Consider the following 72,089-nt stretch of genomic DNA (forward strand, 5'->3'; position numbering starts at 1 on the left):
TGGTGGCTTTGCAGTCGGCCGCCACGTGACCTGACCTACCACAGGCATGGCAGACTTTAGGATGCCCTGTGTAGGTCAGGTAGCCCTTGCTCCTGCTGATCGTGAAGCTGGACGGTGGGTGTGCGACATTCCCGTCCGCGCGCATCCTCAGCGTCACCTTGACCTGCCTCTGACTCATCCAGATGCCAAAGGGGTCCATGATGTCAGTTAGGTCCCCTTCCGCCTTCACGTTCCTTCCGAGGAATGTCAGGACATCAACTGCTGGCACATGCGGGTTGTACATGTGTACAGTCACCATACGGCTCCTCTGTGCTGGCATCACAAACAGTGGGACAGCGGTCAATACAGAGAGGGTCCCTCACCTCCTTTCTCCTTGAAAACCTCCAGGAAGAGCTCACAAAGCTTGGCACTCCGGAAGGTCACATCGTAAAAACCTCCTCCGGGGAAATCCTGCAGGCAGTAAATGTCCGCAGCAGCAAACCCACAACAGTCCAACAGGACCCTCTTCACGATGAAGGTGCGGTCCACAGGTGCACCTTCATCCACCTTCTTTACAGAAACACGGATGGTGTTCCGGACCCCCTGACCTGGGGCACGAGCACTTGTCGCAGCCATCGTTGCAGGTTGGCTGCTCCCCTGAACCAGCGTTAGGCCGAAGCCAGCATTAAGATCCACTGGTCGCAAGGGTGCACAGCCAACCCGACGTCCTCCTTTCACCTCCAAGACAGCACTCTCGTCCTCTCGGTCCACAAGAGAGTGGGTCTTTATTGTGTTCCAGATGTAAGCTAGTTCACTGAGCTTGAAGGTTTGTACCCAGATGTTTCGTCACCTTTTTTTTTATTTGAAAAAATATACTTTATTCATAGAATGTACAAAAAATAAAACATTTATGCACCTACCCAGTCATGCAAGCCACTCCGGTTTACCCGGGGGTACGTACACCAACTAAAGGAAAAAAAACAAAAAAAAGCAAAGAAACCGCCCCGGCTGTCGTCTCCCCGCACAGTCACAGTTGGCCCCCTGACCAGTTGGGGAAGGCGCCAGCTGGGCCCAGTTACCAGATAGGGTTCTTTTCCCTTTTCTGGACGAGGGGGGGTCATACGGTGGTCTTTCCCCACCGCGCCTTGGCGGCAGCTGCCCCAAGCTTTAGCGCGTCCCTCAGCACGTAGCCCTGGACCTTGGAGTGCGCCAGTCTGCAACACTCGGTCGGGGTCAGTTCTTTCAGCTGGCAAACCAGCAAGTTGCGGACAGACCAAAGAGCGTCTTTCACCGCATTGATGGTCCTCCAGGTGCTGTTGATGTTGGTTTCGGTGTCCGTCCCCGGAACCAGCCCGTAGAGCCCGGAGTCCCGCGTCACGGAGCTGCTCGGGACGAACCTCGACAAATACCACTGCATCCCCCTCCAGACCTCCTGCGCATAGGCACACTCCAGAAGGAGGTGATCAACAGTCTCATCCCCCCCGCAGCCACCTCGAGGGCAGCGTGCAGTGGTGCAGAGATTCCGGGCATGCATAAAAGATCTCACTGGCAGAGCCCCTCTCACCGCCAGCCAAGCAATGTCCTTGTGCTTGTTTGAAAGTTCTGGCGATGAGGCATTCTGCCAAACGACTTTGGCAGTCTGCGTGGGGAACCACACGATGGGATCCACCCTCTCCTTTTCCCGAAGGGTCCCGAGGATACTACGTGCTGACCACTGCCTGACGGCCTTGTGGTCAAAGGTGTTTCCTTTCAAAAATTTCTCCACGACGGACAGGTGGTACGGGACGGTCCAACTACTCGGAGCGTTCCGCGGCAACGAGGCCAGGCCCATCCTTCGCAACACCGGGGACAGGTAGAACCTCAGTAAGTAGTGACACTTGGTGTTTGCGTACTGAGGATCTACGCACAGCTTGATGCAGCCACACACAAAGGTAGCCATCAGGGCGAGGGTGGCGTTCGGTACGCCATTTCCCCCATTTTCCAGGTCTTTGTACATGGTGTCTCTGCGGACCCGGTCCATCCTCGACCCCCAAATGAAGTGGAAGATGGCCCGGATGACAGCAGTGGCGCAGGTCCAGGGAATAGGCCAGGCCTGCGCCACATACAACAGTACCGAAAGCCCCTCGCACCTGACAACCAGGTTCTTACCCGCGATGGAGAGGGACCGGAGCGTCCACCTGCCCAGCTTCTGCTTCAGTTTGGTGATACGCTCCTCCCAAGTCTTAGTGCACGCCCCAGCTCCACCAAACCAAACACCAAGCACCTTCAGGTAGTGTGTCCTGACGGTGAAGGGGATGAAGGAGCGTTCGTCCCAGTTCCCGAAGAACATGACCTCGCTCTTACCCCTATTGACTTTGGCACCCGAGGCCAGTTCAAACTGGCCGCAGATGTCCAATAATCTACTCACCGACCAACGATCGGTGCAGAAGACGGCGACATCGTCCATGTACAGGGAGGTCTTGACCTGAAGGCCTCCGCTGCCTGGGATAGTCACGCCCTTCAGGCTCACGTCCTTCCTGATGGAGGTGGCGAAGGGCTCCACACAGCACTCGAACAAGGCAGGAGAGAGCGGGCAGCCCTGCCTGACTCCAGATCTAACAGGAAAACTGTCTGATTCCCACCTGTTGATCGAGACTGCGCTAACGATGTTGGCGTAGAGCAGCCGGATCCAATTGCGGATGCCCTCCCCGAACCCCAATTTAGAGAGGACATCCCTCATGTAAGCATGAGAGACCCTGTCGAAGGCCTTCTCCTGGTCCAGGCTGACAAGGCAGGTGTCCACCCGCCTGCCCTGTACGTAGGCGATCGCATCCCTGATGAGCGCGAGGCTCTCAACGATCTTCCTGCCCGGCACAGCACAGGTTTGGTCAGGGTGAATCACTGACTCCAGGACAGACCTGACCCGGTTGGCAATGACCTTGGCCAGGATTTTGTAGTCCACGTTCAAAAGTGAAATGGGATGCCAATTCTTAATTTCATCCCTCTCCCCCTTCCTCTTGTAAATGAGGGTGATGATGCCCTTCCTCATGGACTTGCACATTTCCCCTGACCGAAGCACAATATCGTACACCTCCAGCAGGTCCTGGCCGACCAGCCCCACAGAGCGGAATACAGCTCGACCGGTAAGCCGTCGCTTCCGGGAGTCCTATTCCTCTCCAAGGACTTGAGGGCTCTGGTCAGCTCGTCCAGGGATATCAGCCGGTCCAGCCACTCCCTCGTGCCGTCGTCGAAGACCTCCGTGATAGACGACAGGAACGACTCGGAGGCCGTGCTGTCCATGGGCTTCGTGTCGTACAGTCCGGCATAGAAGGATCTGCTGATCCTCAAAATGTCGGGCCGAGACGACGTCACCGAGCCGTCGTCCTCCTTCAGCCGGCTAAGCACAGAGCTCTCTTTGTGCACCTTCTGAAAGAAGAAACGCGAGCACGTCTCGTCCTGCTCCACGGAGCGGACCCTGGACCGGAAGATTATCCTGGAGGCCTCCGCGGCGAAGAGCGAGGCTTGCTGGCCCCTCACCTCGCGGAGGTCCTCCGTAACATCGACCCCCATCAACTGCAGAAGGAGCAGGTTCTGCACCCTTTTCTGGAGTCGCAACAGCTTTCCCCACCTCTCTCTTGCCTTCTGAACACCCTTGAGGACAAACAACCTCCTGATGTTCTCCTTCACCGTCTCCCACCAGTCACCTGGAGACTCAAAGAGGGGTTTCACGGTTCTCCAACCGGCGTACTCCCCCTTAAGCTCCTCGACGTTCTCTGTGGTCAACAGAGTCGTGTTGAGCTTCCACATCCCCTTGCCGGCCGGCTGGTCGTCGTGTAAGTGACAGGCGGCCAGCAGGAGGCAGTGGTCAGAGAAGAACACCGGCTCGACGCCGGTGGAGCTGACCGAGAATGTCCGTGACACAAACAGGAAGTCTATCCTTGAGCGGATAGACCCGTCTGGCCGCGACCAGGTGTACCTCTGCTGCGCTCCGTCTGCAGGGGTGCTGAAGACGTCTAGCAGCTTGGCGTCCTTCACCGTGCCCATCAGGAATCTGGACGTGACGTCCAGTTGACTCCCCCCACCCGCTGTCCCCACGCCGGATCTTCCATCTGCATCAATGATGCAGTTGAAGTCTCTGCCTAGGATGACCGGCCTGGATGGAGCCAGCAGGGGTGGAAGCCGCTGCAGGACGGCCAACCGCTCACTCCGTACCGCTGGGGCGTACACGTTGATCAGCCTCAGGGGAACATTCCTGTAGGTGATGTCAGCCACTAGGCGGCGCCCCCCCTCCACCTCCTGAACTTGAGAGATGGTGAAGTTGTGCCCCCGCAGCAGAATAGCCAGGCCCAAGGAGCGACAGTCGTTACCCCCCGACCAGATCGAAGGCCCACAGGTCAAGGCGCCGGACCATTTCCCGTACCTGCCGAGGAGCGGTATCCCGCACTCCTGCATAAACAGGAGGTCCGCCTTGATGGTGGTCAGGTAGGCCAATGTGGATACACATCTCGCAGTTGACTTGACGCTGCGCACATTAATGCTCGCAACTCGTACCCCCATTGTGGGCAGTGACCGCAGTACCCTCCCCAAGTCCAAGGTCCAGCCCCTCCATCTGTCCCTTCATGCCCATTGCCCGGGCTAACTGCTGGACGCTGTCCTGGCTCAGGAAACCGTCCGTGCTGCCTTCCGGGTGGCATCCCCCCGTCAGGGGTGCGGAGGCAGGAGGGTCCGGCTCCGGGTCAGGCTGGGGACGCGCTGTTTCCTCCCTCCCGCCTGGAAATTCCGGGGGGCCCTCCAGTGCTCCAGTGGCACTTGACTGGGTGTCGGAGGGAGCCTTAGGACACGTCCCGTCACCTGGAAGCGGGCGGCTGCTTTCCTTCCCCCTCGAGACCTTTAACTTCTGCTTCGGGTGGGCCCTCTCTGAATCCTCCTCGTCAGAGGAGCTCTTATAGCCCCCCTGTAGCTGCCCCTTCCCGCCTGATAGTTGCTGTTCCTGGGCCCGTCGACGCACCTTCCTCCTCGCTTTCCGGACTGTTGTCCACTCCCCTGGGTCGCCTGTCGCCGCCTCCATTGGCTCCGGGTTGTCGGGGGGGATCGGAGCCTGCAGGGGTGCTTTGCTGGCCTCGGGCCCATCCTGCAGGGCTGGGCCCTCCTGCACGGCCTGGCCCTCCTGCACATTAGTGGGGTCCTTGCTGGGCCCTGGTGCCTTCCTCTCCTCCGGGGGGGCTGGCCCCGCATTTCCCCTGACGGCGACCTGGGCGTAGGTGGTACCCTGCCGCGGCATGCCCTATAGAAGTGGCCCGCTTCCCTGCAAAGGTTGCAGCTTCTCTCTCGTGGGCAATCCTTTGCAAGGTGTCCCTCCTCCCTGCAGTTCCTGCAGATGGTGGCTTTGCAGTCGGCCGCCACGCGACCTGACCTACCACAGGCATGGCAGACTTTAGGTTGCCCTGCATCGGTCAGGTAGCCCCTGCTCCCGCCGATCGTGAAGCTGGACGGTGGGTGTGCGACATTCCCGTCTGCACCCATCCTCAGCGTCACCTTGACCTGCCTCTTACTCGTACAGATGCCAAAGGGGTCCACGATGTCAGTTAGGTCCCCTTCCACCTTCACATACCTTCCGAGGAAGGTCAGGACATCAACTGCTGGCACATGCGGGTTGTACATGTGTACAGTCACCATACGGCTCCTCTGTGCTGGCATCACAAACAGTGGGACAGCGGTCAATACAGAGAGGGGGCCCTCACCTCCTTTCTCCTTGAAAACCTCCAGGAAGCGCTCGCAAAGCTTGGCACTCCTGAAGGTCACATCGTAAAAACCTCCTCCGGGGAAATCCTGCAGGCAGTAAATGTCCGCAGCAGCGAACCCACAACAGTCCAACAGGACCCTCTTCACGAAGAAGGTGTGGTCCACATGTGCACCTTCATCCACCTTCTTTACAGAAACACGGATGGTGTTCCGGACCCCCTGACCTGGGGCACGAGCACTTGCCGCAGCCATCGCTGCAGGTTGGCTGCTCCCCTGAGCCAGCGTTAGGCCGAAGCCAGCATTAAGATCCACTGGTCGCAAGGGTGCACAGCCAACCCGATGTCCTCCTTTCACCTCCAAGACAGCACTCTCCTCCTCTCGGTCCACAAGAGAGTGGGTCTTTATTGTGTTCCAGATGTAAGCTAGTTCACTGAGCTCGCCGGTTTATAGAACAGTACAGCACAGTACAGGCCCTTCGGCCCACAATGTTGTGCCAAACTTTTACCCTAAACCTAGGGTCTATCCAACCTCCACCCCCACCTTACACTATCATCCATATGCCTATCTATTAGCCACTTTAATGCCCCTAATGAGGCCAACTCTACTACCCTCTCCAGCAATGCATTTCATGCCCCTACCACTCTCTGAGAAAAGAACTTACCCCTGTGTCTCCCTGAAATCTACCTCCTTTCAATTTAAAACTATATCCCCTCATAAAAGCTACCTCCACCCTAGGAAAAAGTCTCTGGCTGCCTATCTATACCTCTGATCAGTTTGTACCCCTCTGTCAAGTCACCTCTCATCCTTCATCGTTCTAAAGAGAAAAGCCATAACTCTCTTAACCTTTCCCCGTAAGACCTTCCCTCCATTCCAGGCAACATCCTGGTAAATCTCCTCTGCACCTTTTCCAACACTTCCACATCTTTCCTGTAACGAGGTGACCAGAACTGGAGACAATACTTCAGATGTGGCCGAACCAGGCTTTTGTATAGCTGGAGCATAACTTCATGTCTCTTGAACTCAATCCCTCTATGAATGAAAGCTAACACACCATACGCCTTCTTAACAACTCTATCCACCTGGGTGGCAGCTTTCAAGGAACTGTGGACATGAACCCCAAGATCCCTCTACTCCTCCACACTGCCAAGAATCTTTCCGGTAACCCTGTATTCTGCTTTCAAGTTTGTCCTTCCAAAATGAATCACCTCAGACTTTACAGGGTTAAACTCCATCTGCCACTTCTCAGCCCAGCTCTGCATTCTATCAATGTCTGTTTGTAACCTAGAACAGCCCTTCGCACTGTCCACAATGTGATCCACCTTCGTATCATCCGCGAACTTGCTAATCCACCCTTCCACTCCTTCATCCAAATCATTCACAAAAATCACAAATAGAAGAGGACCCAGAACAGATCCTTGTGGTACACCACTCGTGGCTGAGCACCATATTGAATATTTTCCGTCCGCTGCCACCTTTGGTCTTCTAAAGGTCAGCCAATTCTGAATCCAATCTGCCACATATTCCCCGATCCCATGCCTCCTTACCTTCTGCATGAGCCTACCATGGGGAACCTTATCAAACTCCATACCTAAATCCATGTACACCACATCCACTGCTCCACCTTCACCCACTTGTTTGGTCATGTCGTCAAAGAATTCAATAAGGTTTATGAGGCGTGATCTACCCCTCACAAATCCATGCTGACTATCACAAATCAAACTGTGCGTTTCCAAGTGATCATAAATCCTGTCTCTCAGAGCCCTTTCCAGTAATTTGCCCACCACTGACGTAAGACTAACTGGCCTGTAATTTCCGGGATTATTCCTGTTCCCTTTTTTGAACAAGGGAATGACATTTGCGTCTTTCCAATCTTCTGGCACTATACCCGTGGACAGTGAGGACGAAAAGATCATTGCCAAAGGCCCTGCGATCTCTTCCCTTGCTTTCCATAGAATCCTTGGATAACTCCCATCAGGCCCAGGGGACTTATTTATCTTCAACTTCGTCAGAATTCCTAGTACATCTTCTTTACTAACATCAACCTCCTCTAGCCTACCAGCCTGTTTCACACTGTGCTCCTCTACGACTAGGTCCCTCACAGTTGTGAATACTGAAGAAAAGTATTCATTAAGGACCTGTCCTATCTCTTTAGGCTTTGGGCACAAATTCCCTCTCCACTCCTTGATCAGCCCAACCCTTTCTCTGGTCATTCTCTTGTTCTGCACGTATGTGTAAAAAGCCTTGGAGTTTTCCTTGATGCTAACCATCAAGGTTTTCTCTTGCCCCCTTATTGCTCTCCTAAGCCCTTACTTCATCTCCTTCCTGGATAACTCGTATCCCTCTAGAACCTTTTCCGTTCCTCTTTTCCTAAACCTTACATAAGCCTCCTTCTTCCTCTTAACCAGTCGTTCGACCTCTCTCGAGAACCATGGCTCCCTCACTCAACTGTATCTTCTCTGCCTGCTAGGGACAAACATATCGAGCACACGCAGTATGCATTCCTTAAGCAATCTCCACATTTCTGTGGTGCTTTTCCCTGACAACATCTGCTCCCAATTTATGTTACCCAGTTCTTGTCTACCAGGATTGTAATTACTCTTCCCCCAGTTATAAACCTTACCCTGCTGTATGTACCTATCCTTTTCTATGACTATTGTAAAAGAAACAAGAGTTATGATCGCTACCGCCAAAATGTTCTCCTACCAACAGGTTTAACACTTGGCCCAGTTCATTGCCAAGCACCAAACCCAAAGTGGCCTCTCCTCATGTTGGTCTATCTACAGTACTGTGTCAGGAACCCTTCCTGAATGCACTGGACAAAATCCGCTCCATCTAAACTATTACAACTAAAATGTTTCCAATCAATATTTGGAAGGTTGAAGTCCATGACTACAACCTGTGACTTCTGCATCTTTCCAATATCTGCCTCCGCTTCTCTACTTCTCTGCAACTATTTGGGGGTCTGTAAAAATACCCCTAACAAAGTGACTGCTCCTTTCTTGTTCCTGACCTCAACTCAAACTGACTCTGTCGACATATCATTCTTGAACTACCTTTCAGTTGCTGCTATATTAGCCCTGACTAGCAATGCCACTCCCCCACCTCTTTTTCCACCCTCCCTATTTCTTTTAAAGCATCTAAATCCTGGAACTTCCAACAACTATTCCTCTCCCTGAGGTACCCAAGTTTCTTTAATGGCCACGACATCGTAGTTCCAAGTATCGACCCATGCTCTAAGTTCATCTGCTTTATTTCTGATACTTCTAGCATTGAAGTATACACACTTCAAACCATCTCTGTGTCAACAATTACATTCCATCGACTGCATTTCTTTATCAATCACCTCACTCCCTGTTGTGTCTGTTGGAAGGCTGAATACATCATCCTCTGAATTATAAATCTGTTCCCCACCCTCTGCCAATCTAGTTTACACCATCCCGTGCAGCTCTAGCAAACCTCCCTCTCAGGATATTTGTGCCCTTCCAGTTCAGGTGCAACACGTCCTTACTGTGCAGGTCCCACCTTCCCCAGAATGTGCTCCAGTTATCCACATAATGGAAGCCCTCCCTCCTACACCAGCTCTGTAGCCACGTGTTTAGCTGCACTCCCTCCCTATTTCTTACCTGGTTATCTTATGGCACTGGTAGTAATTCTGGGAAACTGCCCTGTTTGTCCTGGACTTCAGCTTTCAACCTAACTCCCTGTACTCATTTTTCACATTCTCAGTCCATTGGTACCGATGTGTACCATGACGGCAGGTTGCTCACCCTCCTCCTGAAGGATCTTGAAGACACTATCCGAGACATCATGAACCCTGGCACCCAGGAGGCAACATACCATCCTTTCATCTTGTTCATGTCTGCAGAAACACCTGTCCGTACCTCATACTATTGAATCCCCCACTACAATTGCTCTCCTATTCTCCCCCCCTCCCTTCTTTGCCACAGGGTCAGGCTCAGTGCCAGAGACCTGTTTGTTCCCAGATGTTTTGTGACCATACTAGGTAACATCATCAGTGAGCCTCCGACGAAGCGCTGGTGTTATGTCCCGCTTTCTATTTATCTGGTTAGGTTTCCTTGGGTTGGTAATGTCATTTCCTGCGTTGGTGATGTCATTTCCTGTTCTTTTTCTCAGGGGATGGTAGATTGGCTCCAAATCAATGTGTTTGTTGATGGAGTTCCGGGTGGAATGCCATGCTTCTAGAATTCTCGTGCGTGTCTCTGTTTGGCTTGTCCTAGGATGGATGTGTTGTCCCAATCAAAGTGGTGTCCTTCCTCATCTGTATGTAAGGATACGAGTGATAGTGGGTCATGTCGTTTTGTGGCTAGTTGATGTTCATGTATCCTGGTGGCTAGCTTTCTGCCAGTTTGTCCAATGTAGTGTTTGTCACAGTTCTTCCAAGGTATTTTGTAGATGATGTTCGTTTTGCTTGTTGTCTGTATAGGGTCTTTTAAGTTCATTAGCTGCTGTTTTAGTGTGTTGGTGGGTTTGTGTGCTACTCTGATGCCAAGAGGTCTGAGTAGTCTGGCAGTCATTTTGGAAATGTCTTTGATGTAGGGGAGAGTGGTTATGGTTTCTGAGCCTGTTTTGTCTGTTTGTTTGGGTTTGTTGCTGAGGAATCGATGGACTGTGTTCACAGGGCACCCATTCTTTTTGAATACGCTGTATAGGTGACTTTTCTCTGCTCTGCGTAGTTCCTCTGCGCTGCAGTGTGTGGTGGCTCGTTGGAATAATGTTCTCATGCAGCTTCGTTTGTGGGTGTTGGGATGGTTGCTCCTGTAGTTCAGTATTTGGTCCGTATGTGTTGTTTTCCTGTAGACGCTGGTTTGCAGCACACAGGAACTACACAGAGCAGAGAAAAATCACCTATACAGCATATTCAAAAAGAATGGGTCCCCTATGAACACAGTCCGCTGATTCCTCAGCAATAAACCCAAACAAACAGACAAAATGGGCTCAGAAACCATAACCACTCTCCCCTACATCAAAGACATTTCCGAAATGACTGCCAGGCTACTCGGACCTCTTGGCATCAGGGTAGCCCACAAACCCACCAACACACTAAAACAGCAGCTAATGAACTTAAAAGACCCTATACAGACAACAAACAAAACAAACGTCATCTACAAAATACCTTGCAAGAACTGTGACAAACACTACATTGGACAAACTGGCAGAAAGCTAGCCACCAGGATACATGAACATCAACTAGCCACAAAACGACATGACCCACTGTCACTTGTATCCTTACATACAGATGAGGAAGGACACCACTTTGATTGGGACAACACATCCATCCTAGGACAAGCCAAACAGAGACACGCATGAGAATTCCTAGAAGCGTGGCATTCCAACTGGAACTCCACCAACAAACACATTGATTTGGAGCCAATCTACCATCCCCTGAGAAAAAGAACACGAAATGACATCACCAACGCAGGAAATGACATCACCAACCCAAGGAAACCTAACCCGATAAATAGAAAGCGGGACATAACAACAGCGCTTCGTTGGAGGCTCACTGATGATGTTACCTAGAATGGTGACGAAACGTCTGAAAATGAACCTTCCAGCTCAGCGAGCAAACTCACATCCAGAACCTCAACCTGAGCTACAAATCTTCTCAAAACTCACTTTATATAAACAACTTAACTTGGCCCGAACAGACCTCAGCAGTTAGTCTAGTAACAAACAGAGACAAAAAATAATAAATGCACAGATAATGGAAAAAATTGTTCACAGATACCATTGTTTTTTTGATAACAAGAATCTGAATCCATTCCCCAACATCCTAGGGTACAGTGACTTTAAGAATTAAATGAATATTTTTGGTTGTGAGACGACTGGTAAAAAAAAATCTTACAGGACAAGGTAAATGAATCTGTATGCTGGAAACATTTGAAAAACAGTCTCAAGATTTTTTTTGGAAAAAGGTTCGTCAACTTCTGTCAAAAGAAATCCATCTGGTTTACTAGTGTCCTGGAGGGAAGGAAATCCGTTGTCCATGCCTGATTTGGCTGACATGTTATTCCAGATTGACAGCAATGTTGCTTACTCCTATCCGTCTTCTGAAATAATATAGCAAGCCACTCAGATCAAGGACAATTGTGGATGGGTATCAAATGCTGGGCTTGCCTGTGATACGCAAATCCCATGAAAGAATAAATAAAACAATTAAAATAAAATAACAGAAGCCTCTACTCCAATATATACATATTATAATCAGTGCATACTGCCTCAAGATATCAGTGAGATGGGTACATGATACATGTGAAGCGTCTATCCTCATTCTCCCACTTTCTAGGTAAGACAGCCAACCTACTCCAGGTTCAAATGAGACACTGTTCTGGAGTCCCAGCTTGGAATAAGCCTACCTTATGTCACAACTCATTCACTTACACTTGATATTGGCACCTCCCAAACATTAATGCCCTGGCAATCATACCGATATACGCATCTGTTATAGTCAGTGCACACTGCCTCAAGGTTCTGGCCACACAAAATTTGAATAATCATGGATAATGGAAGCCCAGATTACTGCAGGCTGGACACACCAAGAGGACTGCAAAACCAAAAGGATCCTGTGTACTTACTGCGCTGACACTCCTGATCACTATTAAGAACTCTGTCTCTGTTCTTCACATTTCCAGTTGCTGGAACAGCTAAAGGTAAATAACACAAACTGTAATAATACCAAGGAGCCAAGCCTCCTGCAGCAATTTAAGAGCAGTTATTTACCTCTTTTTAAGTTATCATTGCATATGATTCAGAATTCAGGATTGCAAATCAATTCCAAATCATTGACAAAATCGACAGATTTTCTCTTTCTCTGGCAGATAGGTTCATGTAAGGTATGTATCAAATGAATAGTCTACCATTGTCTTAGTGAGTGAAATAACTTTCATTTATAAAGAATCCCGCACATTCTTAAATGGGTCAAAGTACTCCACAGCCATGTAAAGGATCTTTGAAGGATCGCCACTGTTGAAATCTGAGCCAATTTGCTTACAGTGATGTCTCACACAAAGAAATGAAGTTAATGACCAGATAACCTATGTTGACTGATGTTATTTGATGGATTAATGCTGATCAGGACAGTGTTGATGGTCTTCTTTTAATACTGCCATAAGATCATTTACATCCACTCGAGTAGGTCAGGCTCCAAGTTAATGCCTTGTCCAAGAGAAAGTATGTGTGGAATACATTGAAGTGTCAGCTTAAATTGTCCCTAGAACTGAACCTCCAAGTGGAACTTGAGCCTACAGTTGATTGAGTCCAGAAAGTTTTTTTTTTCGACACCAAATAAAATGAATGCAATGTTTGATGGAAGCTCTAAAATATTGCATTAAAATTCAGATATGTTGTGCAACATGACTGTTCTGACAGAATGGTTCCCACACTTCTTTGTTCGAAATCTTTATTATCAAATGGATTAGCAATGGAACACAACTTTTGATATCATAATTCTTATATTCCATAATATGAAACTGCTGCATGTAAGGATTGTTACATAATGCCTTTCAGAAGAAAAGTATTTACTTACAGATATCAGTGAGGTGGGTACATGATACGCGTCAATCCACATGCTCCCACTTCCTCGGTAAGACAGCCAACCTAGTCCAGGTTCACACGAGACTCTGTTCTGGTGTCCCAACTCAGAACAATCCCATCTCAACTCATTTACCTACACTTGATAATGGCACATCCCAAACATTAACACCCCTGGCAATCATCTACATTATCCACCCAGAAGGCCATATTTTGTGCATTCTGAAATGTCCCTACAGATTCTCATGTTCTAAGTCAGAGAATCATTGCTCTAATCAAAAAAAAGGTTGTATCTCAAGAGTTTAATACATTTCTGGGGTATGAGTGTCACTGACAAGGCCAATGTTTTTTGACCACTGTTGAGAGGTGGTGAGCTGCCTTCTTGAACAATTGCAGTCCATGTGATATAGGTGCACCCCCCGCAGTATGAGAAAAGGAGATCCAGAAGTTTGACCCAAAAGCAGCATAAGAACAACAAGAACAACTCTAAAATCAGGTGGTATGTGACCTGGGGCAGGGAGGCAGGGAGCTTGTAGGTAACGAGTTCCCAAGCACTTGCTACGTTTGTCCTTCTAGGCAGTAGAGGTTGGAAGTTTGGAAGTTACTGTCAAAGGACCCTTGAGGAGACACACACATCTCATACTGTGTAACAGTTGTGGAGGGAGATTGTTGAATGTGTGGGGGATTTTGATCAAATGGGCAGCATTGTGCTGGATGTTGGTAAGCTTCTTGAGTGTTGTTGGAGCTGCACCCATCCACACAAGTAGGAAGCATCCCATTGTTCTCTGTTTTGTGCTTTGTAGAGGCTTTGGAGAATCAGGAAGCGATTTACCCTCACCTCAGAAATCTTGCCTCCACAGTATTGTCCTATTCAGTTTCTGTCAGTAGGAACCTTCAGGATGTGGATAGTAGGGGATTTAGTGATGGTAATGTCATTGAACATCAAGCATAAATGGATAGATCTTCTTTCCTTGAAGGTGCTTATTGTTTGATCCTTGTGTGGTGTGAATGTTACTTCTGAAGCTGGAATTTGCGTTGTTCAGCCATACCCTAGACACTACCCTAAATTCCAGGGGTTGTGTTATTTAAATAACAATGGCAGGCCTCTGACTATTTGAAACACCTCTCAAGCTTCTGAACTTTTGCCTCTGTCAGCCCTCCACACACTACTGTGACACTCGCTTCATCTATTCCCAAGTCTTTAAACTTATCTTCATTCATGTTATTTATAATGTTATTTTCCTGTGCATTTGAGTTTGCATCTGGAAGTATGAATAGTTATGTAGATGAGTTCCATTTCCAATTGAAATGCACATTGTACATCAAAGGAGAATGTATACCCATGAATGGAAGCCAATAGCATCTGGCACAGTGGCTGTTGAGCCCTCACATTGCCCCTGCAGATCCAATACTTTTCACACATATACAAGCAATAGCAATATCAAAAATATTCTAATATTTGATGCCATGAAAATCATATGAACTGACCTGAAAGGGCTTTTCCCTGCCAGTGTTCAAATTGACATGAAGAATTCATACTTTTTTCTTGCTGTCAATAACTATTTCAAGCTATTTAGTGAAAATCTGGATTTTTAATACAACAAATTCATATCAAATTTCTGTTTGTCATATTTTGCACATGTTGAAAGCCTGGGCAGGAAAGGAGATATTTTACGAATAGATCTCCAGCAGGGAGGATCCCCCACTGGGAGAACATGTTGCGAAATCATTGTTTGTTCCTTCTAATTTTTTCTGCTAAAATTTAATGAACCTGAAACCCTCTATACTACACTGACATTTTCCAAATTTGCCCCAGCATGGGAAGCTCCTTGCCCAAAATGTAAATCTTTAAAGTCAACTTCCAAATTTTGTGATGCAACTTCTCTTCTGCGTTGTGAAGACACAGCTGAACTGTATGGTATTGTATGTTGGAAAGTGCATCCTACCAGTGCCAGTTACAGTAAAGTAGATGAGCTCCCAGACAGCCAATATTGGTCTAGGTTTCAAAGGACCCCTTTGTGATAGAGGGCCCATTGCAGGCAGCCTTTGAAAATCGCAGTCCAGGAGATCATTGCAGGATCCAGATGGCTTCTGGACAGTTTTGAATTTTGAATGGGCCAGTGAGTGGTTAGGGAGCAGAGAATGTGCTTGGCACTAATTCCCATTTCCTAAGCTGCTTTAAGTGCCTTGTTAATTTAGTTCCCAAATGACGCTTTTAAATACTTTTCCAGAGAACCAATGAGTCTTATTTGTGACAGAGCACAGACGTGGGGTGAATTGCTAAGCCCAAATAAATTGTTTCCAAACCAAATCTGTGAGGTCAAATATTGGTAGAATTAGCACTGATTCTTATGTTGTCATGCAAGGACCCTAAAATTTCACCTCCCTGGCCTTCCAGAGTCTGTCTGCTCTAATCACAAAGTAGTAGCAGCAGATCCTGCCTTTTGAAAGGCTCTTGTCACCTTTAATTGGACTTTGAACAACTTGCTGGCCAATTAGGCCACCAACAGTTAAAAATGACATTGTCAGTGTGATGTGGCTTAATGTGTTTGGGATACAGAATATACCTAATCAATGGAATCAATTTATCGACTGAATGACTCAAACAACAACATCAGGCTTCACGTAAGGTTTCCTGAGAGGGTTCAGATTCAGAGAAAGGAAAGCTCAATGGAAGGAGAGTTCTGCAGTGCTTATGGGGCTGTAATTGTCTCCTCCCTAACTTAGATAGAGTTGCTATGCTGCTGAATCTAAAAACATGAGCCTGCCCAACAGAAGGGCTTCATTATAAAGTTAATATCCACAAATATAACTTCTCTGTCAATTAACAGCCTCTTCACAAATCTGTTCAATGACATTTTTTTAACAACCTCTGCCTCCGATATTGCAATCATATTGTTACCATTGGATGGTGTATGTCGACTTTCTAAATAAAATGGATCAGATTTTCTTCTGAGACATGGATGAAAGCCTCCCACACCCTACTCTGCAACTTGGCATCATCGTTTTAGTCCCCACCGAACCCCATCTCTCCCACCCACCATGACCTAATCTAAGCCCACTGTCACTTACCTGGCCCACTTGTCAAATTGTGCTTTGGCAACCTATTCACATTATATGTTACTGAGCTGGCAAACTACCCCTGGCTACTTGGCACCCTACTTGCTACTTCTTTGGTACACTATCCACTTGGCACCCTACTTATCTGGCACCCATCAGTCTAACCTCACACTTAACTGATGTACTTGTCATTTCACAGGAGCTGTCAAAAATGCTGTCTGTAACACTGAACCTTTAAATTTCAGAATGTAGCAACTGACTGCTATGTGAAAATGGGCATGGTTTGCCTTCCTCCAACTATTCTGCACCACCAGCAATCTGCCAGCATGGAAGTACAGCTCCAAATTTCTGAAGAAGCCCTTATCAGAATCCCCTGTCACAAATACTAAGCTCTTCTGAGCTGAGTGGCAGCCTGTTTGTGATTGCCGCTCCTTGGAAATTTCAACACATTTTTTCTTGGAGCTCAGGTAATCTTTGCAACAAATATGTTTCAACTGCTTTTCATGAAAAGATTAAAAGTTTACAATAACTAAAACAAAACAAAATAAACTTTGCTAACACTTATGGTATATTTTAGCCCCGTGTACTTCCTTTCCTGTATTATCACTGGTGTAGGTAATGAATTCCTGAACTGTTTCTGTATAAATCAGACAGAGAATAACAGGAATGTTGTGGTTTCATAATAGGATGATAAGGCCCTAACCTGACTGTCTACTTCAAAACTGTCCAGATGGTTGCTAAAACTCACACTCCTAATACTGATAGGGGTGTTGGAAGGGACGGTGGGAAATCTTTTCATTAGAGAGAATGGAGATGCACAATGATTTAGTGATTTCATGACCAGAAAAATAATTGAGTAGCCTTGTGTGAAAAATAACATTTGACTACAAAACAGTGGTCATATTTCAGTACTAGTGATAATGGGAACTGCAGATGCTGGAGAATCCAAGACAACAAAATGTGAGGCTGGATGAACACAGCAGGCCCAGCAGCATCCCAGGAGCACAAAAGTTGACGTTTTGGGCCTAGACCCTTCATCAGAGAGGGGGATGGGGTGAGGTTTCTGGAATAAATAGGGAGAGAGGGGGAGGCAGACCGAAGATGGAGAGAAAAGAAGATAGGTGGAGAGGAGAGTATAGGTGGGGAGGTAGGGAGGGGATAGGTCAGTCCAGGGAAGATGGACAGGTCCAGGAGGTGGGATGACGTTAGTAGGTAGGAGATAGAGGTGCGGCTTGGGGTGGGAGGAAGGGATGGGTGAGACGAAGAACAGGTTAAGGAGGCAGACACAGGTTGGACTGGTTTTGGGATGCAGTGAGTGGAGGGGAAGAGCTGGGCTGGTTGTGTGGTGCAGTGGGGGGAGGGGAGATTTTGAAGCTGGTGAAGTCCACATTGATACCATTGAGCTGCAGGGTTCCCAAGCGGAATATGAGTTGCTGTTCCTGCAACCTTCGGGTGGCATCATTGTGGCACTGCAGGAGGCCCATGATGGACATATCATCTAAAGAATGGGAGGGGGAGTGGAAATGGTTTGCGACTGGGAGGTGCAGTTGTTTATTGCGAACCGAGCGGACGTGTTCTGCAAAGCGGTCCCCAAGCCTCCGCTTGGTTTCCCCAATGTAAAGGAAGCCACACCGGGTACAGTGGATGCAGTATACCACATTGGCAGATGTGCAGGTGAACCTCTGCTTAATATGGAAAGTCATCTTGGGGCCTGGGATAGGGGTGAGGGAGGAGGTGTGGGGGCAAGTGTAGCATTTCCTGCGGTTGCAGGGGAAGGTGCAGGGTGTGTTGGGGTTGGAGGGCAGTGTGGAGCGAACAAGGGAGTCACGGAGAGAGTGGTCTCTCCGGAAAGCAGACAAGGGTGGGGATGGAAAAATGTCTTGGGTGGTGGGGTCGGATTGTAGATGGCGGAAGTGTCGGAGGATGATGCGTTGTATCCGGAGGTTGGTGGGGTGGTGTGTGAGAACGAGGGGGATCCTCTTTGGGCGGTTGTGGAGAGGACGTGGTGTGAGGGATGTGTTGCGGGAAATGCGGGAGACGCGGTCAAGAGCGCTCTCGACCACTGTGGGGGGAATATTTTGAAATATCCTAGAAGTGTGAAAGTTGCAACGTGACATTTTCAAACAGAAGACATACAATCACCTAATATCTAATTAATAGCACCTTGTTGCCCTGGGATAAGTTTCTTAATGTATTTAGAGAAGATATGAGATTAATTTTGTGGAGACTCAACTGTAGAAGGCTAAAGCATATCTTATCACATGAAACTGCATTGCTTTCAATTTACCGACAATAATGTAAATTATTGAGCTTTAAGGCCAAGAAGGTGCATGTATATGGTGGAGCAGAAGAACTGATGGCAAAGAATCTTTTTGTATTCTAATTGTGAAATTAATATCAAAAACTGGATAGCTGCTAACAGATAAGATTTGCCAGCAATAAGATCAATGAAATCAGGAGACAGTGCTCTAAGCCTCAGTATCAGACGTCTGTTTACGTTCTTATTTCAAAGGTTTGAGCACATAATTCAGATTAACAGTACAGTGCAACAGTGAGAGAGAGCTTATTTGTCCAAAGTGCCATTTTTGAAATGAGAAGTTAAACAAGAATCTTGTCTGCTGTCTTCATTTAGAAAATATAAAAGGACCCATAATGCCCATATCAAAGAAGAGCATGAGGTTGTCCTAGCATCTTGGCCAATATTTGTTCCTTCAGCCACTACCATGAAAACATTAACTGGTCATTATTGCATTCCAGTTTAGGGGATCTTGCTGCTGGGTTTCATAAGTTACTACCAAGATCATATTTTAAAAAGAGCTTAATTGTGCAAATGCTGAGGACATCCTGCAAGATGCTATATAATTAAAAGTCTTCTGGTCCTTTAATGGTTGTTTGGTGATGTACATTTGTGAATTATGTAACACGCCACATGAGCTTGAGAATAAAAAAAATTGTCCAACTTGAGTTCGCAGTGAGGAAGTCAGTACATAAATATAGTGTGAGAGTGTGTGCATTTTTTCTGCTGCTACCAACTGAGACCAATAAGCTGCATTTCTGGTTCGGGCCAGGCAGAAGAATAATTAAAGCCTCCAAACCTTCCTTAGCTGGTATTTTTACAAGTTTGCCTAGAAGAGAGTCCAGCATAATTCTGGATATAGGTGTGGGCATAGCTCTTTCCAAAATAAAAATATAAATATTTGGGAAGTAAGGAGAAAAAGAGTTCTCACTTTTGAAATATTTAACCTGAAGGCGATTGGGTTTGCAAAGGCTTCAGTGGTTTACCAGATCCTGAGTACTTTCCAAACCAGGCTTGATATTGCACGATTTACAGTGCATGCAATGTATAATCAGAATGCTGTAAGGCTACCACTTTAAGGACGGTGGGGGTCACAGACCACTTTGCTCCACAGACCCCACTTTGGACTCATATGATCCATTGACAATGCTCTTCACATTGATGTTAACCTTTAAATATTAAGGCACCTTTAACTTTTGGGTAGTGTTTAAGTTCAAAATGATTATCCCTCTTTACTGATGTTCAGAAATGATCCAAAACTGAAATAAAACAGCAATCGATCTCCTAAACAAGTAAACTAAAACAGAAGCGATGAGCTTCACATGTCTCATGTAAATATCAATCACACAAACTGATATGATTTAATATGACAGCACTAGGAGAACTGAAGTCACCACAGAGCATGGCAGTGTGATGGCACAGTTAACAACTTGATTTAAATATTTATTTAATAAAACGATGGGGGAGTATTGTCAATTAACGGGCTTCTGTCCTTGATGGAGAAATTCATCAAAAATTTCCTTAGCATCTTCCAAACCCACAATCACTTCCATCAAGAAGGACAAGGGAAGAAAATATATGGGAACACCGCCACCTGCAAATTCTCTTCCAAGCCAGTCACCATCCTGGCTTATAAATGTATCACCATTTCTTCGCTGTTGCTGGGTCAAAATCATGGAATTCCCTCCCTACTGGCATTGTGGATCAACCCACGGCACGTGGACTGCAGCATGCAAGAAGGTGGCTCACTTTCTTGAGGGCAAGTTGGGATGAGCAACAAAAGCTGGTCGGCCAGCGACACCTACATCGCATGTGTGAATAAAACAATACATTGCAGGGCGAGAAAATCTCTTTTAGTAGCTCCATTCAGTAATTACTTCATGAAAACAAGATTGTATACCACAAAGATTAAAAACATGTAGAACATTGATAAGCAATGATGCCTTGCACTTTATTATTGGAACAGAAGGGAACAAGATCTAGATTTTCAAATACTCAAACTTGCAATTTATAATTTATAATAGATTCCTTGAACTCCAATATATTTGCTCTATGCCATCAAAATTACCTTTACATTCAACGAAATGTATTTTTTCTGTTTACTGACTCCTCATACCACATCTTTGAAGGCACTGCGCCTGAAAGAAAAGCTTTACAAAAGTGCGGTATGAACAAGTACAGGCATGAAGATGAGCCCATTACTTCTGTTTACTTATTTGACCCACCCAGTTTCCTGTCTTGAAGCTTGCATAGTTACAGCATTGCTCTCCCAAGTTTGGCTTTTGTTATTATACTTCTGCAGAAAATCACCAGCACCCAATTCTTTTGTGACACAGAATTGATAACATAAAGGTAATTAAACACACCTAGATACAGAATTCGTACAGCGAAGGGGACATAGTGCACACTGAGCTAGGTAACAGGGCTGTCACATACATTTATATTACACTCAGCTGCAAAGGCTCCACATTCAGATACTTCTTCACTAAACTACCATAGCTTTCTAATTATTTTACCTCCTCCAAGATGCTTAATAAAACTATCTTTTGACCAAGCATTTGGTTTTTCACCCCACTAACCACTTACAGAACTCTGTATGAAACTTTGCATTGGAATGGTCCTAAAACCATTGCTTTTCTTTGATGGGATGAGGACATCGTTGTCCAGGCCAGCATTTGTTATCCATCTCTACACATCCTTGAACAGAATGGCTTGATAGGCCATTTCAGACGACAATCAAAAGAAGCGCAGATGCTGTAAATCAGGAACAAAAACAGAAGCTGCTGGAAAAGCTAAGCAGGTCTGGCAGCATCCGTGAAGAAAAATCAATGTTAACATTTCGGATCCAGTGACATATTCTGAGGAAGGGTTTTCATTTCAATTGAGTGTCAGCTACATTATTATAGTAATAACCTGGTCATATGCAGGCAAGACAAGGTAAGGTGGGAAAATTTCTTTTCTAATAGGACATTAGGAAACCCACACAGAGAGAGGGAGAATGTATAAACTTCACACAGTCACTGAAGGGTGGAATCAAACCCGGGTCCCTGGTGCTGTGAGGCAGCAGTGCTAAACACTGATCTATCATGCCAGCTTGTTAACTTTGATCACATCACCTCTTAATTCTCTAAATTCTGGAGAAAACAAGCCTAATTTGTATAATCTTTCCTCCAAACTTAACCCCTGAAGCCTAGGTATCATTCTTGTAAACCTTTGCTGTACTCAATACATCTTTCCTAAGCTGCAGTGCCCAGATGTGCTCACAATACTCCAAACGGGGTTTAAGCAGAGTTTTGTATAACCGCAGCATAACATCTGCATTGTTCTACTTCAGCCCTCTCACGGCCAGTATTCTATTAGCTTTCTTGATTATTTTCCATACCTGTTTGTGACATTTTAATGATCTCTGCACCTGAACATCTAAGAGTCTCTGAATATCAATTGTATTTAATTTCACACTACTTAGAAAATACCCATTTGTCCGAAATGAATAACTTCATGCTTGCTTATTTTGTTGCAATCTAACACCAAAATTGATCAAAACAATTATGTAGAATGCGAGGTTAGTAGAAAAACAATGGCTGAGAACGCTGGGAATCTCAGAAAGTGCTGGAAATGCTCAGCAGGCCAGACAGTATCTGTGGACAGAGAAATAGAGCAAATGTTTCAGACTGAGCATCTTTCTTCAGGTCTACTGAAAGGGCATAAGACAGAATTGAGTCTAATTTTTAATTGGAAATAATAGTTAAATTTCATGAAAACTGATGAATAATGTGTCACAAAGCTACACGATGGGCCAGAGATCTCCAAATAAACAGAAGTTCCCATACACTGGCTACTGGCCAATTGCGCAGAACATTGAAACTTCCGATGACATGCCTCACCACTCATGGCCCACAAGGGAAAGATGTTACAATTTAGAACAAAACTTCACCTGCATTGAATGGTTGTCTTGTTGCGTGCAATTTAACATTGGTGTCAACAATCAACAGGAAAGGAGGTGCGCATTTTGTAAGCCTCTTGCTTAATTGTTACTTGGTTTACATCAGGCAGGAAATTCAAGTTTGATGGAGCGATTTCATGGGGTAGTCACTGAAACAGAGTTGTCACTATATAGAATTTGTCTGCTGAGCTTCCTGCATGAAAACTATGACACATGATATGCACTGAGATTATGAAAGGCGCAATAAGTGCAAGTTTGTTTGTTCAGTCTTATCTTGATCCCGACATTAATGGATACATTTTGCGTTCACAGTACAGTATCTCAATTTCTCTCTTTCATTCAGTCTTTTAGAATCAAGGATGTTATATTCCACTCCGAGTTAATGAGCTCTGAACTGACTGACCAATCCAATGTGTGAACTGTAGACTCTGCTACGTATGGGGAAAGTAATACTTATAAGGTTGAGGTTCAGGTTGTTTGGAGATTTGTCTACTCTCTCTCATGCTGCATCCTCCCTTCTCTATGTTCCTGATGAAGTCCCTCGATATGTCCAGTGCCTGCCTAAATGAACCTTTTCCATTTCCAGTGATCACAATCCAGCTTCTCATGCATCGTCAATTTGTTTGATCTTTGCTTTGCATTAACCCCAAGCATTTCCACCCTACTTTTAGGAATCTTCATTGAAGTCACGTTCTGTTTAGAGCAACTGCTGCAGGAATCTGGTTTCAGGAATAAAAATAGCATGCCCTGACCAGTGCAGCAGGTTTTGACTGATGCAGGGTGCATTAGTTTAGGAGAGTATACTTCTGTTTGGCAGGGTCTTCTGCCATTGACTTTAGAGGATCACGTGAAGGCACTGTTGATGGCACATCTCCAGCACTTTGAGTTGTTTGGGCTAGGCTGACCACATCTCTGAAGCATATACGTACATATTGTCATTGAGTGTTCGTAAACCATGACCTAACCCCTCCAGTTTAAGACCCTGGTTCTCAAAAGCTATTTTCCTTGGTCTATTGAAGGCTGTGAGGCACATTGAAGATAAATTTTGTTGTGTATGTTTGCTGTGGTCAAGTGGAGTCAGCTAAAGTGGTCTACATCTTTAAGGCTTCAGATAGGATTTTAGTATATAACAGTATCAAGCTGGTGTCTTTGGGTGTTGCCACTACATGGCCTGACTTTCAGTCCATTCTAACTAGTGGGAATAATATTGGAACATCAGAACCATGGGCTACGGAATTCATTCCGACAGAAAGTGGTTTTTACCAAAAATTGTGAGTTTTCAAGAAAGAGATAGGAATAGCTCTAAGGTGAACAAGGATTATGGGGTAAGGACAGTATTAGGGTATTGAGCTCAATGATTAGCCATGATCATATTGAATGGTAGATCAGAGTCAGGGGGTTGAATCACCTATATCTGTTCCTGTCTTCTAAATTTCTATGTCTTTCCATCCATACTTCCAAAATTCTAATGCTAACAAACAATTTAACAGGCAATGCCCTGGTAAGTTTGTTGATTACCCATTGACAGATAACCTGCCATTCTTCTCCAACCTGTCTTATCTGTGACTCCAGTCCAACACTGATCAGGTTGATTCTTCGCTATGCTTTGAATAGGCCACAAACTTGTTCAGTTGCACCACATTAGGGTAGTGAATGGCACTAGCTTTGCTAGTGGTAGTAAGATCCTGAGAGTAAATTTTGAAATGTAAAGGCAATAGTCTGTTCAATTTACACATTTTTTTTCAATCATGAATTGATTTTGGCATTTCTTCCTGCAGTACAGCAGACACCCTGTGCCTGAAAACCCTGTGTAGGATATATCACCTCCTGCCAGCCAAAGCAGCCATGCTCCGTCCAATGAAGTAGCTGGCAATTAAAGAGAAGGTTATTGGTACTGCCTCCTATTCATCCACTTCAATGGGTCAGGATAGCCAATGTATACAGTTGAATGAAGATCTTTCGGTAGTTATATATCAGTCAAACCTTGGTGAAATAGAATCTATTTCAGAGTCATGGAGTTTTACAGCACAGAAACAGATCCTTAGGTCCAAATCATCCATGCCAATCAGATATCCTAAACTGACCTAGTCCTATTTGCCAGTATTTGGCCTGAATACCTCTAAACCCTTTGTATTAATGTACCCATCCAGATGCCTTTCAAATGTTGTAATTGTACCAGCCTCCCTCACCTCCTCTTGCAGCTCGTTCCATACATGCACCATCCTCTGCGTGAAAAACTTGCCTCATGGTTCTTTTAAAATATTTTCACTCTCACCTTAACCTATATGCTTTGGTTTTGGATACCCTTATCCTAGGGAAAAGGCCTTGGCTATTCACCCTATCCATGCCCCTCATGATTTTAAAAATCTCTACAAGGTCACCCCTGAGCCTCCAACACCCCAAGGAAAGGAGCAGCAGCTTTTTCAGCCTGTTCCTATAGCTCCAACCCCAGCAATACCCTTGCAGGTCTTTTTTGCACCCTTTCAAGTTGAACAACATCCTTCCTGCCACAGGGGTGCCAGAATTGAACATTGTATTCCAAAAGTGACCTAACCAATGTCCTCTGCAGCCACAATGTGGCATCCCAACTCCGATCTTCAATGCATTGACCAATAAAGGCAATTGTAACAAACACTTTCTTCACTCTCCTATCTACATGAGATTCCATTTTCAAGGAATATGAACCTCCAGTCCAATGTCTCTTAGTTTGGCAACACTCCTCAAGACCCTACCTTTAAGTGTGTAACTCCAGCCCTAATTTACCTTACCAAAATGCAGCATCTCACATTTATCTAAATTAAACTCTATCTGTCACTCCTCAGCCCATCAGCCCATCGGATCAAGATCCCACTGTACTCTGAGATATGATGAATACTCCTGGGTAATTTGAACATGGTCTATTTGCCAAATGTGTGTAATCATAACTCCCTAAACTGTGGGAATTTAGCCAGCGGAGGGGATGTGAGAAAATTTTCATCCTCATCTCTATGAAGACACATGAGTACCAGCCCTGATACAGATGGCATTTGTCACCTGGGAAATGCATGTATGGAAATAAGAGCGAGAGATTCTATTTCACCAATGGATCCTTGCATAGAGTCGAAAGTTAAGAACCTAATATAAAGTTTTGGCAAACATCTGTAGCTCAGGTTGCGGATTAGGTTATTGACTTGCTTGCAAGCTGGCTTGTTCTTGTTCAGATGTTTCATCACCATGCTAGGTGACATCATCAGTTGAGCCACTGACCAAGCGATGTTATTCTAATCTGCTTGGAATTTATACTGTCTGGACCGTTATGGTGAGTAGCATCATTTCTAGCTTTGGTCTGTTTGTGTTTGTGTATGGGATAGAGAACCATGCCTCTAGGAATTCCCATTCGTGTCCATGTTTGGCTTGGGCTACTATGGTTACCTTGTCCCAGTTAAACTGATAGCCTTCTTGGCTTTAATTGCTGTTGTTCCTTTGCTTGTCTACATAGTCGACTTGGAAAGGAATCTTTTTGTTTTCTGGAAGTTTGCAAAATGTTAGGGAAAGCTAGCCATGTAAGTCTGATCTTCTTGAAGTGTGTGTTCAGTCAAGTTCAGGAAGTTAATCCTGTGCCTGTAAATCCCTTGTAGGGTGTGTCTGTCCCTACAGAATGCCAGTTGATTCAGGAGGAGTTTGTTGCTGCTTCTGCTGGTGCTAGCTCCCGTTCTTCCACTTCAAAGGCTTGGAATGGATCCATGTATACAGCTGACATCCAGCTTTAATGTTGGCAACTGGAAAATGCATGTAGAATCATAGAATCCCCACAGTGTGGAAACAGGCCATTCAGTTCACACTGTCTCTCTGCAGGGCTACCCACCCAGAACCATCCCTCTACACTATCCCTGTAACCCTACATTTCCAGTGACTAATGCACCTAACCTACACATCCCTGAGCACTATGGCCAACTCAGCGTGGCCGATCCACTAAATTTGCACATCTTTCGACTCTGGGAGGAAACCGGAGCATCAGGAGGAAACTCACGGAAACACGGGGAGAACGTGCAAACTCCACACAGAAATTCGCCCAAGGTTGGAATGAAACCTGCGTCCTCGGAGCTGTGAAGGTGGCACCGTTAACCACTGAGTCACACATCAAAGTAAAAACTCCAATGGAATAGAAGTGAATTCCAACATATTGGAAATCAATTCCAACACAGTGAGGGTACTCTTTCAGAACACATCCAATCAACAAAGCCTTTCATTAAGCCAGGGACAGGCTGATCTATTCAGTATTTAAGGCCCTTCTTGCCTGTCAATTGTTTAGTCCCGACAATCCACACGGTTCCCTTAGCTTTCCCATTTGGCAAATGCCAGGAAGCCCAGAATTACCATAAGCTCTTTTGTGACACAGTTATCCTATCACACATGTTTGGATTAAATGCAAAAATCAGTGGGTTTCTGCCAGTTTCCCAACACAGGCACAGTTTCTGGTGTTAGAACTTAGACATCTACATAGAAAGCTACCCATCCTGGCAGGCTAAAGACATCTATTACAATTACTTGCTTTCAACACTACTAAACCTGACCTGTGCTTTATGTTTCTACCCGATGGAAGCCAACTATTGACAAGATTCCTGTCTGATATATGCCATCTGATCAAAAGAAATGTTTTTTTTTATTCTTGATCTCTTTAAATTATCACACACCTTTGCTGGCCCAAAATAACTAAGTGATTGGCTGACTGTTAATATTGGAAAGCGGCCGAGTAGTATCTTCTTGGAGAAAAAAGCAGTGGTGTCATTTGATTGAAGTATTTCCTCTGCAATTGGAATTCTAACATTCTCTCTGCTTTTTATTTTCCATACAGCTGCGCTGTCATACTCAAAGTTTGCCCCACCCAGAACTCCAAGTCAGGACAGCCCCAAATAAACCAATCTCTTCTCAGAGGGAGGTCTTACACACAGCCACATAAGATCGAAAGTTTGACAGACCTTTCAAAGTTGAACTGTCGGAGCAAAACGTGTGGTGCTTCTGCAGGTATGTTTTTCCTCATATATCAAAGTATATTTTAAATGTTTCAAACCAACTAAACAAAAACCCACACTGTAAATGTTGAAATATGAGCTTTCACAACTCAAATTTGTGGATTGGTCTTTTGCTAAAAAGCTGAAGCAGCTTGAGGTTATACTGTTCTTTCTCAAGAAAATAGTGCAATCTATACAAAGTTTAATTATTTGTTTAAATGAGGGTGCATGACTGATACATTGATTCAGCACCCATTGTTTAAATTCAAAAAAATGAAGTCGTCTGGATTGTGAGATTCTGTAAACATAAAGTCACAGTGGCAGGGTTTGCTTCTGTACTTGTTCCTTTCCAAGGAATCATTTCAAATGCATTTGAAAGATTACATATGTAAGCAAGAAAAGCTAAATGCACTTTAGATGGTGTATGATGTCTGTGGAATAAAAACTAGAAACTTGAAATCATTAGTCCCATTAGAAAGTGAACGTGTTATGCATGTATTGAACTTTTATTGTTCAGAGTCAAAGTTTAGCCAGAGACAAACTCTCATTTATAAAGCCATTGGAATGAATTATTGTCAATCAAAATATTCTTATGATTAAATCTGGAATGCTGTCATATGAGTTCGCCTTTAAGTTGTATAAGAGTTTTGTTGGGTCTCAAGAAAGTGATCCCTATTCGGATATCAACAATGACTAGTTTAAAGGATTTCTTGGATGAGTAACCTATCATGTCATTGTGTGCCCACATACTTATGGTCTTTCCTTTTATCAAGCCTGCAGCTCTGACTAATTTTTTCTCCAGGCATACCAGGAAATGATTTGGTTGGATTTTTGCCGAAGGCACTCAGATGTGTTTTTAAAAAGTGTGTTTCAAGTTAGTCTTACGTTGCTGTTTGCCAGAGGGCACAGCAAACTGTGAAGCAGAATTCAGGAGACTGTCAGAGGACATGCACAGCCTCGGGAAATGGTCTGATATGTGGCACACTCATTTAAACAAACATGCAAGGTGATGGCCTCATGGGTATTATCATTGGGCTGTAACCCAGAGACACAGACAATGTTCAGGAGACCTGGGTTTTGAATCCTGCCACAGCAGATGGCGGAATTTGAATTTGATAAAACATATGGAACTAAGAGTCTAATGATGACCATGAGTCGATTGTCAGGAGAAACTCATCTGGTTCACTAATGGTCCTTTAGGGAGGAAACTACCATTCTCAACTGGCCTGACCTACATGTGACTCCAGACCCATAGCAATGTGGTTGACTCTGAACTAAATTAGGGCTGGGCAATAAGTGCTGCCTAGCCAGAGATGCCCTCATCCTGTTAATGAATAGAAGGAAATCCAATTCAATACAGGAGTATCTACTCTTGCAGAGAACTTGGATTAAAATGTCCATTAAATAATAATTTGGTGATGACACAAAAATAGGTGGCATTGCAGACCTGGTAGCATAAAATTATGAAAGGATATTGATAAACTAAGTGAATAGGCAAAATGATGACGTTCAATGCAAACATTTTGGACTGATAAAGGATAGATCATGGTGCTTTCTAGATGGTATGAAGTTAAATAGAATGGGTTTCCAAAGAGACTTGGTGTTTCATGTGCATAGATCTTTAAAATATCACAAACAATGCAGAAAATAATCATAGAAGCTAATGAATGTTAGCTTTATATCTTGGAGTACAAGGGTGCAGAATTTATGTTACAGTTATACAAAATCCTTGGAATACTATGAGCAGATCTGGGGTCCATACCTTATGAATGATATATTGGCCTTGGAGGGAGTAGAATGCAGGTTTAAAGAATGATACCTGGACTTCAGGCATTACGTCATGAGGAAATATTATCCAAATTAGGCTGGTTTTCTCTTGAATATAAAAGTTTAAGGGGTGACCTGGTTGAACTCCTCAGATATTAAATGTAAGAGAGAAGGTAAATAAGGATAAACTATATCCACTGGTTATGGATTCTAGAACCAGGAGGCATAGTCTAAGAATTAGGGCCAGAATTTTGGGAAAGACATTAGAATGCACTAATGTTAGGTGAGATAGCAGAGTCAACAGCCCAGAATCCCTAACATTAACTGTGCTTCTCTCTCAGACCTGCTGCGTTTCTCCAGCAATATCTAATTTTTCAGCATTTGCAGTTCTTTGCTTTTAATTTAATGGATGTATTTTTGTATGGGGCGAAGGTAGTAAGGGATATGGGCCAAATGCAGATATAGACAAGCCACAGGGCAGCCATGATCTCATTGAATGGTGGATCAGGCTTGAGGGGCTATAAAGAAAAAGAAAAATGTATGTGTAGAGACACCAGAGGCAGCATTTTCTCAGTCCCTGAGCAATGTAGGCAACAGCGAGAAATCTGGGAGAATTACGCGAGGCGCCCGGCCTTTCCCAACATCTGGAAGACGAAGTCACATTTTCCAGCCGAATGGTGGGATGGGCTTCTCACTTGAGAATGCCAAAAAGTCTATGAACAGGACTTATTGCTCTTTATCACCCTCATAACCATTGAAGTTAGCCTTATTAACATGCAGTTTGTTATTTGACTAGATGTTGGATAGAAACAACACACTAAGATTTCCTAATGTGAAAGTCAATGTGAGTACCTGCTCAGTGTTTGTTCACTCAGACAGTCACCATGGACACCAATGTCTCAGGGGATGCTCTATGGGGAGTGACTGCATGCATGCCATGCCCACAGACATTAGCATTGAATATGTACCAGCCTTACCGTAACCTTATGACCCATCTCTGACCTGCTGATAGTTGTAATTTGGAGTGTACCAGCACTCTGCATTGCAATGTTCCAGTATGGCAGGCTCTCAGCTCATGAATTGGACCAGGTTGCATGTCAGGACTAAACAAAACAAAGATCTGTGGAGGCTGGAAAATTGAAGCAAGACCAGAAATTGCTGGAGAAACTCAGCCGGTCTGACATCATCTGTGAAGAGAAATGCAATGAATATTTTGAGACCAGGGACCCTTTTTCAGGCCCTTCTTGTAGAAATCATGACAAAGCCAAGAGTGTCAAATTTCAAACAATCACAACAATTTATACCACACCAGAAAGGATGCTGATTTATTTTCAAATTGACTTTGATTCTCAGAGATTTTGCCAGGGAAAAAGCAATGGGTAACTTATAAGCTCCCCAAGCTCCAGGGCAATTTGGAACCATTCCTTATTTGCAGAGAACAAATCCCGGCATATGAATACATACTAGTGGTCACATTTTAAAAAAAACTTGAATATGCTTAACCCATGGAACTATGTTCAGTAATTGTAATAAGATCAACCAGGTGGATCTCACAGAATATGAACTCCCTATTTGCAGCTGATAATCTGGTTCAATCAGGGAGCCCTGGCTGACAGATATAAACAGGATTGTCAGGCATCCTGTTCACTGAGAACTGACTCTGAGGGAGCTGGACCAGTGGCAAAGGCTTTCCATATGTAAATAAAGACAGAGTTGGTGATGGGGTACTGGCCTCTATGGAGTTATTTGACTATGAACCAATTAGAAGCTTGGAAGTGTGATTAGGCTAAATAACATTTCCATCAGACCATTAGATAAGGGAGAAGAATTAGGCTACTTGGCTCATCAAGTCTTTCTGCCATTTGATCTCACCCAATATGCTTCTGAACACCACTCTCCTGCCTTCTGCCCATAATCGTTGACGTCTTTACCAATCAAGAACCTATCTACCTCTGCCTTAAATACACTCAATGACTGGGTTTCCACAGCCCTCTGCGGCAATAAGTTCCATAGATTAACCACTCTTTAGCCAAAGAAATTCTTCATCACCTCAGTTCTAAAAGGCCAGCCCTTCGTTTTGAGTCTACACCCTCAGGCCCTTGTCTCTCCTAATAGTGGAAACATCTTCTCCATGTCCACTTTATCCAGACCTCTCAGTATTTTGTAAGTTTCAATAAGACCCTGCCGTTCCCCCACACCCATCATCTTTCTAAACTCTATTGAGTACAGACCTGGAGTCCTCAACTGCTCCTCATATGAAAAGCTCTTCATCCCTGGTATCATTCTTGTAAACCTTGTATGGATCCCTTCCAAAGCCAACACATCCTCCCATAAATACAGTGCCAAAAATGCATACAATATTGCAAATGCATACAATATTGCAAATTGAGGTGCAGCAATACATTCTTGGTCTTGTATTTAGGCGTTTTCAAGTGGCTCAGCCATAATGGGCCAAATGACCTCACTGTACCATAAATGCATCGAATCTATTCACCTTAACCACATTGTGTTCCAGTGTGTTCCACAGTCTAACCATCCATATGAATAAATTTATTGTTCTGGAATTCCTTATTGAATCTGTGAGTGATTATCTTAAATTTATTCCCCTGAGGTTTTGTCTCCCACAAAGTGAAAATGATTCCTCTAAGTCTTCTTATTCAAACTTCTTAATGAGTCTAAAAATTCAAGTTTAGTCACCCCATTGCCTTCTCCTTTCTAAACAAAACATATACCAAATAACAGATTTTAAAATTGAAACCCCGTGTATCAGTGGGTAAATGGATTGAGACAAAGGATACAATTATCTGCTCTCCCTTGTGGTGAGTGTGGAGGGCATGTAATTAGACGGGACAATGAGGTATCCAAACATTGCCATTTCTCATCTCCACTAGAGTTTAGCCATGGGTCTTCACCAGAATTTAACTTCCATCCCACCACCAACTGAGGCCCTTAAGAGGCCAATTACTGAGGTGATGAAAGTCTCATCCCTCAGCTCTGGTATTAGCCTAATGCATATGTTCTTGCTAAAGCTTTACCACCAAATTGTCACTAGCAGTGGTGGTGGAGAGGGCCTGGCGGTGGAACTCTCAGTTGAGACATTTGACTCCGGATGGAAACGACCCATTGAAGGCTACTGCTTTTGCTGTTGAACCCATCCATCCCTTTTTTACTGTATCCCACACAGGCCCCACCCCGACTAATGCATCTCACTGTACCTCATCCCCACCATCACATTATATACGCTTGGCCTGGGTAATACTGCAACTTTGGGAGCCAGGTGCCTACCTTTCCAGCAGCAACATTGGCAGCCAACAATTGACTCCAATTAGTAGGCAAGACTTTTGCTCTCAGGGTAGTGATTCCAGGTAAAGCCTGGAAGTGACCTCTTCATCACCTAATTGTCGTGTAGTTCCCTGGGCCTCCCCAAAACGAGGCAGCATGAGTCTCTCACTGGCTTTCCACCAAGATCCCACCCTACCCCCATACTTCAATAAGATTCCACCCAATGTTTATAGGCAATGTGGGGCCAGTAATAACAGTACGTCAGATCTTACTGATGCCTTGTCAACTATTGCTTACATTTTGATTAAAAAAATCAATATTAATGTAGAAATCAAGGCCACACCAGAATCAAACTGCCAGTCATTCTGATGATTATATTTCCTCTTAAGCAATATTTTCCAAGTGTGTTTCTTCCTTATCCAACTCAGCAGATTGACCCCAGTAGCTCGATTAATCAGTTTTCAGCCAAAGATTTTTATATTGTTTGAAGAGGGCTCCCTGTTTCCTGTGGTGAAGTCAACTTTTAAAAGAAATAAAACACCATTAGTTCCAAGAGGTGTCATCTTCTTTTCAGTTATTACACGTGGTTTAAATAATTCCTATAAATCAAGTATGTTCCTGTTGCTGGATAGACTCCTTAAAAATGTAATTATTCCTCAAGGAATTCCAGCAGATTAATGAGGTAGACCATAATATCTCAGTCCACAATGACTTCAAACGTTTTTGTGACTGTCCAGTAAAATACCTTTCAAAATTTATTGTGACTATATTATTACACCATGTGCAAATCGAGATGCATGTCTTACTCTTTAAGGTAAGTCTAGGCTCTGAAGCCAATGGAATTCAAAATCAGAAGGGATAGAACATGGGCTACTGATTTACCATTACTTACTTTGCATTATTAGAAGTCAAAATCCACCTAAACAGCTATTGATGGAGTTGCTACCAATACTGATCTCAGCACCACTTAATTTGCCCTTTGGTTTCATAGAAATCACATCCCAAGATGCACAAACCCAAGGTTGGAATTGAACCTAGGTCCCTGGCTCTATAGAGCAGTAGTCCTAACCACTGAGCTACTGCGGCACCTATGTTATAATGAGAGTGAATTGCCAGTTAAAAAAACAGAGCTTTTGTGATGCAGCCCAATATTTAAGCAATGACTGTCATGGGGCACCTTGTAAATTCCAGGACAGCCAAACGTTACACTCAGCAGCTGCCTTGAAATGTCTTTAAATGTGGCTCTTCCATCACACACAAAATCTTTTACATTTGTGAATATTTCTTAAACTTCTTCAATTAGCAAAGCTCCCACCCTGCTGATGCTAGTTCTGAACTGAATTTAAATATATGTTTATGGGCACTTATAGACTTTTGTGGCGCAGTGGTTTTATTCCTACCTCTGAGGCAGAAGACCTTGAGCTCATGTCCCACTAGTTCCAAAAGTGTGTCATAATACATCTAAACAGGTTGATTAAAAATATCTATTTTTGGGCACTTGGGATAGATTCTTCTTTTCTTTGACTTATCAAAAATAGGGTAGTGTGTTTAACAGGTGGCCAGTCCACTCTGCCAACCTCCTGAAAGTTCTAGTGTACATCTTCACCTGATTACAAACTGCAATTTGATTTGTACTGGATCTGTGTCCAATTAATGTCAGAAATTGGGATTCCGCTGCTATGATGAAATACTGATGTAATGGCTGTCTCTGAAAAGCAGTAAAGAATTGGAAACTTTGGTGACATACTAAAACAGGAACCTTTTCATGTGCACTCCTTCCAGTGGAGAGATACAGAGTCTTAGTGAAGAAAAGCTTTTTAAAACTCAACTTGATGCTACCATATTGCTCCATGAGGTTTGTCAATCACATTCGTACCAGGGCAACCCTGGGAAGACAGCAGCCTTTTAATTGTTTCAATAGACAATAGACAATGGGTGCTGGAGTAGGCCATTCGGCCCTTCGAGCCAGCACCACCATTCATTATGATCATGGCTGACCATCCACAATCAGTATCCTGTTCCTGCCTTATCCCCATGACCCTTGATTCCACATATTATACATGAATTAACACACTTCTTGGGAGACAGTGAGTAGATTAGTCATTGAAAGGATGCAATTTTGTTGAAGCATTGCTAATTTTTAAAATTAACTCATTTGTCGTCATTCTATCTGCAATGGTTTTAAAGTTGATACATATCCAATCATATTTGATTATTCTTTGCTTCCTTTCAGGTATAACTGCAGACCTCCTAACACAATGAATTGGGCTTTTCTTCAAGGCCTGCTCAGTGGGGTGAATAAATACTCCACAGGATTTGGCCGGATATGGTTGTCTGTCCTCTTCCTCTTCCGAGTCTTGGTTTACGTGGTAGCAGCCGAAAGAGTTTGGGGAGACGACCAAAAAGACTTTGAGTGCAATGTCAAGCAACCTGGTTGTGAAAATGTCTGCTTCGATTACTACTTTCCTGTCTCCCACATCCGACTGTGGGCTCTGCAGCTCATATTTGTCTCCACTCCATCTCTGCTGGTGGTCATGCATGTAGCTTATAGAGAAGAAAGGGAGAGGAAGAACAGGCTGAGAAATGGGGAGACCTGTCACAGTATTTACAGTGACACAGGCAAAAAGATAGGAGGGCTGTGGTGGACTTACGTTATCAGCCTTGTATTTAAAGCAGGGATTGATAGTGGGTTCCTATACATACTTTACACCATCTATAAAGATTTTGAATTGCCCCGCCTTGTTAAATGCGATTTAGCCCCTTGTCCTAACACTGTGGATTGCTTCATTGCCAGGCCAACTGAGAAAACGATCTTCACTATTTTCATGGTTGTTACTGCAGCCTTGTGTGTTCTTATAAATGTCTGTGAGTTCACATACCTTGTAAGTAAGAGAATTGTGTCCAGTTTCTGTTCCTCAGGCAAGAAAAGGCGGTCAAGTCAATCTACAAGGGGGCCAACCACCTTATTTGAAAAGCCATCCAGTGCAAACTTCAATCCAGAAGATAAGTCAGTTGCTGGAAATCAAAGTCCAAATGTTATCATTCATTTGAATTCCTGAAGATTCCAAGTCAAAAGTTATTTCCATTTGAATGTGCAGAAATATTTGAACTAATTATGTACGGCAACTTCTTGCAAAATATTTTTGTCCATCTAATGAATACCAGAACTGAACAAGCAATCCTCAAGCTGGCGCCATCTTTTATGACAATAATGCTGCCTTATCACAATATAAGTCACTTTTAGAAGGTCTTCACATTATCCAGTTCATCTCCAGTCCCTGCTGCAAAGAATACTGACTTTCTGTGTCGCTGGGCATAATATTTAAGTAGCAGGTAGAGTGATATTACTTTGATGTCAGATTAAATTCAATCTGGCCTTATTTTCTTTTCATCAGTCGATCCATGCGAGCTGATGAGCATTCCAATAGCAAGGTTCATAAATAAAACTATAGGATGTTGAGGAGAGTAAGAAGGAAGATTATACAAAATCTTTTCAGTTAAGAGAGAAGTTTAAGGGACAGAGTTATAAGTGAAGTAAAATGAAGCAACCATACAATGGAATTAAGAGACACATGCAAAGCATTGACCACCTCCAACAACGAAGAATCTAAGAATCTAACCAACATGCCTTGACGCATATTATCATCATTGAACTCTCCAACATTCTTGGGAGGGTTGTTAGCATGGACTAGAAACTCACCTGGATCAATCTCATAAATGACGTGGTTACAAAAGCAGGCCAAATGCTGGAAGTTCAGAATACAATCTGTCTCCTCCATGATAGCATGCTATAACATTACTGGGCAATGTCTCCAGAACACAGCAATTCCTCCATCAAAACAAGCATCAAAACTGACTTGCCGTCAATGCTAGTTATGATTTTTCAAACACTAAAGCTGCAGCTCATGACTTGACAGGCCTCCCTGACATCTGTTGACACTGTTACACTGACGGTAAGTTCTTCAACATTACCAGTTAAAGTCAAAGCAAAGATACCACTTCTGTTACAGAATTACAATATACTGCTGATGCTCAAGTTAGTTCTCACCCTTAAGAACCATTTCAGCAGCTTGTTAATGTATATACTAAAATCTAGAAGAGCATGGAACTTTGGGAAGACCAAAGGTCCACTACCAATCCACATCAAATTCAACACCTTCAATTAAGATTAAGAACGTGCTGGAAAACTGACCTCACTTCCCATATCTCAGAAGCTTTCTATCCCACGAAGCGAATGTTGATGAAGAGGGACAGCACTAAATCCATCAGCTAAATGAATCTTTTCAGTATTGTAATAACAGACAAGAAATTAAACTCAGAATCTGTTGCACAGTGGTTCTCCAGTGCTTCTCCACAATGCCACAACTTGGACAATCATAGATGACATTGAAGATCAAGAACAGCACCGTGAACATGGTTTTCACAACAAAATCCTGCAAAACTGAGATTATCAAAACTTTTAGTACAGCTCCTGATTGTTAAGAAGCACTCTCTGAGCATTTCACTGTTACGTGTTCTTTTATTGATGTTTCAAGATATTAACATGGGCAGAACATGAATATACATCTTCCAATCCAAAGCCCCAACCCCATGTCCTAAAGCTTTGTGAGGCAACTTCTCGGCAGCTGGTTGTGTTATTCAATCTGAATCCAATAGTAAATTTTAGATTTCTTTTACAGTGCCAAACTGTTTCCAGCTCTTGGTGTCATTTGACATTGCAAATTGAATGCATATGCTGCTACTCACAAATCAAAAACACCCGTATTTTTCTTGATCTAGGTCAAGCTTGTTTGCTATTGACTCACCCCTAGCAATTACTCACCACTTATCATCATACTTGGGAGCGTAACACTGCATTAAAGTCAATTGTTGTAACTCATCTTGTCGGCAAACACCTTCCATTAAGATTAAACAAGTCAGCACTGAACAGAACATTTACCACTAGTTAGACCACTGGGCATATATATGCACTGAACCTTTAGAACTATGTGGTGCTATAACAGAAATATTTAGTAACATGAACAAATGGAGAAAGATAGGATCAGACTGTGTGGACTCAAGAATGTGGGACCATTGGCACAGGATTAAACTCAAGAGGCTTAGAGCATAAAACAGGAGAAATTCTCAAGTCTTTGGAGTTGATATCCAAGATTCTTGTTCATGGCAGAGATTGTATCAAAATTAAAGATTAACATAAATAGGTGGATGAAGGAAAAGGGATTGAAGAATATTGAAACAGGGTGAGCAAATTAATACATAGCATTCAGTAAATAGAACTACTTACTTGCATGGAGGGTAATTGCTGACATGGACTTGTCCCCATGCTGTAAATTTTTAAACTACTTCAATGCATTGTATTTGTAGCTATATGCTCAATTTGCTTGGGATTCTTCAGGATTACTTACAAATATTAATACAAGTCATGAAATAATGCATTATAAAATAGTATGGATCAGTAATACTTGGTTTTACATTTTATTCCATCATTTATAGAATGTAATACCAAATAGTTCTGTCAAAAAGTTGGAACATACTAGATCAATAAAACATTTCATTGATTACAAATTTTGAATAGTGCTTTATTTGCTACCGTGATAACCCATAATGGTTCACCATACAGCACATGTACTAGAAATTTGTATCTTGTATCTTATATATCCCCATGTGTTTTATATATATGCATAACATGCATGTGCCACCGGTAGTAATGCAGTCCCTTTTAGCACAGACATTCATTGTATTGGGGGGAATAAAGCAACTTTGCTCAAGGGTCTTATGATCCAATATGCAATGAAATGTCTGAAGAATATGGCAAAGTCTTTCCAAGTTGCAATAAAATAAAATCTCCATTGAATATTATTCTGGCGTCAACTTCCTGATTTTCGAGCTTTTATTGAGATCCATCCTTTAGAAAAAAAGATTAACCTTTTATTGAAGTGAATTGTGCTAAAATCTGTTTAAAAACAGGGGTTTTGTTTGAAACCCTTTCAGAAGCCTCGAATTTGCATGAGACTATTACAATGATTAATACTTTATATAAGTGTGAACTTTTCAACGTGAACAGGAATGTTCAATTCACCTTACCCACAATAAATAATGGGGATATATTCTTTGGGCAATTAGTTTCTTTGTCAACCACAAAGAATGGTATTTTTGCACATTAACAGGGACACTCTCTCTGGGTAAAAAAGCATGCAAAATTACTGTAATCATTTCAGCAAAATACTAACAGTTCAAAGATTGGTAAAGATTTCATTTCACAGAGGTTTAATTATGTTCACTGAAATATGATGGCTTGCAGGGAAATGTTTTGAATAGGCTTGCTCCAACCTGTTGCAGGAACTGAACCTGAGCTAAAAAAAAACCCTTTAAATGGTGTATTCTTCCTTTGTTTACTGTACTCGAAAATGACTTAATTTATTAAAAATGTCAATCTTTTTCAAAACTTTGTGTCATGATATTTTGTGTATGCTGCATTAAAGACTCAAGATTTATATATGTCTTATTATAACTATGTAATGAACCAGCCAGAATTTTAAACTGGGCTGATATTAAAGCTGTGAGTAAAAAGGGATCAGTATTTCAGGGTTTTGTAAATCCCGTCCACATAGACAACACAAGTTGGCACAAAGTCATTGTACAGCCAAATTAACTTAAAAAACCCCTTCACTACATTGCAATTTACAGATGTTTATATTCCAGTGACAAGTTGAAGGACAAAATCTGAAATTAATCATTGACTTTTTTTCCCACTAAGAGACAATTGCTACTAATTATGTGGCACTGACCTATCATAGGTCAATATAATTCGTCAACATTGAATCAGATTTTTACCTGGTTTTCTGGACTTGCACGTCACTTGCCAAGAATGAATATGACTGAATGATGTAGGCACTGGTGAGTCAGTTGAGAAAGTACGGTGAGATCAGTAAATCAGTAAAGTATGGTGAGATTGAGAAAGATAATATTTAATTTTGTACGCAAGATTCAAACAACACGACAGGAATCTTGCAAGTGAGTGACAAGAAATACACTTGCATGCATTAACTTATCCTTATTACCTCTTTTCGCCTCATTTGTTTGCAGTTTGTTAATATCTCAAGCAAGGGAGAAAAACTAGACAGTGACAATTCTCAACATCAAAGTTACCTGTTGACTAGTAGAACCAGCTTGCCACGTGCTTCTATGTCTTGGACTCCAACATAGAATCCCTACAGTGTGGAACCAGGTCATTTGATCCACTGAGTCCACACTGACCCTCCAAAGAGTATCTTACTCAGATCCAAGACATCCCTCTAATCCTGCATTTCCCATGGCCAATACACCTAGCCATCACACCCTTGGACACTGTGAGCAATTTAGCATGGACAATTCACCTAAAATGCACATGTTTGGGATAGGGGAGGAAACTGGAGCACCCAGAGGAAATGCACAAACAGAGGAAGAATATGCAAACTCCACACAGACAGTGACCCAAAGGGGGAAATCGAACTCAAGTCCCTAGTGCTGTGAGACAGCAGTACCAACCATTGAGTCAACATGCCACCCTACATCTCAGGACATGATCTACAGCAGCAATGCTTGTACCGCCATCTATGAAGTTTACCGTCAGGCATGCACAAGCCTCATCACATCAAGGCATTACTTTGGCTCACTTAGAATATAGTTTTCCACTTCAACGCTGTGCCTTAGAGGGAACTGACTCCTTGCTTTGCAAAGGTCACTACCAGGCCACTTTGTGCACAAGAGCAGGCACCATCTGATAGACTGGAGCAAGATTCATCTCAAAGCTCTTTGATTTCATTTTTAGCATCAATTCGGTCTCTCCGATTTAAATGTTGCGGCAACTCTGACTTGCCTTGCCTTCCTTTTTTCACACATTGCTGTTTCGTTCAGAAACATATAGCCCCACAGACTTTCCATCTTGACCTGCTTCTTAATGCAGACACAAACCCTAGCAGCTTTCATGTTTGTTGGCAGTGATTAGTCACGGACATGTGCTGCACCGAACTATGCCTTGTCAATGGCACACTGACAGCCTATGCCAGAAACTCACATAGCAAACACACTGCACGTGCTTCAACCAAATGACTATGTCTCAAAGTGCAAGGGGGGTAGCTCTCAGTCAAGTCAAGTGGGATTGTCATTCAAGTTATACCTGCACTGTAAGTGAAGGGTATTAGCCAATATCATTCCAACAGTTAGTTGGGCACTTGAGACCGATAGGATTGAGGCTTTCATATCATTATAGTCTGAGGAATGGGCCATGGTCAGTCCTGCATGTCTAGTGCAGCGAGATAGGAGATACATGATATGTCAGTCAGGTGCTGCACAAAGATTAGTCAGGAGTCTAATCACTCAGGATTTCTAAGTTGGTCACACATGTGGGCCTGGTTAGCCCTGAGTAGTAATAAGATCTCAAAGGCAATGAAGGGTGGGCAGTAAGTGCTGGCCCAGGCAGTGCCACTCACGCACCTGAATGAATATATTTTTTTAAAGTTGTGCTATGCTGTGTGTTAAGGAAAGAGTGGCACTCCCTCTGACGGGGTTCCAACACAGCGTGGCAATAAAGACAGGTAGCCTGCATGTCTTGATTCTTAAAGCTGCAGTCACTGGAACTATTAGACAGCCAGGTGATAAGAACATAAGAACAAGGAGCAGGATTGGCCCATTCAGCCCCTCAAGACTGCTCTGCCATTCAATACAATCATAGCTGATCTCATCTTGACCTCAACTCCATTTACCTGCCTGCTCCCCATCCTCCTTCAACACGTTATTATATGAAAATCTGTCCACCTGCTCCTTAAATTTACTCAGTGTTCTAGCATCCACCACACTCTAGGATCATGAATTCCACAGACTCAACCCTTTGGGAGAAATATTTTCTCTTCATCTTTATTTTGAGTTTCTATCCTTTATCTCAGAACTATGGCCTCTCATTCTAGATTGCCTCACAAGAGGACACATCCTTTCTACGTTTACTTTAATCGACTGTCCATCCCCATTAGCATCTTATATACCTCAATTGGATCTCCTCTCATTCTTCTAAACTCCAGAGAGTATAGGCCTGAACTGCTCAACCTCTCTTCATAAGACAAACCCCTCACTTCTGGAATCAATTTAGTGAATCTCTAATGAAGACATAAAGTGGCAGTACATTTATCAATGTGAGTTTCTTTTTCTAATGGAATATCATCAATGCCATCTATATTTCATCAGAAGGTCCTCTTTCTCAATGCCCTCCATCAATATGTAAACGGCTGGCAGCTGGGAATTATCAACAATTGGCTGTTGTGTTGGATGACCAGCTATGACAATATTAAATAGCAGAGTGCGGTTAAAGGGCTCACTGGTTTACTCCTGCTCTTATTTTTTACGACTGAACTGGTCCACAGATGGGTTTTAAATACAATGACAGTGCCTGAAAGCCCTGAAGATCCCCACAGTAGTAATTACTTCTGCTGCTGGTAAGCACAAAATAACACAATGTCCAGCTATGCAATCAAACATTGATTACAGCAATCACTATGACTCAGTGTTGCTATTTTCTCACCTGAGGAGCTATCTTTCTGATAGGACATAGGTTTGAGGCATTATCCAACCTGTCAGAAAGACAAAAATCTTCTTACTCTACATTGACAAAGAATAGGGGAGCCCTACTTATCTGTAACCAAACTCACTAAAATAGATGCAGCTAAAATTTTGTTTGCACCTATTTTAGAATGCAGGAGTCATGATTTATGACCTACATGGTCCAATTCTCCCTTTTTTAAGTTCTCTTGTTTTTGTTGGTTGTGGGCACTGTGTCTGGCCCATATTTGTTACCCATCCCTAGTTGCCCTCGAGAAGGTGGTGGTGAGCTGCCTTCTTGAACTTCTGCAGTCCACCAGCTGTAGGTTGACACACAATGCCCCGAAGGAGGGAATTCCAGGATTTTGACCCAGTGATACTGAAGAAACAGCAATATATTTCCAAGTCAGGATGGTGACTGGTTTTGAGGGGAACTTGAAGGTGGTGGGGTGCCCATGTATCTGCTGCCCTTGTTCTTCTGGATGGAAGTGGTAGGGATTTTGGAAACTGCAGTCTAAGGATCTTTGGTGAGTTTCTGCTGCTACTGAACGTCGGTGGTGCAGGGAGTGAATGTTTATGGATGTGTTGCCAATCAAGTGGGATGCTTTGTCCTGGATGGTGTCCAGCTTCTTGAATATTTTTGATGCTGCACCCATCCCGGCAAGTGGAAAGTATTTCATCATACTCCTGACTTGTGCCTTGTGGCTGGACAGACTTTGGAAAGCAGAAGGTGAATTATTCTCCACAGATTCCTAGTCTCTAACCTGTTCTTGTAACCTTATATTTTTGTGGCAAATACAGTTGAGTTTCTGATCAATGGTAATCCCCAGGGCATTTGAAGTGGAGGATTCAGCGATGGTTATACCATTGAATGTTAAGCGAAGGTGGTTAGATTGTCACTTCTTGGTGATGGTCATAGCCTGGCATTTGTGTGGCGTGAATGGTGCTTGTCTCTTGTCATCCCAAGCCTGGATATTGTTCAGATATTTGTTGCATTTGAACATGGACTGCTTCAGCTTCTGAGAACCACAAATGATGCTGAACATTGTGTAATCATGAGTAAACGTCCCTATTTCTGACCTTATAATGGAGGGAACATCATTGATAAAGCAACGAAAGATGGTTGGGCCTAGAAAACTACCTTAAGGATATCCTGCAAATATGTCCTGGAGCTGGGATGATTGACCCCTAAAAAGTACAACCATCTTCCTATGTGCCAGGTAGGACTCCAACCAGCACAGAGTTTGCCTGCTAATGCCCTTTAATTCCAGTTTTGTTAGGGTTCCTTGATGCCAAACTCAGTCGAATGCAGCCTATGACAAAGGCTTTCACTCTCACCTCCCCTCTGGAATTCAGCTCTTTTACCCACCTTCAAACTAAGGCTATAATTAGCTCAGGAGCTGAGTGATCCTGGTGGAACTTAAACTGGGTGTCACTGAGCGGGTTATTGCTGAGCAGGTGCTGCTTGATAGCATGTTTGATGATACCTTCCATCACTTTACTGACGATCAATAGTAGACTGATAGTGCGGTAATTGGCTGGGTTGGATTTGTCACTTCTTGTGCACAGGATATAGGTGGGCAATATTTCACATTGTTGGGTAGATATCTGTGTTGTAACTGTATTGGAAGAGCTTTGCTAGGGAAGCAACAAGCTTTGGAACACAGACCTTCAATATTATGACTAGAAGGTTGTCAGGCCCTGTAGTCTTTGCAGTACCCAGTGCCTCCTACTGTTTCTTGATATCATGTGGAGTGAATTGAATTGCCTGAAGATTGTGAACCATTAGAGTAGGCCAAGGTGTATCATCCACTTGGCCCTTCTGGCTAAAGGTTGCTGTGAAAGCTTCAGCCTTATCTTTCGCACTAATATGTTGGACTCTTCCATCATTGAGGATGGGGTATTTGTGGAGCTTCCTCCTCCAGTGGGTTGTTTAATTGCCCACTACCATTCATGACTGAATATGGCAGGACTGCAGAGCTTAGATCTGATCCATTGGTTGTGGGATTGCTTGGTTCTGTCTCTTACTTGCTGCTTATGCTGTTTAGTGTGCAAATAGGCCTGCTTGGTACCTCAACCACATTGACACTTCATTTTCAGATATGTCTGGTGCTGCTCCTGGCTTGCACTCCTGCACTCTTCATTGAACCAGGGTTGATCCTCTGGCTTCAAGGTAATGGTTAAATGGGGGATATGCTGGGGCATGAGGTTGCAGTTTGTGGTGGAGTACAATTCTGCTGCTGTTGACGGCCCACAGCACCTCATGGATGCCTAGTCTTGTGTGGATAGATCTGTGCAAAATCTGTCCCATTTAGCACGCTGATAGTGCCACACAAAACGATGGAGTTTATTTCTCAGTGTGAAGGCAGGACTTAGTCTCCACAAGGACTGTGTGGTAGTCACACTTACGGATACTGTCATGGACAGACGCATCTGCAGCTGGCAGATTGGTAAGGAGGAGGTCCAGTATGTTTTTCCCTCACCACCTGCTGCAGACTCAGTCTAGCAGCTATGACCTTTTGTCTCTGACCAGCTCGATTGGTAGTGCTGCTGCTGAGTCACTCTTGCATGTGGCCCTTGAAATCCCCTGCCCAGAGTAGATTTTGTGCCCTTGCCATCCTCACTGCTTCCGTCAAGTGTTGTTCAACATGGAGAAGTACAGATTCATCCGCTGAGGGAGGACAGTATGTGGTAATCAGCAGGAGGTTTCCTTGCCCATGTTTAACCTGAAGCCACGAGACTTCATGGGGTCTGGAGTCAATGTTGAGGACTCCCAGGCAATTCCCTCCCTCCTGTATACCACTGTGCTACCCTCTCTGCTGGGTCTGTCCTGCTGGTGAGATAGCACATCTAGGGATGGTGATGGTGGTCTCTGGCTGTGTGATTGTCTATAAGATATGATTCCATGAGTATGACAAGGTTAGGCAATTGCTTGACCCGTCTGTGAGACGGCTCTCCTAATTTTAGCCCCCAGATGCTAGTAAGGAGGACTTTGCAGTTTTGACAGGGCTGCTACTGCTGTTGTCTTTTTCAATGCTTCATTCAATGCCAGGTGATCCATCTGGTTTCATTTTTTTGAGACTTCATTGTGATTAGTGCAACTGAATGGCCATTTCAGAGGGTTGCTGTGGGTCTGGAGACACATGCAGGCCAGACCAGGTGAGGATGGCAGATTTTCTACCCTGAAGGATATTAGTGAACCAGAGATTTTGAGGCAGCTTGAGGTAGACCACACAATAAACTTTGAGCATATTTCCGTATTTTGATTATTTCAGCATGCAGCACAAGGCAATTCATACATCTGTCTACACAGTTGACAGCTGGAACTAAATAGTGTGTGAGGCTAATAGTTGTTCCAACTCGCCTCCAACACTTAAAGGAAGTCTATCCCTCAACTGTAAATGAAGGGAAGCTGTTGTTGACTGTCACTATAATAACTGAAGAGAATGGAATTGGAGTATTAGGGCGGAAAGACGTGTGGCACTGGAAGTGGAAAAGAAGAGAGACACCATGATTCCGTAGGTACTACGAGGGCCTCAAGGAATGTCATCTGAAAGGTTTGGAAATTAATGTCCAAGAAGGTAAGCTCCCAAAATCTGACCCCGAGCATTCTCAGTAGGGCATGTGGGAGTGTAACGGCCACATGCAGACGTTTAACATCTGTACTACAGTTTCAACAGATGTTCCCCACCCACTATTCTCCAGCTTCTCCTGCTTGTCAAAGCAGCAAATTCCAGTCATTCAGCACATTCCCTAGCACTCAGGATAATTGTCTTCCATTCTGATACAACGCATCACCCTCTTATACATACAGATGAGGCTAGCCTAAAATCCACTCCTCACTGCCCCCACGTATCTCTCGATATTGAACTAGAGTCAACAGAACATCACACAACACGAATCAGTGGCATTCTGCATTTTTGCTTACAAGATTCGAGTGCCCTAACAAACGGAAGTAAAATCATATGAAAAGATTGCTCACATTTGGCCTTTACTGATGCACTGTTAACTACCTACAACTGTAGTATAGTATTCTACCATAAACATTATTCCAATATACAGTCATAAAGTTATAACGTCATACAGCATGGAAACAGACCCTTCAGTCCAACTCGTCTGTGCTGATCAGACTTCCTAATCTGACCTATTCCTCACTTTACCATTATCATCAAGCTAGAGAACCAGCACTTTGCAAAGGCATGTAAGGAGTATCACTAAGTATACATGAAAATGAGGCACCAACTTGGTGAACCTATAATACAGAATTAGATGACACTAACTGCGAAGGCAGCATTTTATTGTCAGCCTTAAGTGATTTCATATTCAATGAATCAAGTTAAATTTATGCAGACTTGCCATGTCCAATCATCGCTGGTAGGAGATAAATAAGCAAGTAACAACGATGAAAACCACAGAACATTCCTAACCTCACCAGTGTGGAGCCCAGCATATGACAGAAAAATACAAAGCCTAGGCATTTGTACTGATCTTCAGCCAGAAGTGCCAAGTGAATGATTCATCTCAGCCTCCTCCTGAAGGCCCTAGCATCCAGATGCTATTCTTCAGCAATTTCCATTCATTTCATCCAACATTGAGGCAGCATACAAAATTCATGTATACACCTCAGTTGTAGTGTACATCCAGCTCTGAATCTGTTTCTGAAAGCAGCTGGTGAATCTACAGACCATATGAGGTCTTCCGGCAATTTTGTCTGCGGGTGATATAGTACCTCTCTTGAATGGCAGGTTATCACAAAGGGAAGACGGACCAAAAATTGCTGCAATGTAAATCCTCACAAAGTGAACATGGGGAAAGGCAGAAAAATCTACACTGACAATGAGGTGCAGAAAGCTGGAGAGTGGAAATGGGCAAGTGGAGCCATAGCCCAGTGAATCTAGGGGAACCTTAAGGACAACCCTCAGAAGGGAGTTGGAACATGCGACCCAGTACAGAGGTTCCAAGAAGAAGAAAGGGAGCTCCAAGATACAATTGATGAAGAATGTCTACCATTTGCTCTGACATTCGCTTTCACCAGCTCAGATAAACTCACCCATGCCAGCTATAGGAGATAGTTCATTTGCCAGGGCACCATAGGACTCCAGCGAGTACAGTATAACAGAGTATAAGATAATAAAGTGTGAAGCTGGATGAACACAGCAGACCAAGATGCTGCTTGGCCTGCTGTGTTCATCCAGCTTCACACTTTATTATCTTGGATTCTCCAGCATCTGCAGTTCCGATTATCTCTGACACAGTAAAACAGAGTGCCGAGTGGGCATAGACAACAAGATGCTAAGCACCCATTGGCTGGTCAGTGTCTCCTAACACTGCTAAGCAACGTGGAGGAGAATGGCTGCAGCCAGGCAAATGGGCTGAAGGGAGCTTGCCCTCTCTGCAGCGTCTGCTTCCCAACCCTGTCATGATGCTGACCCAGAGTCAATACCACTGCTGCCCTTATGCATGTTGCAGCCTTTGAATAGAATTCAAATCTCACACCTTCCTCCCAGCTCTGGGAGCAGGCAAGAAGACAGGCTGTGCCACAGAATTGAAACTAAAAGTAGGCAGTACAATTTAAAAATAAAAGGTCTACTTTTTAAGACAGAGGAAAGGAGAAATATTTTCTTTCAGAGAATGCGTTACCTTTGGAATCCTTTTCCCTAAGTATATGGAGACGAGGTTATTGAATTTATTTAAGGCTGACTTAGATTTGTTTCAAGGAAGGAGACAGGAAAGTGGAGTTGAGGCCATAATCATATCTCCCATGATCTTATTGAATAACAGAGTGAGATCAAAAAGCCAAATGACCAGCCCTTGTTCCCAAATCCAAAGTTAATATTGTCAGCAGTGGGCAGAGGCTCATTGTCTTTCTAACGTTGCTACCACTTCCTCCCTCCATCAATTAGTCAGGGATGTGGATGGTTAAGATTGGATGGCCGGACTCCAAATGAAGCATTTAAGTGGCCATCTCTTGCAGAGATTTCTTTGTATTTTGCCCTTCTAGAAATGTACTAAAAAGGGTTTAAAACCACCGGAAGTCCTGGTGTGTGTGCTAGTGGAAGGAATTTTGCTAGTGGGCTGAGCCATTTGTGTGTTCTAGCCTGGCTTCAATTGCTGGTGTGCTGTGAAGGTCACAATTGAAGAACCAGACAAGTTGCAGGTCAAAGGTCTTATTCACAATGAAACTCAAAAAAGCCAGCTAGCTAACAAGTCAGTCAAAAATGAGTAGAAGAACAGAAGGACTGTCTTACTCCAAAAGCTGTCGGCCAACCACTATCAAAAGGAAAAAGGACATAAGGATTTCAATTAACTGCAAATCTAAAGATCTAAAAATTTAACTATCACCATTCCACTATCCACCTTCCACAAACTGCCCAGAAAGATAGATCTTTAAATATTTTAAGTTGTATCTTTTTGTACTTTCTAAACATGGCAACTTAAGGGATTTACCTGCTGTCACTGGTGTTCTATTGGTATAGGTCGTTCTCATGATCAGATGTCTAGTGGCTCACCGAAAGCCCATCCAATATCAAGATCTGACCCCACTAAAGAGAGTTTGATTGTCAATCATTTATCTATTATTAAAAGAATATTTCTCCTGTTAAACATCTTCTGTAACTTTCTGTTTTTTTTTATGAGAATCAATGTGCAAATTCAATAATGTTGTGTAAATCGCAGGAGGTTGATGACTAGCTGGTGAGTTTGCAAGGCAAATAGCAACCAAGGTAAAATTACCAGCATGTTGTGGTAAATTGTAATTCGTGCCATGTGTCCCCTTTACCTAAGTTCACCATTTGATTAGTGCAGTCATAATGGCTTGTATCATTAACTCGCCATCATTTTTATCTGCAAACTTAGCCGTCAGCACGATAGCAATCATATTCAGGCATGAGTTGGTTCAGTCTGATGGCCCTTCTGAACCTGAGAACCAACTTGCAGTGTTAACTCACTTTCCCTCTCCACTGCTACTGCCTGACCTGCTGAATATTTACTGACTTCTCTCAGCAAAGTTATGGTCTCCCTTTTCTCTTATCAGTTCATTCTTTCTTACGTCCAGGTATCTGTGGAGTAAAGCGTTAACTATATTATTACTCTAATGACAGCTTCTTATCTCAGTAGTTCAGTAGCAATGTAAAAATGATCTATTATAACTACAGACCTGAGTCTATAGGGTGCCGGAGGTGTCCTCTCTTACAATTCCTTGTATATAGTTTCACAGTCAGTAAAAATAGCAATCAATATTTGTCTTTCATCATTTGACACTAGTAACTGAGACTTCCATGGACTAAAAAATGTTTTTAAGAAGTACACTACTGGCCTAAAAGCACACTACAGACCTCCACTCATGAGGAGGACAGTACATAAAGGTAACACCACTAAACTAGTGATCCATATCCCCAGGCTAATATTTCAAGGTTATGGGTTTGAACCCCATCATTACAGGTCGTGAAATTCGAATTAAAAATCTAGCCTCGTAGTGACTATAAAAGCTCTGTCAATTGTTGTAAAAAAAGTATGATTTATTAACATTCTTTCGAGAAGGAAATCTGTCATCGTTATTTGATACAACCTATTTGTCACTCCCCACCCACATCAATGCAGTTACTGTTAACTACCCTCTGACCAATTAGGGGTGGGCTATAAATGCCATTCTAGGTCAGCCATGAACAACAAAAGGCTGCTATGGTCACCAGGCAAACCTAAGCAAGCCACATGGAATCACAGAGGTATACGGCAAAGAAACAGATCTGTCAGCCCAACTTGTCCATGCTGACCACGTTTCTGAAGTGAACTATTCCCATTTGCCTGCATTTGGCGCATATCCCTCTAAACCTTTCCTATCCATGTACCTGTCCAAATGTCTTTTAAGTGTTGTAATTGTACCAACCTCTATCACTTCCTCTGGCAGCTCATTCCATGCACACACCATCTTCTGTGTCAAAAAATTGCCTCTGAGGTTCTTTTTAAATCTCTCCCCTATCACCTTAAACATTTGCCCTCTAATTTTGGGCTCTCCTACCCTGGGGAAACACACTTGGCTATTCACTGTATCCATGTCCCTCATGAAATATACAAAACCAGAAATTAACTAGCAAAATGCACTTTGCCAAAACAACAATCATTCACTGAGAATTGCAGGACCTCTGCAATTTCATTGTTGTCTAGGAAACAAGATGTAGCTGAATGTTTAGTCTCAGGTTTTGTCATTCTCTCAATCCCAAGGGACCCTTAAGATCTGTGCAATAAAACACGAACTGCAGATGCTGTAAATCTGAAATAAAAACTTAGCATCTGTGGAGAGATTTCTGAGTTAATGTTTCGAATCCATTGACCTTTCTTCAGATCTGTACATGCTTTTGATTTTATTATCCCCGTCCAGTTTAGATTTCTCCCCTTTTTTAAAAAAACTTGTCATGTGTGTTTCAGGCTAATGTCACATGTTCTTATTCCTGTTGGATTTAATGGGCAATTTAATTTCATACTTTTACTGAACAAATTGTCAGAATTGGCAGTCTGTCATTTTTGATTTATTAACACAATTGAATTGAAATATGATCACCACATACTTAAAAAAATTACAGTCACCCGAGAGGGGTTTCAAAACAGAAAAACCACGACTCCTCAACTTATCATAACAATAGCTATACTTAATAAGTGTTGCTTTTTCACACTGTGGCTTTTTCACTATGTGGGCTTCCTTCTATTAACAATCCAAACCTGATCCTACTACTATTTTCTGAAGAAGGGACTCGACCTGAAACGTCAAGCTTTCCTGCTCCTCTGATGCTGCTTGGCCTGCTGTGTTCATTCGGCTTCACACCGTGTCATCTCCAATCCTACTACTGTAGCTTTCACATATGTCTCACCTCTCAGTTCCTTCTGTTCTAAATGTACAAGCACAAACCTTTAACATGCATTATAATATAAAACCTTTAATCATAGAATCCCTACAGTGGGTAAGCAAGCCATTCAGCCCATCAGGTCCACACCAAAGGGCATCCCACTCAGACCCACCCCTCACCCTATATCTGTGTAACCCTGCATTTCCCATGGTTAACCCACCTAGTCTGCACATCCCTGGACGCTATCAGCAATTTAGCATGGCCAATCAACCTAACCTGCACATCTTTGGATGATTGGAGGAAATAGGAGCACCTGGAAGAAATTCACACAGACACGGAGAGAATGTGCAAACTCCACACAGGCAGCCAAAGAAGATGGAATCAAACCTAAGTCCCTGCCACTGTGAGACAGCGCTGCTAACCACTGAGCCACCATGTTACCCCATTTAGGGTATTAATTGAACTTGGCAGTAATATCTAAAAGTACAGCTGACCAGATTGCTGAAAACAACAAATCCAGGAGATCACAGCAGGTCAGGCAGTGACAGCAAGTTAACATTTCAAGTCAAGTTGACTCTTCGTCAGAGCTGACGTGAAGTATGGAGCGGGCAGTATTTATTCCATAGTTGAGGGGTGGATGGTGAAGAGCAGAGTGTTGGGGGAGGAAGGATGGTGACAGTTCGGATTAAGTCCTGGGAATATGAGAATGGCAGAACAATGGTGTGTCTACCTGCCAGATTTGAACAATCAGACAGTCCCACTCATGTCGAGTGACGAGAAAGAGGACATGGTGACAGGGAATGTAACAAGTAAAGCTAAAAGAAAGGGAGGGAATTGGAGTTGGTTCACAATTTGAAAGTGTTAAACTCAATATTAAGTCCAGAAGAAAAACTGAAATAACTGTGGATGCTGTAAATCAGGAACAAAAACAAAGTTTCTGGAAGAGGCCAGCAGGTCTGGCAGCATCTGTGAAGGAAAAAATTCAAAGTTAACATTTCGGGTCCAGCGACCCTTCCTCAGCATTTCCTGCAGCTTTGCTTTTGTTCCTGATTAAGTCCGAAACGTTGTAAAGTGTCTAGTCTGAATATGAGATATTCCTCCAGTTTGTGCTGTGATTCACTGCAGCAGTGTAGCATGCCAAGGACAGACATATGGGCATGCGAGCAGGAGCTGTGGTAAAATGACCAGCTACAGTAAGGGAGGGTCATGCTTGCCCACAGACTGGAGGTGTTCCACAAAGCAGTCCCCCAGACTCCATTTGGTTTCTTCCATGTAGAGCAGGCCACATTGGGTGCAGTGATTACAATGCGCAAGATTGGAGGAGGTACAGGTGAAATGCCTCTTCACCTGGAAAAACTGTTTCAGCCCTGGGCTGGTGAGCAGGGAGGTGGTGATGGGGCAGGTGTTGGACCTTCTACTGTAACATGGGAGGGTGCCGTGGGAAGGGAAGGTGGTGTTAATGGTCGATAAATGGATTAGGATGACCTGAAGGGAATGTTCACTGCAAAATACAGATGGGGGAGTGAGGGGGAGATGTGTTTGATGGTGATATTCTGATGGAGTTATCTGAAATGGTGGAGAATGATCCTTTGAAAGTGGATGCTGGTGGGATGAAAAGTGAGGACAAGAGGAACCCTATTCAGGCTATTCTGAGTGATGGGAAGGGACAAGTGTGGATGCATGGTCTTGTGTTGGTTGCAGTTGAGGGCCTTGTGAACCACAAGGGGTGGCAAACCACAATTACGGAAGAAGTAAACCATGTCTGAACAGATATGACTGAGGAGAAGGAACTGGGAGAATGGGATGGAATCTTTTCAGAATTTGGGATGTGATTAACTGAAGTGAAGGTCGCTATGGGAATCAGTAGCTTTGTAGTGGATGGAAATGGACAGTTTATTCCCCAAAATGGAGACTGAGAGGTCAGGGAAAGGAAGGGGAATGTCAGAAATGGACAATGTGAAAGACAGAGAGGGGTGAAAATTGGAGGCAAAATGAACAAATTGTTCAAGATCATGTTGGGAGCATGAAGCAGCACTGAAACATTCATCAATGTACAGAAAACTCCACTTGACTAGAGGGTGTGTGACTTGATGAAATTAAAACACAAAGGACCTTTATTTCATTTCAAACGGTCTTCACAACAGTGCTCATTGTCACTAAAGAGCTCTTGCTTCTTTAACATCTAAAGTTTTGACAATTATCTACTGAGGTTGAGTTAGGCTTCCAAGATCTGATGAGCACATGATATCCTTTTTTGTCATGCAGATTCACTATAAATACTCAAAACATTTCCCATTGATCCTATCTCGCATAATTGGATTAGGTAAATGCTCCTGGGCTCATTGACTGAAATTATTGCTGATGTTTGCAACAATTTTGAGAGTAATTGAGGGGAGCTTTTGAGTGTTCAAGCAAGGAATTGCCAAGCCTTTGCCAAAATTCACAAGAGGCTTCCCAGATATATGTCAATTAACATATTGAACGCAGGCCCCTGGTGCTGTGAGACAGCAATACTAACTACTGAGTCACCACCCCAAATGTAGCAGGCAAACTGTACACGATTCGGTCCCACAACAATCCATTATTGTGATGGCAGCTGTGAGGGCTGCTAACTCTGACTGAACGCACTCCTGAATGTTTCATCACACTCTTTCCAACTTCTTCACAAGCACAGACTTCCCAACTCCAACCTGTTTCCCCCACTTTTCTATTGATCCTCCAACATACCCATCTTCTTGAGGCATTGTCGGCCTGTTGTTGGGTGATGCATTGCTGTCAGGCAATACACCTTTTCATTGCTATCTCCAACAAGTACTAAATGAATACAAGAGCTCGAGGAAATGCATTTTTTTTGGTGCCACTATGATTTATTTTCCTCAAATTGATTCCATCTATGTGCTGGATGTTAGATTGCAGTCTCAAGACCATTGGAGAAGAATGGCGACATGTGTGTATCAATAATCATTTGCTGTGCCACAGAAAGAATCCCTTCAGAGTAATTCTGTCCTCCTTACACTATTTACAATGCACCATATTTCCTGATGTTACTAATTCTTGTATGTTTTTGTATTTCATCATTGCTACAGCACATTTTAACCTTCGTTTCACCCTCTGCAAAGTTAAGGTGTACTTTTTCCTGGTAGGCCTGACTTGATACCAACATTGTTCAGTGCGTAACACCTATGAAGAGAACAATACCGTCACCAGCAAATGAAGCAACAACACCTTTCAGTGTACCGCACATCAGGTTAAACTGGTCAAATTGGATGGTGATGAGATTACCTTATCCATTACTCATGGCCCATTTCCTTGCTTCATTGCAGTTAAATAAAAACAAAGCCAGCGAACCTGTAAGTTTATCAGAAGCCTCCTAAGTTTCTCTCTCTCCTATTTGATACAAAGAAAGTTGTACAAACTCAGCATTTCATATGGCAATAATCAAAATCTTGATCAGACTTTAATACCACTTAGCTACTAATTGCACAGATACACTAAATACCAGGAGCTGTTTGTGTAACTTACAAAGGGTAAAGTAATGAGCAGAGATACAAAAAGACAGCAAGTAACAGCTTTGCCTCCATTATTGTCAGCTCATGTGAAATATTGTTGACAAAACGTGTGAAGATGTGACTATCAGAGGTACATGAGCTGTGCAAAGTAATCACACAACCTATGCAGTAGACCACACTTTCAGGTATTAGGGGAAATTGAGTTTACAGATAGAAACGTTTTTAAAGCTGAATCACTTACAAACACATACAACCGATGGGAACGTAAGACAGGAGTAGGCCATTCAGCCCCTCATGCCTGTACCTCTATGTAATGAAATCATGGCTTAACTCCATATACTCACATTTATCGCTTAATTGCTTTAGTTTAACAAAAATATATAATTCAGATTTATAACTACATACAATTCATCTTTATATAGCAAGTCCAGATTATATGCAGTGATATCTGGAACCTTCAAACTGATGTAAAGTAGTTGCAGACTAATATACAGACAAATAAGTAAAAGTGTAACTTATGATTTGGGTCTTAATCTAGCTTCTGAGTTAAATGCAGTAATGATCTTGTTCCAGATTGGGATTGCACCAGAGGCTGAAAATGCCAGGCTGATGAAGAAATAATACCCAGTGATCCATCGGCCTTCCTGGTATGTATTTTAATCCTTTTAATGTTTGTATAGATTCCCACTCTTCTGACTTCATTCAGCCACACATGAAATACGGTTCTGGGCATACATCTAAATGCACACATAAAGATGAATGCAAAACAAAAGACTTTTTCACATTGTCCTTCACAATCTACAACCACTAGAGCACTTTTGAAGTTTGTTTACTAATGAATCATTGAATTCCTACATTTGTGGAAGTAGGCCATTTCACCCACACCAACCCTCCAAAGATAATCCAACCCAAACCTAACTCCCAACATTATCCCTCTAATCCTGCATTTCCCTTGACTAATCCACCTGCCTACACATCTTTGAATTGTGGGAAGAAATCAGAGTGTCCCGTTGAAGCCCATGCAAGCAACATGCAAATTCCACACAGATAATTACCCAACAGGGGAATGAACCCAGGCCACTGGGGTCTGTGAGACAGGAGTGCTAACCACTGAGCCACCATGCCACATGTAGCTGACAAACTGTACACAATTAGGTCCCACAATAATCTGTTATTGTTATGGCAGTTGTGTAATAAATATTGGTCAGAACAATGGGGGACCCATTTTTCTCCAAAATAGTATCTTGGGATGTTTTATTTTCACCTGAGATAACTGACAGAAACTTGGTTTAATATTGCATGAGAGTTCTGCAACAGCTGAAGTGTCTTTGAACTCTGCATGTACTTGCCTAATGCCAGTTGATGAACTAAAAACTCAGTTTAAGAGGTTTGACTTTACATCAATGGAATATGAATTTGTATCTGGGCAATTTTAATGGGATTTATATGGGATTTTTGTCTTAGCAGCTTGATAACCACACTCACCTGATTCTTCTGCACATAAGCCAGTTGCACAGCATTCTCTACACAATAACGGAGTGGGTCAGATATTCACGTGATAGTAGGTTATAGTCTAACAGGTTTATTTGAAAAGACAAGATTCGAGAGGCTTCAAAAGCTCTTACTTTCAAATAAACCTGTTTGACCATAGCCTTGTATAACACAGTGTGGAGCTAGAGGAACACAGCAGGCCAGGCAGCATTAGAGAAGTTAGGAAAGTTGACATTTCAGGTCGGTAACTCCTCCGATGCTGCCTGGCCTGCTGTGTTCCTCCAGCTCCACACTGTGTTATACCAGGTTATGGTCAAACAGGGTTATTTGAAAGTAAGAGCTTTTGGAGCCTCTGGAAGCTGCCGATGCTGGAATCAGAGATAACAAGGTTTGAAGCTGGAGGAACACAGCAGGCCAGGCAGCACCAGAGGAGTTACCGACCCCGAAATGTCAACCTTCCTAACTGCTCTGATGCTGCCTGGCCTGCTGTGTTCCTCCAGCTCCACACTGTGTTATCTCTGATGCCAGCATTGGCAGCTCTTACTATCTCTGAATATAATCTGGTGCTGTGTGATTTCTGACCTTATCCACCCCAGTCCAACATCAGCACCTGCACAATAATGGAGTGTTGAATGCTTTATGTAAGTCAGAAGTGATCTAGAAACAACATTCTGATTAAAAACCAAAAGAACTGTGGGTGTTGTAAATCACAAACAAGAACTGGAAATACTTATCAGGACTGGCACTACCTGTGGACAGAGACCAGAGTTAACGTTTCAATCAACTGACCCTTTCTCAGAACAACCTTTTCATGTTTTCCCTCTTGATTGAATGTAAGAACAAATTGAGACAAAAACAGAAATTGCTGGTGCAACTCAACAGGTCTGATAACATCTAAGGCAAAAAGGAAGAATTAACACTTCAATGTTGATAAAGAGTCTCTGGACTTAAAATGTTAACTCTATTTTCTTCCCTGCTGAATTCTGTCAGCAACGTTTGCTTTTGTTTCAGCTCTCCGGCTTTCGCAGTTCTCTGATTTATTTATAAGAAAATTGAGGTTACTCTTAATCCAAAGTAAAACAAAAGAATTGCGGATGCTATAAATCAGGAGCAGAAACAAATTTGCTGGAAAAACTCAGCAGGTCTGGCAGCATCTGCAAAGGAAAAAACAGAGTTAACATTTCGGGTCCAGTGACTCTTCCTCAGAACAGAGTAACAGTTCCTCTGTTCTGAGGAAGGGTCACCGGACCCGAAGCATTAACTCTGTTTCTTCCTTCACAGGTGCTGCCAGACCTGCTGAGCTTTTCCAGCACTTTCTGGTTTGTTTCCTACTCTTAATCCAGCTCTTGTAATTTCATAAGCGAACCCTAAAACAAGCTTCTTGATGACAGCACTGCGCTTTCCTCAGTATTGACTAGACAGAACTTTCACATTTTGCTTTGAACATGTTGGTCCAATGGCATTATTTTAAATCACTAAGTACATTTTGTAGTGTAATTGATATATCTACATGAGTAGATGATCTACATTAATGTACCTTCCCAGTCAGAGAAATATAATGAACAGAGGCACTCACTTTAAACACAAAAAAGACCCTTAGCACTACCTTTAGTGCAAATTGAAAAGCCTGGTTTAAAGCCACATTCATGCATGTCGACAAAGAAAGCATTGTCACATCTGAGACTTTAATGTCCTCTATGCCTGCTATTACTGAAGGTATGAATGTGACTCAAATTCACTTGAACAACAGAAACAATAATTTCAGTGGCACTCTGGTTGTGATTTACTCATAATAGGGGAGGTGATAGCCTAGTGGTATAATCAATAAACTATTAATCTAGCAAACCCAGCTAATGTTATGGGGACCCAGTTTTGAATCCTGACACGGCAGACAGTGGAATTTGAATTCAATTTTCTAACAAATCTGCAATTAAGAGTCTAATGATGGCCGCAAATCTGTGGCCGATTGTTGAAAAAATCCCTCCAGTCCACTAATGCCCTTATCTGGTCTGGCCTACATGTGACTCCAGACCCACAGCAATGTGGCTGACTCTTAAACAACTTGCTAGGCAATGAGGGATGACCAATAAATGGTGGCCTAGCCAACGAAGCACTCATCACAAATGAATAAGAGAAAAATCATCTCTGCACCTGTAGAATGGATGAAGAAGGCATATTTGCCAAAATTCCCTTTTTTGATTGATGCTAGTGCATCCAGCAAGTAACTCTACATAGTTAAAACTTGGATGCAGACACCATCAGTCTGGGCTATGGGAATTTAATTGCATTCACTGCAATTCCTAGTGACAGGAATAATAATCAGCTCAGTAAATTGGTCACGAAACAGTGTCACATCATGGAAATCCTTCAACAGTGGAAAAAGTTTAACCAAGAAAGAGAAGAAAATGCTCAGCCTCAGGGGACAGTCTGCATAGAGGTTGCACATTCTCCTGTATCTGTGTGGTGCTTGGGTTTCCTCCTGGCGCTCTGGTGTTGTCCTTTTGCCCAAAGATGTGCAGGTTAGGTGGATTAGCCATCCTAAACTCTACGTAGTGTCCAGGGACTTACAGGCTAGTTGGATTAGTCATGGCAAATGTGGAGCTGTGGGGATATAGTGGGGCACTGGGTCTGGATGGGATGCTCTTCAGAGGGTCAGTACAGGCTTGACGGGCTGAATAGCCTCTTTCCACACCATCATGATTCAATGAATAAGAATTGAATACATCCCATATTAGCTGATTGGTTGCTGTGAAGTGACAGGATTGATTAAAATTCTACAGTCAAGAAATTTGAGCTCTTGATCGCTTTGTGATGTGAAAGAGTATTTAGTCTGCTGAGATTAAAAAAAAGTTATCTTGATATAAGAAACATCTTACTGCTGCTTCAACCTCCTACAAACATGAAAAGGAGCGAGATCACACAACATTACATGACTTCCAAAGATGATGACTACATAAACTCATTAGCATATTGACTTAACCCCCTGCAAATCTCATTTAGAACATCAAAGGGCTGTATAAGAGCTTCTAAAATCTTGCAATCGTATCAGATTTATTTTTATTCTATTGAACTGTTTGTGTATTGATTACAACAAATGATTCAACATCCATCAAACAGAAATGGACAAGGTCAATGGATTCAATTACTGGGCTGCATCTCAAGTTCTTTAATCAGCTCTTTGTCCTCTATCCTGGCATAATACAACTGTTACAATCATTGCAGAAGACTCTCATGAATGTGAGTTGCATGTCACATCAAACTAAGCATTGTCAGTATTGCCAAAAAATTCTGGAAGAAACATTCATTTTCTCCTTTTAAATTTGATAATCGGCTTTGAATAAGCCCATTCCCAGACAATTAACCTAATGGCAATTACAAGCACTGAATCCCAGTTCAAAATGCATAAAAAATTGTGCCTGCAGTTGCCTGCAACATTTATTTGCATTGAAAGCTCTATGTAAATACGAGTTGTTATTGTATAAAAACCAAAAGAACTGCAGATGCTGTAAATCAGGAACAAAAACAAAGTTGCTGGGAAAGCTCAGCAGGTCTGGCAGCATCTGTGAAGGAGAAAACAGAGTTAACGTTTCAGGAGGAAGGGTCACCGGACCTGAAACGTTAACTCTGTTTTCTCCTCCACAGGTGCTGCCAGACCTGCTGAGCTTTTCCAGCAACTTTGTTTTTATTCCAGGTTGTTATTGTAATTAGCTTTAACCAGGACAAAAGTGGAAAGGAGAATTCCAAAAACATATAAGTGAATTTACAAAGAGCGATGAATAATACAGCACAGGATCTGTCCTTTTGGCCTTTCAAGTTTACACTAATATATTTTGCCCTTCCATATTAAAACTGTCTTCCTTTACAGGATCCATATCCTCTATTCCCTTCTTATTCACGTATTCATCCAGGCTGTTCTTGAATGCAGCTATTGCGTCTGTTTTCACCACCTCCTCTGGCAGAGCATTCCAGGCACTCACCACCCTTTGTGTGGAAAAACTTACCTCACACGTCTCTTTTAAACTTCCAATCACAGCTTCCCCCCACCCGACCCTGCCCGCACCCCCCCCCCCCCCACACCACACCTAGAACCTCTGACATCTAGTAAATGACCCCTCCACCCTGAGGAAATGCCTCATACATTCCACTTCACCCATGCCATTCACAATCTTATAAACTTCTATCAGGATTTCTTCCAAAAAGCTGAAGGAGCTTGTGTTGGGATTATGTTTCCTACGTTGTCAGAAACTTAATTTAAAATCACTTCAGTAACATTGCAATCAATTTTTTTTAAAAAAAACCTTAGATAAATAGAGATTCTTTTTAGAAAAGGTTCTGAGATTTGGAGAAATGACAGTAATTTAAGTTGAAGAACAAATCAACTACGAGTGACTTGAAATTCAATCCTTGTTATAAAAGAGAAGACTGCGAGGAGATTATAAGAGAAAAGTTAGAAAATATAAAAAGTTTGGACAAATTGAATTTAAGTAAGCTTTTTCTCTTGGGTACAGAATTTACAAATCAAGCATGATAAAAATGAATTACAAAATAAATGCTTTGACGTAAAAGAATGGTCATGGTGAAATAGTGAATGGTGAAATAAACCAACAGCACAGATCATGCAAAGAGAAATCCTTAATGGGTGTTTTGAAGCTACCGGGTAGATGCCTATCAACAAATGGAATTTGTTTTCTTATGAACCAGGGTGGATTTTCCATCCTGGATTTTCCAGAATAGCCCCATAAGTGGGTCTTCCGTACAATGTCCTGGATCAGGTTTTCCTGGTATACACTTTCTCCCAGATTTCTGCATTATTGTTTGGCCCTCCTTTTGCAGTTGCATTGGTAACTGTGTATTATTAGACTGGCCTGTAAGTTAACAAGAAGGCTCAGAGCTCTGATTCGCAAGCATCAGAATTGCCCCTGTACCTCATGCTCCATTGACATTCCCCACATCCATCAATTAACTTCACATTCCATTCTGCTAGCTCTGCCAACATCCCCCACCCCAACCTCCATCAGTTCCTATAAGCCTGATAGAATTCCCTGTCTCCCCTCCAAAATACCCTTCAAGCTCCCATAAACTCATAGGCGTACAGACATTTACAGTACAAAAACAGGCCATTCTTTCCACTGTACTCATACCAGTCAACAAGGATATTATTACACTAAAACCCATTTTCCAGCTTTTAACCTGTATCCCCCAAGGCTGTGGCAACATAAAGAAATACTTAAATACTGCTTAAATGTTATGAGAATTTCTGACTTAACCACAATTTCAGACAATCAGTTCCAGACTTCCACCAACTCTGAGTGAAAAATTCTCTCTTCAACTCTCCTCTTCGTTTTCTAGCTCTTACTTTAAATCTATGTTTGGTTATTAACTCCTCTATTAATGAAAAAAAGTGTCTCCCTATATACTTGACCTATGCTACTCATAATCTCACACATCTATCTGTTTTTTTTTCAATCTTCACTCTCTGAGGAATGCAATACAGGTCTCTCTAATCTTTCCTCATAGCTCAGACACTCCAGTCCAGCCAGTATTCTGATAAATAGACTCCACACCCTTGATAGTGCAAACACATCCTTTCTACGATATGGTGATCAGAACTGCATGTAATGCTCCAATTGAGACTTAACGTAAAAAATGTACTTTTTTTTATTTTTGTGCTTAGTAAAATTGCGGTTTGAAATGAAAAAAAGGAATTTTAAAACCAAGGATGAGTGCATAGTTTTGAAAAGCAAGTAACCTGACACTCATGGCAAGCATCATTTAAACAGGAATTTGAATCACCAAGCAGTAATTGAATATTAAGTTGCTGATGAAATGGAGCTGAGGAGTTCTGTATTCAGATGGTGCTCTGGTTGGCCACAAGCAGTTGATCAGGCTGTAGACTACTGACCAGTTTTCGTGAAAAAAAAATTTGCCTGCCAACAACCATGTGATTGGTTCTCTGTTAAATGAAGAAATTGGGGCCTGGAATTAAATTTAGATTAGGTCTCCACCAGCTCAGAAGGTGTCTCTCTGTTCCTTGCAGTCAAAACCCATTTCAAACCTAAAGAAAATCAGTTTAGCTTTTATGCAACAATTAAGGTAAGTTTTTGACTTTTGTTAGATAAACCAGAACTCGTTTTACAAAGTGAATCACCAGCCTGTGCCTCTTGTAAACCAGTGGAATCATTCAATAAAAGAAGCCTGCAAAGAAACCTTCTGATCAGCAAGAACCAATGCAACAGATCCTGTGAATGAAAACTACTGAACTGTTTTCCAAGCTTTCTCTCCATTCTCTCCATTATTAACACAGAGAGTGGTAGGAGCCTGGAACATGCCGGCAGGGGTCATGGTCGAGGCAGGTATGTTAGGGGCATTTAAGGAACTTTTAGATATGCACATGAATATGCAAAGAGTGGAAGTATGTGGACCAAGGGCAGGCAGAAGGGATTAGTTTAATTTGGTGTCATGTTTGGCACAACATTGTGGGATGAAGGGCTCCTTCCTGTGCTGTACTATGTTCTATGTGCATATTTTTTATTCCCTGTCCATGTCTATGACTAGGTGTGAGCAGAGGGGAGTTTGTAAGGAAATTAGAATTTTAATTTGTAGTGCTATCTACCGACTATCTACTGTTTACCTGTAGCTAGGGTCTAATTATTTCTAACAAATAATAAGTCTTGTCAGTATAGAAACCTGGTCCATGCTTTCTTTTAACATTGGCCCAAGAATCAAATGAGTTGGGGAATTTTGAGTACTTATTTTAAAATTTTGAGATAAGTCTTTGTGATTATTCTAGGAATAGAGGGACTTGACTTCTAGCATATTAGTCCAATGAGTGGTGACACCTGAACAATGTTTTATACAATTCCAGCACTACCTCCTCACCTTTGTATTTGATACCACAACTAATAAAAGCAAGGATACCATATTCCTTCTTAACCAGCTTACCTACCTACCCTGCTACCATCGGGCATCTGTGGATATGGACCCCAAGGTACTCCTGATCTTCACTATTTTCCAGGATCCTACCATTTATAGTATAATCCCTTTGCCTGTAAGCCCTTCGCAAGTGCATCATTTCACTCTTTCCTCAGATGAATTCCATTTAGTTGTACTTAATTCCAAACTGTCCCTTAAATTCTTTGTTGGGCTGATCACTCTGTCAAAATCTCCGTGGCTACTGATAATTGTTTGAAGGAGAATTTGAACTTCTAATGTTAGCTTAAGGGATGACTCATCAAGGTTTAATTTTAAAAACATATCTGATCATGTCACGAAAGGAAAACATTATTAAGGAAATGTTATTTTTTTTTTGAGCAGTTATCCCCTTTCTGCTTTTAATGGTAATCAATAACTCAAACTCTGTTACTACATGTAAGTTAGTAAGTAGATATCCAGTCTCCTGGAACCAACCCAAAGAACTCTATGGCTTCCTAAAGGTTTATTTATGTTCTTCTCCTTCTCAATAGATTCTTCAACTGTAGGTGTTTGCCTTCCACTGTTGGTGCTTTCCTTGTTCATTCTCTCTCCAGCTTAAATTACATGAGCTCACAAGCCATATTTTAAATCCTCACGAACTAAACTTTCAGCCCCAGCTCCCACATTCTGAGTGGTGAATAGTAAAGTTGCTGCAATGAGGTAGAATTTATTTGCTTAAAGTGTAGGCCTGGCCAACATTTATCTTACTGCTCTCCCTTGCTTAGTCAGCAGCAAATTACCCAACATCAAAACTGCAACTCGACTTATGTCTGCAATATCTCTAAACTTATAAGTCACCCTGTATTCTGATCTTAAAATGGCTTCCTCTAACCTCCACTCCATAGAATGGGAAACATACAAGCACTGTGTCCAAGTAGAAATGTAAAGCAACTTTCTTTATTCACTGCTGCTCCTTGTTTTAGAAACAAAGTGGCTGGTTCCAGAACAATTACTTAAGACTTGATATGCCATAATTTTCCTTATTTCAGATCAGTCTGTTTGGAATTTGTAACACACCTTGATCGCAGTTACATCCCAAGGTGGAATTTGAGCTCAGACATTTTGGCTTAGAGGTTGGGAGAGTCTGGCTGGACAACAAGTTCACGAATTTCTGGGTTGTAAGAAACCTCAGATGTTCTCATTGTGGATTTGGAAACAGCTATTATTTTCCTCTGACCTTAACATTTACTATATCTCTTTCAATAACATATATGACTCTCCCTTTGACCGAACTAAGCCACCCAGGTTTACTGTCTGACAGGTTCCAGTTTAGCTACATGATTCACTTCATTCAACCTACAGATAACAACATGTTTCCAAATCTTGACAATCTTATAAACCAAAAAATATAGTTCTATAATGTAATAATTGTGTAAACTTCACATATATCACCAAATATTGGGAATGCAAGAAGGGAATACTGCAGGCATATGGTCAGAAAAACTAAAAGATATTTCCTTTTGGAAACTGTTTCTATGCCACAACATGAAATAGACAGGTACACCAGACAACTTGCATACAGTGAGGTCCCAATGAAATAAATGATCATGTTCATTTCATTGAGCGATGAAAGTTGGCCAAGACACCAAGGCAACTTAATTACTTGTTATTGAATTATGCTGTGGGATCTTTAGTGTTCGCCAGAAATGGTAGGTAGGGATGTAATTTGTTGTCTGATCCAAAATAACACCAGTAACAGAGGCACACCACCGTCTTCAAATTCCTCTTCAAACCACTCACCATCCTGGAAATATATTGATGCCCCTTCACTGTCACTGGGTCAAAATTGTGGAATTCCTGCTCCTTAATGGCATTTACCGACAGGACATGGATTTCAATGGTTCAAACAGGCAGCTCACGACCACCTTCTCAAGGGCAGCTACGGATGGGCAATAAATGCTGACCGGCCAGCAGTGCCTATATTCCATGAGGGAATAAAAAGAATGGTGTTGTATTTTCAGTAATACGCGTACTCAAACCTCTAGCAACATGATTCACCAGAACGATGATCCTAGGATGGTTCTACCTGTCCTGATGAAAGATTTCTCCTTTTCTCAGCTATAATGAGAATATGATAAAGCAATGGTGATTTCTATTGCTATGTAACAGTGATAACAGCAGTCATGTACATGTCTTTGTGAAGAAAGGATGGCAGAGAGATGCCTTTTCAGGGAAAAGTATTATAAATCTTCCCGATATATGTTAATGATCTGGATCTTGGCATTCAGGGAGCAACTTCCAAGTTTGCAGATGACAATATACTTGGAGGAATCGTAAATTAATTGTGATGAGGATAATGTCAAGCTTCAAAAGGGCATTTACAAGTTGATGAAGTAGGTGGCAGATGAGGTTCAATGAAGAGACGCATGAGACGGTAAGCTTCGGTCCGAAGAACATTAAAAGACAAATTAAATGGAAGTTCATTTCATAAGAAACTGCAGGAAGAGAGGGAACTGAGTGTACATGTGTGCAGATCATTGAGGTTGACAGGACAGAGAGAGCAGCCAATAAAGCACACAGTGGTCACAGTTTTATTAGTTGGCACAACAAGTGGAGTCTAACAGCAAGGAGGTGATCTTAAATGACTACAAGACATTTGTTAGACCACAGCAGGAGAATCGTAGAATCATAGAATCCCTACAGTGTAGAAACAAGACTTCCAGCCCAACAAGCCCATACTGACCCTTAGAGCACCTGACCCAGACCCATCCCCCATAACCCACCTACGCTACATCGCCCTGAACCCTACGGGAAATTTAGTATGGCCAATCACCGAACCTGCACATCTTTAGACTGTGGGAGGAAACTGGAGTAACTTTGAGTTATGGGTGAAACATTATAAGAAAGATGTGAATGCATTGGAGAGTGTGCAGAAGCAGCTTATTAGAATGGTTCTGGATATAAGAAACTTCTGCTGTGAGGTTGGCTTGTAGAGGTTGGGACTGTTCTTCCTAAAGAGAGGAATGCAGAGAGAAAGACTGATTGAAGTTTTCAAAATCAAGCACAGGCTAAACAATGGAATTGAATGGAATATCCTTCACTGTCATGTGTAGACCAGTACAGAAGTACCGTGAAATTTTTTTTTATGCTGGCTGCCTCTAATGGTGTCATCTTACATACAAGTACCTCGGTACAAATCTTGGATGCAAAGAGGGATAAAAGGAATAAAAGGAAAAGCAGTAGCATTACTTGCAGGGTCAAAAACAGATAGAAATAAGATAGTTGTAGCATAGTTAAAGGATTGATACTAAAGAGTTCCAAATAGCAGCAGCTCAGCACTTGTACTGACTGCCTGTGCCAGGCCCAGTCCAACCAGTAGCCTGCTCCGCTCTAACTTCCAGTCCACTCTGCACGGGCACTCAGCTCAACAAGGAGTGTTACACAGCCCTGGGACTTGCTTCTCTTCACACTGCTCCAGGTATTATTCCCATCATGCTGCACCGAGACTCACTTCCCCTCGCGCTGCCCCAAGACTCACTTCCCCTCGCACTGCACCGGGACTCACTTCCCCTCACGCTGCACCGGGACTCACTTCCCCTCGCGCTACAGTGGGACTCACTTCCCCTCGCGCTGCACTAGGACTCACTTCCCCTCGCGCTGCACTGGGTCTCACTTCCCCTCACGCTGCACCAGGACTCACTTCCGCTCGCGCTGCACCGGGACTCACTTCCCCTCATGCTGCACCGGGACTCGCCTCCCCTCGCGCTGCACCGGGACTCATTTCCCCTCACGCTACAGTGGGACTCACTTCCCCTCGCGCTGCACTAGGACTCACTTCCCCTCGCGCTGCACTGGGTCTCACTTCCCCTCACGCTGCACCAGGACTCACTTCTGCTCGCGCTGCACCGGGACTCACTTCCCCTCATGCTGCACCGGGACTCACTTCCCCTCACGCTGCACCGGGACTCACTTCCCCTCGCGCTACAGTGGGACTCACTTCCCCTCGCGCTGCACTAGGACTCACTTCCCCTCGCGCTGCACTAGGACTCACTTCCCCTCGCGCTGCACTGGGTCTCACTTCCCCTCACGCTGCACCAGGACTCACTTCCGCTCGCGCTGCACCAGGACTCACTTCCCCTCATGCTGCACCGGGACTCGCCTCCCCTCGCGCTGCACCGGGACTCATTTCCCCTCACGCTACAGTGGGACTCACTTCCCCTCACGCTGCACTGGGACTCGCCTCCCCTCGCGCTGCACCGGGACTCACTTCCCCTCGCGCTGCACTGGGACTCGCCTCCCCTCGCGCTGCACCGGGACTCACTTCCCCTCGCGCTGCACTGGGACTCCCCTCCCCTCGCGCTGCACCGGGACTCACTTCCCCTCACGCTGCACCGGGACTCACTTCTCCTCATGCTGCACCCGGATTCTCTTCTATTGAAGTCAGATTTCACTTCAGTTTCACATTGTTTCACTTGGGTTAGTTAGAATAATGTCAGCACCACAAGTTCTCCCAGTTTCAACTTGACATGAAAGAATCTCTCTGATCCTTCAATACAAATATAGAGAAGCTGCAACTCCAGCATGCTCCAACTAACTGGAGACAGTTCTGTTTTCCTGAGCCACCTGTGCAACCTTTACCTGTGCATATAATTGACTTGACAGGCGAGCCTTTCAGCACATCTGCACCCATTTGTTAAACACATTCTTTCATCATCAAAATCTGGTTTATTATTTTTCATGACAGACTGTACCTTGCTGCCAGACACAGGCATGTTGCTACATGTTTATCCGGCACACCATCCATTCCTGTGTCATTACAACTCTAAATTGTGCAACCAGCAAGCTGGGGACAAAACTGCAATTGAAACAAGTGTCCACTTTGTGTCTGCGATAGGGTTTGCAGATTTATGGTTGGGCAGGTAATTTAGAACTTAACGTGTATTTTACACACTACAATACTCTTCTTCTTCACCACCTCTCTGTCTTTTTCACTGAAATCATGGAAAATACAGATGTTCCCTTACTATTTTACGCAGATAATTCTTGGCATTGTACAATGTGTTGTCACAACCATTACCAAAGGCCGTCCAACAAATAGGTTGACATGATTGGCAAGTCCATGTGATCTGCCTAAGACATAAACTTCAATTCTAAACAAAAGGGCAACTTAACTTACAGCCAAATATCACAGATGCTGGAAATCTAGAGTTCAAAATAGAAAATGCCAGATGTACTCAGAAAGTTAGGGAGCCTCTGAGAAGAGAGACAGGCAAAATCTTGTTGCGGTAGTGCGGAAATCTTCAGCCAGCTGGAGAACTGGTGACTGACCAGCGCCACCTCTGCTGGGAAATGCCCATCAAGTTGCCACACCACCAGAAGGATTTGGTGGCTTTAGAGAGGGTACAGAATAGACTTACCAGGATGTTGCCTGGTGTGGTGGGCATTAGCTATGTGTAGAGGTTGGGGAAACTTGGATTGTTCTCACCGGAACCATGGTGGTTGAAGGGCGGCCTGATAGAGGCCTACACGATTATGAAGGGCTTGGACAGAGTGGATAGTCAGAAGCTTTTTCCCAGGGTGGAAGAGCCAGTTGCTATGGGGCATTCATTTAAGGTGTGAAGGGGCAAGGTTTAAAGGTGAAGTACAAGGCAGGTTTTTTGCACAGAGGGTGATGGATGCCTGGAACATGTTGCGAAGGGAGGCAGTGGAAGCAAATACAATAGTGACTTTTAAAGGGCAGCTTGACAAATACATGAATAGGATGGGAACAGAGGGATATCAGCCCCAGAAGGGTAGGGGGTTTTAGTTGTGATGGGCGGCATGTTGCTGCTGGCTTGGAGGGCCGAAGGACCTGTTCCTGTGCTGTAATGTTTTTTGTTCTTTTTTTTAAGTCAAGCACTTGTGAGGCCACCCATAGGACATTACCTGGAATGAAGGGCTTCAGGTTGGGGCAATAGCTGCCAGTCAATCAGAGCATCTGGAACGATGGATGGGCCAAAAGTATGGTCAGTAATTTATGGAAAGGAGTCATGGGATTTCTAGAATTGAATATTACAGGAAAAGGGGCGGGGGATCAGAAGCAAAGGCAGGGTAGTGCTTCTGAGTGGTCAACTGCCTCTCCTACCCATTGTCCCTCAATCGGACATTGATTATTGTTGATCAAAGAACATTTTTCCCCAACTCCTCCACACCCAGATGACAAGCTGTTAGGTCAGGACGATCTATCAGCGGCCACATTGTAACAGGTATAGGTTCCTACCAGAACCAGGTTGATGTCCTTATCTTGTCCTTATATGACCACTCAAGAGGCTTAAAGGGCAGCAAGGTGGTTGGGCAACATTTTTGCACCAAACTTAACTTCAATACAAACAAGAAGGGGACAGGGTTTGGGTACATCGCCACATAACCTGATAAGTTGTGCTTCCAGCCTCCATATTTAGCACATTCACGAGCAAACATGGTGTGCAATATTTCAGGTCAATGACCCTTCATCACAATAGTACACTGACCTGAAATTTTAACTCTACTCCTATCTTCAGCTGCTGCCAGACCTAATGAATATGGTGAAGGGTGGTGATCTTTTGGTATGGAATTTAGACTAGTAATTTGGAGACCTTGGTAATGCTCTTTATTTATTTCAGAACCCCCTTCCCCTCCCCAAATTCTGAAGAAGGGTCTTGTCCCGAAACGTCAGCTTTCCTGCTCTTCTGATGCTGCTTGGCCTGCTATATTCATCCAGCTCCATACCTTGTTATCTTAGCTTTGAACATATCCAGCAACTTAAGACTGGGCAAAAAATGAGGCACTGTGGGATATCAGCAGCAGCAGGATTGTAGAATACATTACATTCTTGTCGGGTAAACCTCTCACTCCACCATTGCCATCAAGCCAAGAAACCAATCCAGGCTCAATGAAGGGTGTAAGAGAGTATGTCAGAAGCAGCACCTGGCATACCTAAAAATGAGCTACCAATGTAGTGAAACAATCATACAGGGCTACATGTGTGCCAAAAAGCCTAGCCAGTGGCTGATAAGCAGAGAAAAGTGACCTCCACATGCAGTTACTAGAACTAATCGCCACAGTCCTGCCACATCCAGTTGCTAATGATAATTGACAATTAAACAGTTCACTTAAGGAGAAGGATCCACAATATGCCTGTCCTCAATACTAGGAAATAGCACTTCAAGGTCAAAGATAAGGCTGAAGTATTTACATCCGTCTTCAGCTGGAAGTGTTAAGTGCATGACCCATCTCAGACTTCTACAGAGGTCTCAGGCATCTTAGATGTGGCCTTCAGTCAATTCAATTTACCCCATGTGACATAAAAAATAAACTGCTGAAGGTGCTGGATACTGCAAAGACTGTGGGCCGTGGCAACATTCTGGCAGTAGTCCTGAAGACGTGAGCTCCAGAATTTGCTGCACCCCTGGATAAACCACTCCAGTAGATCTACAGCGCTAGCATCCAACAAAGTGGAAAATCATCCAGGTATGGGTTGTGCACCAAACTGAAGTGTAACATGGCCAAATACAACCCATTCAGGTGACTTTCAATCCTCAGGAAAGTAATGGATTCAGTCAAGCAGTGTTTGCTCAGCCAAACCCTGATTACTGACAGTCAGTTTGAGAGCTGCAAAGGCTACTCAGCTCCTGACCTCATTATGGGCTAGTATCAAATGTGGACAAAAGAGCTAAACTCCACAGGATGAGAAGACAGTTACCGCCTTTGACATCCAAGCTGCATTTGACCTGGTGTGGCATCAAGGAACCTGAGCAAAATTAGTTACAAAAGGAATCGGGAAATCTCTCCACTGGTTGGAGTCAGACCCGGCACAAAGGAAGATGGCTTTGCTTGTTGGCGGTCAGTCATCTCAGCTCCAAGAAATCTCTGCAGGAAGAGTTCCTCAGCATAGTGTTCTAGTCCCAATCATCTACAGCTAGTTCATCAACGACCTTACCTCCATCATACAATCAGATAGGGGAGGTAATAGCCTTGTATTATCGTTAGACTCTTAATTCAGAAATTCAGTTAATGTTCTGGGGGCCTGACTCGAATCCTGCCATGGCAGATGGTGGAATTTGAATTTAAGAAAAAATGTCTGGAATTAAGAATCTATCGATGACCATGAAACCGTTGTTGTTTGTCCAAAAAACTCACCTGGTTCACTAATATCATACAGGGAAGTAAATCTACCATTCTTATATGGCCTGGTCTACACCTGATTCCAGATCCACAGCAATGCGGTTGACCCTCAACTGCCCTCTGAAATGGCCTACAAGTCACTTAATTTTATTAATTGCTACAAAGTCTCAAAAAAGAAATGGAACTGGATGGACCATCCAGCATCATTCCAGGTGCCAAAAAACAACCCTATCGACCTTGAAAAGTCAGCTGTACTAACATCTGGGGTCTATTGCCAAAATTTGGAGAGCTGTCTCACAGTGCTCTGACACAGTGAAACACATGGAATCATGCTTTGCACATAATGTACCAGACACCACCATCACCATCCCTGAATGTGTCCTGTCCTATCAGCAAGACAGACCTGGGAGAGGCGACAGCACAGTAGTATGCATTTGGGTTGGAGTTGTCCTGGGAATCCTCAATACTGACTCCGCACCCCATAAATTCCCACCTTCACATCGAAAATACCCTCCATCATGTTGTGAGGCACTAACACCATGCTAAATGGGACTGACTTTGATCAGAACTGGCTACCCAAGTTTGCGCATCCATGAGGTGCTGTGGGCCATCAACAGTAGCTGAACTGTGCTCCAGCAAAATCTGTAACCTCATGGCCTGGCGTATCCTCATCATTCTGAACTCCATTGAGTACAAATCCAGAATCCTCAACTGCTCCTCCCGTGACAAGCCATCATCCCTGGGATCATTCTTGTAAATCTCCTTTGGAACCCCTCTAATACCAGCTTATCCGTCTTTAGATACAGGGCCCAAAACTGCAATCAAAGTTCCAAATGCAGTCTGACTAGAGCCTGATAGCTCGGTGTACATCACTGCTATTGTATTCTAACCCTCTTGAATTTAATGCTAGCATTGCATTTGCCTTCCCCAATGCCAACTGAACCTGCATCTTAACCTTAAGAGAATCCTGCACTAAGACTCCTAAGTCTCTATGTGCTTTATATTTCCAAAATACTTCCCATGTTTAGAAAATAGTCT

The 72,089-nt window shown here is 43.2% G+C and overlaps 1 protein-coding gene across 1 annotated transcript; it reads left to right on the top strand.

The window, feature by feature from the left end:
* The first annotated feature begins 27,386 nt into the window (after nucleotides 1–27,386).
* On the top strand, nucleotides 27,387–38,446 carry LOC125465145 (gap junction beta-4 protein-like). The gene is made up of 2 exons (XM_048558326.2): nucleotides 27,387–27,551; nucleotides 34,821–38,446. Exon 2 carries the CDS (start codon nucleotides 34,846–34,848, stop codon nucleotides 35,644–35,646), a length of 801 nt encoding a protein of 266 aa, XP_048414283.1. The 5' UTR covers nucleotides 27,387–27,551; nucleotides 34,821–34,845; the 3' UTR covers nucleotides 35,647–38,446.
* Nucleotides 38,447–72,089: the final 33,643 nt, after the last annotated feature.

The sequence above is a fragment of the Stegostoma tigrinum genome, chromosome 24 (genome assembly GCF_030684315.1).
Source record: "Stegostoma tigrinum isolate sSteTig4 chromosome 24, sSteTig4.hap1, whole genome shotgun sequence".
Classification (NCBI taxonomy): domain Eukaryota; kingdom Metazoa; phylum Chordata; class Chondrichthyes; order Orectolobiformes; family Stegostomatidae; genus Stegostoma; species Stegostoma tigrinum.

Bases quoted from the DNA above. Each gene is read 5' to 3' on its own strand.
- LOC125465145 (XM_048558326.2), top strand. From the start codon at position 34,846: ATGAATTGGGCTTTTCTTCAAGGCCTGCTCAGTGGGGTGAATAAATAC.